The sequence below is a fragment of the Panthera uncia genome, chromosome C2 (assembly GCF_023721935.1).
Source record: "Panthera uncia isolate 11264 chromosome C2, Puncia_PCG_1.0, whole genome shotgun sequence".
In the NCBI taxonomy this organism is placed as follows: Eukaryota; Metazoa; Chordata; class Mammalia; order Carnivora; family Felidae; genus Panthera; species Panthera uncia.
The window spans coordinates 86,364,889-86,436,977 of NC_064810.1; the positions used below are offsets into that span (position 1 = coordinate 86,364,889).

A 72,089-nucleotide genomic window follows, 5' to 3' on the forward strand; every position below is an offset into this window, starting at 1 on the left:
TGCATAGAAATTTTCTGTGTTCTTTTTCATGACTCTGTAGCATAGATCTATTATTGCACCACTGTTTATTCAACATATCCCTTTTTAATATTCCTTATTAATTAGAATTAAGTAAAGTTTTATTACAAATGGGACCTTATGCCTATGTTGTTAGTCTTTGTGGAGTTATATTTACTGCTGATGTATAAGAAGTCCTGTTTCTCTATAACCTCACCAATGAAGTGTTTTTCAAACTCTTGATTTCTGCCTGTTAGTTAACTAATGATATCTCTGTGTAATTTTGAGTCTCTGATATTATGAGTGATGTTAATCCTTTAAGAACCATTTGACTTTTTTGTTCATTTTCTATGAACAGATTATTAATGTCTTTCAACTCCAAGTACTTGAAATTATTTTTTATTTTTGTAAAACTATAGATACACAGAAAAGTTGTAAGTATAGTGCAGAGAGTTTCCATGCACCCTTCACTTAGCTTCCCACATGTTAGCATTTTAAATTACCATGGTGCATTGACTGAAACTAAGAATTTAACCTTGGTATAATACTATTCACTGAATTATAGACTTTATCTGGAGTTTGCCAATGTTCCCACTAATAGTGTTATATTCTGTTTGAAGATCCAATCCAGGATATGACATTGCATTTAGTTGTCATGTCTTCTTAATCTCTTCTGATCTGTAACTGTTTCTGAAGTTTTCCTTCTTTTTCATGACCTTGACACTTTTTTTTTTTTTAACATTTATTTATTTTTGAGACAGAGAGAGACAGAGCATGAACGGGGGAGGGGCAGAGAGAGAGGGAGACACAGAATCTGAAACGGGCTCCAGGCTCTGAGCAGTCAGCACAGAGCCCGATGCGGGGCTCGAACTCACATACCGCGAGATCGTGACCTGAGCCGAAGTCGGACGCTTAACCAACTGAGCCACCCAGGCGCCCCATGACCTTGACACTTTTGAAGAGTACTGGTTTGGTGTTTTGTAGAAAGTCTCTTGTGGGTTTGATATTTTCTCATTATTAGAGTGGATTATAAATTTTTGGAAAAAATATTGCAGAGCTGAAATGCCTTCTCATTGCATCATATCTGAGGTATGTGATATCAATATGCCTTATAACTGATGATGTTAACCCTGATCACTTGGCTAAGGCAGTTTTTGCCAGGTCTGCTTACAATAAAATTACTCCCCGGCCCCCCCCCCCCCCATCATATATTAAAAGTGAGTAACTGAGTTCAGTCCACACCCAAGGGAAGGAGAATTATGTTCCACCTTTTTGAGGAAAAGTATACAAGAGTTAGTGGATATATGTTAAAACCACCACAGGACTTAAAAAATATTTGTATAGGAGTGCTTGGGTGGCTCAGTTGGTTCAGCATTGACTCTTGATTTTGGGTCAGGTCATGGTATCACAGTTCTTAGGATCAAGCCCCATGTCAGGCTCCATGCTGACAACACAGAGCCTGCTTGGGATTCTCTCTTCCTTTCTCTCTCCCTTTCTCTCTCCCCTCCCCTATTTGCATACATGTGCACTCTCTCTCTAATAAATAAATATACTTTTAAAAAAAGAAAACAATTTATAGAAATATTTTTGCTGATATGAAAATATTGTTTATCCTTAAAGTTCTGCCCACTAATTTTAGCACTTGCCTGCAGCAATTGTCACATGGTATTCCAACGGTAATTTTCTATTTCCCTCATTGCATCTACATTTATTATTTGGAATTCTTCTATAAGGAAGATTTGTCTCTTAAACCCCATTTAGCTATTTATTCAATCATTTCTTTATATTACAATCATTTCTTTATATTAGTGTGGACTCATAGATACTTATTTTAATATTTGGCTTTAATCCATCATTATTGTTATTTATGTATTGCTCAAATTGTTTCAGGCTGTTGGGAGTTCTTTCAGATGGTCTCCTGTGTGTGTGTGTGTGTGTGTGTGTGTGTGTTTACTACCTTGCTTTCTAACACTACAAAATACTTCAGGCTTGTCTTATATTTTCCCTATCATGTTCTATAGACACATACAAATTTTAAAAGCTTTTTTACTTTGAACTGTTTTTATGCTTACAAAAGATTTGCAAACATAATAGAAAGTTCCTATAAAGCCTGCACCCAGCTTTTCCTAATGTTCACATCTTATAGAACCATAATACAATATCAAAGAAAAATAGATATTTCTTCCACCTTTTCTTATCTATCACGAATGTGACACTTTTAAAAAGTACTAGTCAGGTACTATCCTCAATATGGTTTTATCTGATATATTCTGTTCTTAAACTGTGTATCTTGGGAAAAAATACTGCAGGGGTGATCAGACACATTTTTTAACCTCTCTCAACTTCAGACTCCTTGTCTGCAAAATGTAATGATACAAGGACTTTCCTCATAGATCTGATGTGATAATTAAAGAGACAATAAAATAAACTGCCCAGCATAAGACTTGATGCATATAAAGTTTTTGATGTTAGGTATATAATCATCATCATCATCATCATACTTAAGTTGGTAATTTTTTAATTAAAATTTTTTTCCCTCAGCTGTTGTTTTTAGCTTTTGAAAAAGCAAGTGAGAATCCATAAACTGAAACACACACACTTTAGAAAAAAAAGCTTTTTTAATACCCCAATAATGATGACATTGTAGAATGAAAATATATTCAATCACTTTCTAAGTTTGTTGTTAGAAAAATCAATCTTTTGTTGCAGATTAAAAATAAGTTATGAGCCCATTCCCCATGGCTTTTGTATTTTTTAATTCTGCATAATTTGTGTTGTAAACTTGATACCTTATAATATACTTTCACTAAATTTTAATCTTTGTTTTAATATTAATATCCTAATTTGTTTAGGGATTTCTTTTAATTTTGGGGTGAGCATCTTTTTTAAAATTTTCAGTATAGTTAACATACAGTGTTACATTAGTTTCGGGTATACAACATAGTGGTTCAGCAATTCTATACATGAGTCAGTGCTCACTGTGATATGTGTACTCTTCATCCTCTCTGCCTATTTCACCCACCCCCCAACTCTCCTCTGATGAACACCAGTCTGTTGTCTATATTTATCTTTTCGTTTGTCTCTTTTTTCTTTGTTCTTTATTTTGTTTCTTAAATTCAAGTGAAACATATGGCATTTGTCTTCCTCTGACTTATTTCACCCAGCATTACGCCCTCTAGTTCCATTCATATTGTTGTAAATGGTAAGATTTCATTTTTTGATCACTGATAATATTCCGTTGTATATGTACCACCTCTTCTCTATCCATTAATCTATCAGTGGACACTTGAGCTGCTTCCATACTTTGGTTGTCATAAATAATGCTACAGAAAACATAGGGGTCCATATATCTTTTTGAATTAGTGTTTTTGTATTCTTTGGGTAAATGTCTGGCGGTGGAATTACTGGATCATATGATAATTCTATTTTCAGTTCTTTGAAGAACTTCCATACTGTTTTCCACAGTGACTACATCAGTTTGCATTTCCACCCACGGTTCCTTTTTCTCCATATCCTCACCAACACCTGTTGTTTCCTGTGTTTTTGATTTTAGCCTTTCTGACAGGTGTGAAGTGATATCTCATTAGGGTTTTGATTTCCATTTACCTGATGAGTGATGTTGAGCATGTTTTCATGTGTCTGTGGCCATCTGGATGTCCTCTTTGGAGAAATGTGTGTTCACATGTTCTGCCCATTTTTTAATTGGATTATATTTATTTGTTTGTTTGTTTTTTTATGTTGACTTGTGTAATTTTATATTATGCTGGTAATTGTTAATATCACTACTGTCCTTTCACCTTCATTATTTCAACAAATCTTTATTGAACATTTTACCATACTCAAGTCTCATTCCCTGTTCTCCTCAAATCCATCCAACATATATCTACTAGAGTGATCCATAAAAAAACCAAGCATTTATTTGATCAAATTATTTCATTCCTTAAAATATTTCTAGGGGTGCCTGGGTAGCTCTGTTGGTTAAGCATCTGACTTCGGCTCAGGTCATGATCTCATGGTTCGTGAGTTGGAGTCCCGCACTGGGCTCTGTGCTGACAGCTTTGAGCCTGGAGCCTGCTTTGGATTCTCTGTGTCCTTCTCTCTCTGCCCCTCCCCCATTCTCTCTCTCTTTCTCTCTCTCAAAAATAAACATTAAAAAAATTTAAAAAATGTTTCTACTATATTAAGTAACTAACCATTACCTAGAGGGTGAAGTTTAAATTTCTTAATGTGACATCAAAATCATTCATCATCTGGGTCCCGCATACTTCTTCAGGTTTATCTCCAACTCGTGCTTTGAATAATTGCTTGTGGGTCCTCACGATAAAGATGCTCTTTCTTCTTTTTGAACTCATGTAGTTCTCTCTGCCTGGCTATTTTCTCAAAATGTTTCACAACCTCCCAATAAACTTCCATTCATTCTCAAGACTCAACTCTTATTTAATCTCTTCCCAAAACTCTTCTTTCCCTTTAGAGGTTGTGTTAAATACCTGTTCCATAGGTCCATAGCACCCATTTACTCATTTATAGAGTCAATAGATATTTATTAAACACTATGTTCTAGGTTGGGTGTTAACCAGAAGCCTTGATAGGAGCAACTGTATAAGAAATGGGATTGCAGGTGACCAGCAAGAAAACTATGGCAAGAATTATGACCAAGCATATACATTCTGGTTTTTCCTGCATTTAGATTGCTGGCAGAGGTAGACAAACAAAAGTCTATTTGAGTAAGTTGAAGTTTTTAAAAGCAAACCCATATTAGCCGTTTCTGAACTCTGGTACTCACTCCTAATATTTGTTTGAGAAGAGTCAGAAACTTAAGCAGTAAGCTTCCTTTTGAAACATTTATCCTCCCCTTGGATTAAAGGAATGGAATTTCCAAATTTAGGGTGCACAGTATTAACTGTACCCTTTCCCACAAAAATGGATATTTTTGGAACTCAAAGGTCATATTCAGAAGGAATAAGATTGAAGTTAGATTGTGAAATTGTTATATATTAATTCAATGCTCAACTTTTCTTATGGTTTTTATAAATTAAAGTAAATTATTTATCTGCTAAAGTTTCTATTTTTCTTATGTAAGCACTAATATTCTCATATTTCCCAATATCTCATTGTTTTCTTTTTTTTTTTTTAATTTTTTTTTCAACGTTTTTTATTTATTTTTGGGACAGAGAGAGACAGAGCATGAACGGGGGAGGGGCAGAGAGAGAGGGAGACACAGAATCGGAAACAGGCTCCAGGCTCCGAGCCATCAGCCCAGAGCCTGACGCGGGGCTCGTACTCACGGACCGCGAGATCGTGACCTGGCTGAAGTAGAACGCTTAACCGACTGCGCCATCCAGGCGCCCCAATATCTCATTGTTTTCAAGGGACCAAGTTCACTTATATGGGAGCCAGTGTTTTTGAGAATGGACAAGAGCTTGAAGTCTCTATGGATACCTGTGGTACCTTCAAGTTCATTTGTAATTTAATAAATTATTAGAGAAATGGAGTTTAACATGTAGAGTTGAGTAGGGATGAGAAATTGACAATTATTGCTGCTTTTTATTAAACTCCTATATGCCACTGACTATGCTGGGTGCTTTACATACATGATCTAATTTGACTCTTACAGTAGTTCTTCAGATGAACTATTAATATATCCCTGTTCAGAAGAGTTGTCACTTGCCTATAGTCAGCTAGTTAACCATGCGTGTGGGGTTAAAATCCATGTGTTCTGGATTTGAAATTCTTTGCTTTTTCCCTACAGGAATCTATTGTTCAAAAAGTGGTGGGATGAAGGCAAAAATGTGGTTGGAATAAGATGATAGAACATAGAGTCCCTCACTCGGTCAAGTATCAGAGTGATTAGAAGTAGCTTTTTCAAAATAGAGATTCCCAGGATCTACTAAGATCGAGTGAATCCTCAATGGTTTTTTAAAGGCTCCAGGGTGACTTAGATACATCCTCTGTATGGAATAGGGTTAAGCAATTCCTGAAATGAAGTATTAACAAAATATTTCAATTATATTGTATAGAAAGACAAGGACACTTGTCCTTGGAGAGGGTGAAAATATAGCCATAGGAGGGGAATTACATGCGAATTCCACAGAAAGAAGAAATGAAATTTAAGGCTGGGAAAATAGGTAATAATTTATTAATCTTGGTATCATAATATTATTTCTCAGAAGTTAACTTTAAATGACTTTTGGCTACTTCAAAACATGAACCTCAGAGGGTTATAATTTACTACCAGTGAAGCTATTCAATAGAATGGGCTATTGAAGGTAATTTCTAAATAGGAGTTTCAGAAATTGAGTGATGGCGACTTTGTGTAGTTTCTTAAAGAGGCTAGGGTTTACTTGTATAGATCTGACACAGGTTTCAAAAGAGCTTTTTCTTTTATTTCTTTCTTTTTAAGATTTTAATGCTTATTTATTTTGTTAAATTTTAACAAATAATATATATCTTATGTATCTCTTTCTCAAAAAGCTTATTAAAATAATAAGCTTCCCCCCCATTGTATTTTAATTGGGGAAGTAATCTCATAAAAAGGAAATGTAAAATATCTTATAACAATTCTGAGGACCTCTGGTTCCATGCTATAATTTCCCAGCTGAAAGTTACCAATTTATGAAGTTCCTATACTGAAACTTTACAAATCAAGATATGCATATTAGGATGTGCTGTAGGTGCACTGGTGGTGGCTCATTGTGTCAAAGTCTGAGAAATGGATGCATGATATGTTCTACAGACATCCAGGAGTCCCCATCCTCTGTGAGAGCAGCATCCAGAGACATTTGGGGAAACTGGACTATGAGGAAGCCCATCAAAGCTGCAAACAGTGCAATGAATACAACAAAAGCCAAAGTGCCTTAGTAGTCTTTTTGTTTTGTTTTGTTTTTTAAGTTTATTTTTCAGAGAGAGAGTAAGCACAAGCAGGGAGGGGCAAAGAGAGACAGAGAGGGAGAGGAGAATGCCAAGCAGGCTCCACGCTGTCAGCAAGGAACCCTATGTGGGGTTTAAACTCACAAACCATGAGATCATGACCTGAGCCTAAATCAAGAGTGAGTCGGTTAACTTACTGAGCCACCCAGGCACTCCTTAGTAGTCTTTCTGGTGGAAGTCTTGAGATTTGTTGTTCAGGGAGCTCTATCATGTCATAAAAACATGAGATAGACCATTTTGATGGATTATTTCTCTTTGCAGAAAGACTTAATGTGGCATTCTTGTCCTTTCTACTGTTTCTTCTTCAGATGGTTCCAAGTCACCTTTAGTTTTTAGTTCACATTTTTCTTCTTCAGCATCTGCCCGGGAATAGGTGCTTATAAATCCTTGTAATGAGGGATGGTGCTCTCTTTGTTATGATCCCCCAAAACGCCAACTGTTTGACCATCCCAGTCACCATTCCTGAATTTCCAATATTTCTGGGTAAAGAGATGATGGTCACTCTTCAAAGAGAAAATGGCTTGATGTTTAAAAAAGTTGAACTTTTTTTTGAACTTGGCAGTCATCTTCATTGACAAGAAAGTTAAAAGACCTTTCATTTTGCAAAAGAACCCATTTTGGTTCTTCCAGTTCAACATGCTTTTTGGCATGCATTATTTTTCAGATTTTCTCCCTGCTGAGTCATCATTTCAACTGCTTTACTAACCTGGCTTGCCTGATCAATAGCTCCCAATATCTAAGCCCTCCTGGCTTTTCATGCTGTACACTGGCTAAGGAACATTATATTCTTCTCCAGCTTCTTAATGATTTCCTGGGCCTGGCTGTCATCTTCACAGAACAATGTTAAAGACTCTAATAGACATTTAGGTATGTCTGTCTTCAGATTTTCTTCTGTCCAGTCACAGGACCTTCCTTCAAACTCCACTACTTTCTCCAAGGTAAACCAGTTGCATTATTGCTGGAAAACAATAATCTGAGAAATTTCGCCTTCACCTCCTTCTCATTAGCAGAAGTGTTGTCACTAAGATTTTTCCTATTTTTAAAACGTGTTTAAAATAGTCACAAAACTTCATGTTAAAGTGAATTATTAGGGCTTAATTTATAATTTAAAATGTATCCCCATAGTATAAAATAACATAAGGTTGAATAGTCCATTAAAAGGAAATAACAGAAATTTGGCATTATAATTAAGAGATAGTTAACATGTTTAAGAGGTCAGGGTTTTATTCTGTATATATCAAACAGTTTAAAATATATAAAATATGACTTATAGGTGCCAGAAGCCGAGCTATCCAACCAGCCTGATGGCAGGGCCCGGGCGGTGGATGGATTGGGACTGCAGGCGGCCCACCGACAGTGAAGCTTCTTGTACTCCTGCTTTTATGTAATTTGGCCTTAATAAAAGTACCTGGGGAATTGTCTGTTGGGGAATTGCCCTCGACAGGCCCCCTGGGAAAAGTACCATTGGGGAAGGAAATAAGGTTCCGCAAGGAAATTGTGCAGCCCTGCGTTTAGCCCTTTCCACCCTCTATAAAGACTCCTCTACCTAAAGGAAGGGTAGCCTCATACGTTTGCCAGCAAAGGAGGAATAAATGGATTTAAAAGCCCCACTCCGGCAACAAAGGAGTGTATCTATGGGCACAAGTTACTCCACCCCTAGACCCACTTAGCCCCCAGAAGGCGTTCCAGATGATGATTGAACCTAGTAGGTTAAGGTACAGAATGGTTCATTAGTTCCTAGGTGCATTGTCTTTCTGAGAATGCATAAGGCGTGGGTTCCTAAGGCCCTCTTGGCCCCCTCCTGGCACCTCGGACTGAGGCGAATACTTTTGTTCCTCAGGCCACAAATGGTTCAGGGAAACAACTAAGAGGTCATGTCCCTGTAACTGTTCCACTTGAGATGTTGAGAGATAGATGACCTTTCATGAAAACAGCAAAACAAATGCTTTATAGATTATAGATAAACATAGATACATAATGAAAGTAATGTAAGAAATTAATCAATAAGCAAAGGGCAGGAGGGAGCATTATGAGAAAATAACCATGTTATACCTTAGAGGGTGATTACATATAGGAACATTTTTAGAATTAGGTAATGCCAGAACACATAGATGATGCATGCTACAAGGAAATTGCTAACAAATATAATGCCACATTTGCTACAATAAAGTGGCCAGTTCAACACACTGCTGTGTGTTGTCTGTGTCCACTTTTATTTTTATTTTTTATTTATTTTTTTCACTTTTTCGCTGATGCCATTCATCCTTCGGGAACCCCTGGACCTGCTGGAGCTGGACTCCAGCATAGAGGGCTTCAGGTCTGGGAGGGTTTTTAACCCTCTAATCCAACTGCCCATCTTTTAATTGTAAATCTTTTGAAATATCCTTGTAAGAGAGGAGACAATGTGTGATGAAATAATCCACTAATGGAAATCTCATTGTTTCTTGAGAAGCGCACTCAATCTGGATACAATCCTGATATAAAAACATTTCTTCTTTTGAGATGGAATCTGGCTTCCTAATCATTGTTATCTGTTCAACTCCCTAAGACCCTGTAAACAAGGTCATCTCCCTTTGCCACATTCCAACCATCAGAGGTCTAGTGACTAAAATTTTCATTCCTCTTTAGACTAATCATCTCCATTCCTATAGTTGCTTTTCATATAGCATTATTTCAAGTCACGTCAGCATCCAGGAGGTGCTCTCTTGCAACCATTTTAGTTTCTCTATATTCCTTTCAAATGTGTGTATCCACAAGCATTTTAAAATTCAACAACGTATATACTTCTCATTATATGGTGTCATAGTGATGGAGTCTAATGTAGTAGAAGGACTCCTCATTAGTCTAGATAGGATAGTTTTTTATTATTTCTCCTTTGATGTCTCTCTTCCCCTGTTGGACTTTTAGCTCTTTGATGTAAGGGAATATAGCTCTGTCTTGGCCCTCATTCTGTTTTCCATGCTTAGCATAATGCCTGTCTGATGCATAGTGTTCTATAAGTATCCATTAATTGAATGAATGGATGGATGGATGGATGTTAAGGTGTGTGGCATCATTTTTATTTTAATACAGTAATAAATTATTTACCTGTGGTTTCAGCAGGGCTCTGATATAAACTAGTTTATGATAGTATCTCATAACTATTTCCTTCAAGAGCTATAAAATCTTTCTAGCATGACTTTTTACAAAGGAGAAACATTATACATCAAGAGGCTGTATCCTAGAGGATAAGGTGATTCGATTCTGTGAGTCTGACCTGTGGAGCATCCAAGTTATTGATGGATATTTTTCCTTGTGAATTCTTTTATTGATTTCACCCTTTGGAAGGAGGTGAAGTGTTAGGCAGTTATTGATCTGAAATAGGCTTGATAATAACATGCCCTCAACATCTTAATCAAGATTAGGGATCAAGAGATTTCTGAGAGGCTGATCAATACACAAATAGAATGGATTTGGAATATACTGTGAACACTGGAATCTTGATCCAAATTGATCTCAGCAGATGGAATTGTGATGCAGTTTCTTCCTTTTTCATCGAAGGTCGAGAGAAGATAGAAGAAGCCATAAATTACATAGCCTGACTTGGAAACAAGAGCTTGTGGCAGACCAGAAGCTATAAGGCATGTACAAGAAGGGGAGTAGATAGGATGCTGCATTAGGCAGTTTGGTCTTCAGCAATATAGTCTTAAGGGCTATTGAAGAAAGTACTGCAGGACCTCTCTGAAAGAACCTCATCCCATACAGCAGCACAGGATCAAACAAGTGAAAGAGATATGTAAAAGCCTAGAAGTTTTTGCTAATGTTGAGAGGAGAAGAAATATTATCTTAGGCTGCATTAATAGAATAGGGAGGTGGTAGTTCAGTTTGGAATTTTATGTTCCTTACAAGGTGTCATTGTTTTAAAAGCAAGATTGAAAACCAATATATCCCAAAGAGTAGCTGAGATGGAGAGGATATTTTGGATTTTATCAGCTGAAGAAAGACCAAGGAAATTAAGACACTGGTTCTTAACTTGGCATGTGCTTCAGAGTCATTTTAATTTTTTATTTTTAATACACATACAGATACCCCTCATCCTAAGCATTCTTACTCTTTAGATCTGGAATAGGGAGAGGATATGCATTACCCCCCTGCCCCTCCCCAAAGTTTTACAGACAACCTCTGACTGCAAATCATCAAATTAGAAATAGCTTAGAGAAGAAAGTTAAGAGGGATAGGACTGTCTACAATTGTAGAGATGATAGAGTTTTACTCCCTGAACCTCCTGGGAAACTGGTTAGTGAATTCCCATCTGGGGTCTTTTGCTAATTCCAGAACTGACAGCTAAGCGTTGTGGCCATGCTCTTTAGGTAACTGTGTCAGTTGAGTGGGCTGGCTGCGATGGATATTGCTGGCACAGAATCACTATGCTGTTTTCTCCTATGTTCTGCAACCAGATGCTGAGAATGGATTTTCTTCTTTCCTTTCTCTCCCTCCTTGAACATTCATCTTGTACCAGGGGAGCCCAGGCCTTGGGGGATGGGGGTGGGATGAATCTGAACTAGCAGTGGGGCTTAGATAGGGCCTGACCTTAGTTTGTATGTGGTTCATAATTCAGCAAAGATATGAAATTCAGTGACTCTTACTAAAAGTCTTTAGTAACTCTCTTTTTCTCTCTTTATCCGCCTGTCCCCCCTCTTTTCTTTTCTCATTATTGCCTCAATGTCAGTTTTCCAAACAGGCTTTACTCATTACAAACATTCGCCACTCTTCTGTCCTGCCATCTTGGCCATTGTGCTTGAAAAGTAAGATAATAATATGCTTCTAAAACTCTGCAAGACTCCCTATTTATTACAAAGTAGGTAAAATTAGTCACCTGTGTCCATGACTTCACTCTTTTCTCTCTGTTCACTATGCTTTACTCTCCTAATTTGGTAATTCCTGCCTGAATGGATTTTTCTAGTTGTGTTTGTGGTTATCTGACTTTGAAAAAGAAGGAAGATAAAGCAGGCTCAGCTGTACTGATAATTTCCTCTTAAATTTTCTCTCCTTGGAAAAAGAATGGCAGAGGTCACATCAAGTTTAGTTTAGAACATGAGTATGTTTTGTCTCATAAAACATAGCATAGTCCAAACTTAATTATGCTCTAGTATTTGAGACCTCTCTAGAAAAGGTTTTGTTTGCTTGAATTTTGCCAAAGGTTGTCTTCCTAGGTAAGCTACATCAGTTGAGATAGTAACGTAACATCCCTGGGAGAAAGGGACATCTTGGATCAGATCTGCTTATTACACAGGGTCAGAGGAAGTTTGGAGGTGAAATGGACTCCTCACATTTTGTGTCTTTGGAGGAGGCTCTGAGACCCTACTATAACCTGTCACTTCCCCTAAAAGGACAAGACACACCTGAAAATATAGGCTCAGTGAAGTCAACTAGTTCATCAAAGAATATTTTGTGTCCCCTCTGTCATCTAGTCCATCCATCCTGAGGAAGGAGGAATGCCCAGCCACCCACTCTGGGACCAGTGAGATGAAAATAGGGAAGCAGGTATCTGGTTACTTTATCTGTTCCATGTTTTTCTGTGGCAGAGAAATAAATAGCCCCTTCCTTACCACTCCCCTCCTTATTTTAGAATACATAGGATTTTTTTTATAATCCAGTACTTAATTCCTCAAGTGGTAAACTAGCCTCCTGCACTTTTCCTTTAAGAAAAGTGCTAATAGCAGTTTTTCCCATTTCAGGAAATGGTACTTTTCTGGATATGTTTACTTGGTATTTTTCTTAGTCATGTTTACATATTAAACCTCTCATTTAAAAAAATAGAAGCTCAGTCTTTTATTAAAGAAATTTCAGGGGCACCTGGGTGGCTCAGTCGGTTGAGCGTCCGACTTCAGCTCAGGTCATGATCTTGTGGTCTGTGAGTTCGAGCCCCGCGTCGAGCTCTGTGCTGACAGCTCAGAGCCTGGAGCCTGTTTCAGATCCTGTGTCTCCCTCTCTCTCTGCCCCTCCCCTGCTCAGGCTCTGTCTCTCTCTCTCTGTCAAAAATAAACATTAAAAAAAATTAAAAAAAAAAGAAATTTCAGACATGGTGGACTCTGGTGTGGCTAGTGGGACTGTGGGATATGCTTTGGAAACTGTGGTTGTGTCAGAGCTTCTACTACATTCATACCAAGAGATATGATATGATATGATGTGATATGATATGATATGATATGATACAGAGCAGATTTTTACATTAAATATCTCTGTCACTCCTGAATTTTTCCCAGCTAAGACCTCTGATACACATAGCAGTTTCCCTTAAAATCATGTTAATGACTTCAATCACTCACCACTAGCTTCATGTCTCTATTGGAAATGTCACCCTGACAAATCTATCTCATCATTTCCAAATGATTGATCGAGACCTTTCATATCAGTGAGGTCAGAGTGCATAGTGGTTTGGGTTTGGGTCTTAAAGTCAGAAGAACCTAGGCTTCAATCCTAAACTCTACACTAATTAGAATGACCTAGGACAACTTACTTAATCTCCACGATTCCCAGATTCCTTACCTATAAAATGGAGATGATGATGCTCAGCCCACAGAGGAAAGGACGCTACCTGCCTTAGAGTAAGCAGCAAATAAATGATGGCTCATATTTTGATAGTTGCCTTACTTACTAACCTGATGTTCTACTTGCTCCAGACTCTCTTCTCATTAGTTAAGCTAAGGCATTAAAAGCCATAGTAATGATGATTATAACAGTTATTGATAATAATTATAATTTATTCATATTTACTAAGTGATAAATTTATGTGTATAATCTGGCATGTAATAAATATTCTTACCCCTATGTTTCATATCAAAGCTGAAAATGAAGTCTGAATATTCTAAATATAGTTCACACTCACCACCCCCACTACCCAAAAGAAATCTCTACTGGTTTTGAATTTCAATCCTTTCTTTCTCTTTTCTTGATTAAACTTGTGGTTTTTTTTTTTTTCCACAATGAATGCCATAAAAAAAATCTAACTCTGTGACATAGAAGTGGAAAAGGTAACTTTAGGGGATGATTTAAGCTGGAAACACATTTGTTTATAGCACTCACATTATCCCAGGGCATCCTGGACAGAATGAGTGCTGCCTCAGGCCACTAGCTTCTCAGGTATTCATTAATCCTGAAGAAAGCTTCAGGTTGAGGCCATTACCGCTTAATTACAGTTTGTGATTACTGGCACATTCTTTAGTGACCTTATTCTACATGCTGGCCTGTTCATTCACTAGAGAATCCATGCAGCTGGAAATTTTGGCTGACTAGAAAGTATAAATGGGGATTTTGGGGGGGGCTTGAATTGAAACCATTCTTACTGAAATGTCAACACATTTTTCTCTCATCTGGATATGGTTAATCATGGTGCTTGCTTTGATATACTTTTTCCATAAGCTGCGCTTTTGAGGTGTGCCTGAACTTATCAAAATGCTATTTTAAAGCCGAGCTTTGAGCAGAAGTGCTTGTCTATCATTATTTACCCTTTGTGGCCATAACAAGGGAGGTTGCTTATGAACAGTTCAGCATTTTAGAGCTTGCAGCCTAGGTACCATCCAAGACTAGAAGAAACTGGAAGGAATTTTAATTCGCTGATTACTCTAAGAATAATATTGTTCTATAATCGAAGGGAAGGAAGCCTAATCTAGGAGCAAAGAGTGCTTGGCTAGGAACTGGAAAATCTGACTGGATTCTCTGCTTAACTGCAATTGATTTGGGGGCAAAATAGTTTCACTTATAAATAACTAGTGAGTGTTTTTTTATGGGCCACACACTGAGAAAGGTATTGTGAATACCGAAGTCTATGGGGCGTGGGATAGTATTTTCCCTTTGTTCCTATGACACCTTCCCCAATGTATGATAATTATATAAGCAAAAGAATGTGGCCAGGCTCCAATAACATTATATTTATGAACCATAAAATTTGATTTTCATATAATTTTCTGTATGTCATGAAATACCACTTTTCTTTTTTTTAAGTTTATTTATTTATTTTGAGAGAGAGAGAGACAGAGAGAGAGAGAGTGCACAAGCAAGGGAAGGGCAGAGAGAGGGAGAGAGAGAATCCCAAACTATGAGATCATGACCTGAGCCAAAATTAAGAGTCAGATGCTTAACCAACTGAGCCACCCAGGTGCCCTGAAATATCGCTTTTCTTTTGACTTAAGACACTTTAAAAATGTAAAAACTATTCTTAGGTCATAGACCATTCAAACAGCAGTATAGATTTGGCCTATGGGCTATAGTTTACCAACCACTGATATATACCACAAACAAAATAAACAATAGCATGATCATTGTTGGCAGTAGATTTTCTGGGTTTTATGGGAGCATGTAGAACTCTTGGGTATCTGAGTCTTTCCTAAGGGATGAGTTACATGATAGGACTGAAAGGATAAGTCCGTTGGGACCAAAAAGAAGGGTATGTGTGAAGGCCCAGAAACAAGAGAATAAATACAATAAATGAATGACTGAAATACAGAATATAAGAAATAAATACAAAATAAAAAAAAAACAGTGATAAATGTATGGTCTGCTTAATTGTGCAGGGACCATATTTTGAATAGCTTTATGTGCCATATAAAGATTTTGGAGCAACAGGAAACTTCTGGAAGGTTTTTAATAAGCAAGGACAAAATTAAATTTCAAGTTTAAAACATCTCTGAGGATACACATGGAGGATAGAATAGATATGGCTGTGCCTCAATATGACTTTATTTACAAAAATAGTGGCAGATCAGATTTAGCCTTTGGGCTTTCATTTGCTAAACCCTGCTGTAGAGTCAGACAGCTTGATTGAAATCTTGTCCCATAAATATTTTTTTTTTGCAAATTGCTATTTTTTTTACTATTATCTGTTCAACACTTCTTTTCCTTCAAAAAAATCCATCAGAAATCCATAAATATCTTAAATGAAGAGTGGAAAAACTTCATTTGCTATGTTGAAAGAAAGCACTAACTCTGGGAAGATATTGAGACAACAGCTACTTTATTTCATTGCATTGAATGTTAACTCCCAGGGATTTGTCCTTCCATAGAGGAATTTGTCCCCTCATTAGTTCTAATGTCCCCTTTCCTGCACATCTGTATCCTGATTTCCAGCTTATGCTATTGAGCTTCCTCTGTGACCCTGGTTATGTTTACTTGAGTTATAAGATGCCCAGCTAACTAACTTAAAACCTAGCCTTAGTCTTCCAATTTCAGTGACTTCAAATGCAAGTAGAGAATGGCAAAGACTGTCTGCCAGACTACTTAATTTTAAGGGCTTCTTACTCACTTTGATACAAGAAAGAACAATTTCTCTAGTGGTAAGATCTCAAAAACAATCTTGAATACAAACGTGTATAAGAAAAAAATGACAAAGAATGGTAGTGCCAGTGAAAATGCTGACAAAGGTGAATATGAATAAACTCTACAGAAGTAAAGACCTCCTTTTCAGCAAAGGATTCAACACAAATATCCAGAGTTGAAAGTTCAGCAATAGAAAGAGAAATTAGAAATTTGAAAAATCATGAACTCATTGACATGCTTGGCATTCTGAAAAAATTGTATGATTATATATTTTTTTTAAATAAGAAGTGGGAACACCTGGGTGGCTCAGTTGATTAGGCATCCAACTTTGGCTCAGGTCATGATCTCCAGTCTGTGAGTTTGAGCCCCTCATCAAGCCCTTTGCTGACTGCTAAGAGCCTGGAGCCTGCTTCAGATTATGTATGTGTGTGTGTCTCTCTCTCTGCCCCTCTCTCACTTGCGCTCTGTCTCAAAAAAAAAAAAAAAAACAATTAAAATAAATAAACATTAAAAAATGTTAAAATAAGAATTGGGTTAAGCATCCAACTCTTGATTTTGGTTCAGGTCATGATCTTACAGTTCATGAGTTCAAGCCCCATGTTGGGCTCTGTGCTGACATTGAGGAGCCTGCTTAGAATTCTCTCTCCCTTTCTCTCTATCCCTCCCCTGCTCATGTGCACTCACTCTTTTCCCTCTCAAAATAAATAAGTAAACATAAAAAAAATGAAAGAGAGAGGGGTGCCTGAATGGCTCAGTCAGTTAAGTGTCCAACTATTGATTTTGACAGGTCATGGTCTCATGGTTGGTGAGATCTGCATCGGGCTCTGTGATGACCGTATGGAGCCATCTTGGGATTCTCTCTCTCCCCTCTCTCTGTCCCTCTCCCACTAGTGTTCTCCCTCTCTCTCAAATTAATAAACATTAAAAAAGAAAACCCAAGGGATCTTTTCAAGGTAAATCAATATATGAAATGTGTAGTGGATAGACCCCAACGGGGTTGCAGGGGGGGTGGGGAACACAACCTGTGTTATAGTCCAGTATCTGCAGTTAACCAGACGCTATTTGACTTTGAACAGGTATTAATGATGTCATATGAAATGAGAAAAAAGAGGGTATCGTGTTTTCTCCCCCTGCATTTGCTCCCTACTTCTGCCAGCTTATCGCCCCAGAAGAAATCTAGACTTAATCAAGGCAGTTTTCTCCAACATTAGTCAATATGTATACTTAACAATATTATAACAACTATAAAAGCAGTAATTATTCTTAAACTGATCACTCCAAAAATTGATAAGAAATCATATGTGGATTTGAAGACTCATATAGATGAAAATTCTTCCAAAATTGATCTTTGGACTTTAATTCCAATCAAAATTCTGGCAGGTAAGTTCTGCTTCTGAAAGCTGCAAAGGAATGTTGCTCCCATCCTAGCAGTAAGAGAAAGCCAGTGGTTTACAAATTTATCATTTAGCTCAAAGCCATCAGAGTGCTGATGTCACAAGACAAAAAAGAAACCTGACTTCTGAAAAGTGACAGATCCCTTAGCATGAGGAGGACAGACACAGACCTATCAACCTTGGCCAAAGCACAGGAAGAATATGTGGCTACCACAGAAGTATATAAGAAAAAAGTCAGTTGATACTGTAAATACTTTTTTTAAAATTTCATTTATTTGTTTTGAGAGAGAGAGAGCAGGGGAGGGACATAGAAGGAGAGAGAGAGGGGGAAAGAGAGTAAAAGAGAGGGAGAGGGAGGGAGAGGGAGAAGGAGAGAGGGAGAGAATCCCAAGAAGGCTCCTCACTGCCAGTGCAGAATTTGATGCAGGGCTTGAACTCCAAGATCATGACCTGAGCCGAAATGAAGAGTTGGATGCTTAACTGACGAGCCACCCAGGTGCCCCATATTGTACATACTTAAAAGGCCAAGAGTGGGTAAAGATTTCGGTTTAGAAAAACTGAGAGCCACAGGCACAGGGGAGTTTGGCCTCACTCACAAACTCTTCTCCACGAGTGTCATCAAGTGCTCACACAGAGTAGGTTCAGGGCAAGAGAGCCCCTCCCTACCTCTTGACCTGTGATAGGGTAGATGTGCAGGAGGTGATTAGATGCCACTGACTGACAGGCAAAAAACAGTACTTACTTCACAAGATCCTTCATCTGAAACAAAAGAAGTCTGAAGCCATGAGGAGGGTCAATTCATCCAGAAGATATAACCATCTTAAGTGTTTATGTACTCAATTACAGAGCTTCAAATATATTTTTAAAACCTGATAGAACTCTCAAAATAAAAAATAGACCAATCTATAAAGATAGTCAAAGATGTCAACACTCCTCCATCAATAATTAACAGAAAAATAGACAGAAAATCAGAAAAATTATGGTAAGTATCCGAAATCTGTAGTAAGACTGTAGAGATCTGAAAAGTTCATCAACTGCCTAATTTAATGGACTCTTAGCAACCCATTTCATAACATCACCACACACATTCCATTCAAGTGCTTGCAAAACATTTACTGAGATCGAACATTTTTTTGGTTATCAAAGTATGATAAATCTCAATAATAGGCTTATACCAGAGACAAATAACAAAAAATATAAAAATTCTCACATATCTGAAAAGTAAACCATATATTTTGAAATAACTTTTGTATCAAAGAGGGAATGCTCAGAGTCATTTGAAAATAGTTTAATTTCATGAAAAAGCACAACATATCAAACTTTAGGGTATACAGCTAATGCACTGTCTATAGTTTTCTCTATATAAAAAATAGAAATAATATAAACAATAGAAAATAAATATTAGAAAAGAAGAAAGATTTGAACTGAAAAATCTAAAGTTTCACCTTAAGATAACAGCAAAACAAAAGCAAACTAAATCGAAAGCAAGCAAAAGAAAACATGTAATAAACTTAAAAGTTGAAGTAAAAGTAATTCAAAACAAGAAAATAGAGAAAATCAGTGAAACCAAATGCTGGTTCTTTGAAGAGATCAAATTGATAAACTTCCAGATACAGATGACAAATATCAGGAAAAAAAGAATATCAGTGTAGATCACAGACCTTGAGGTTATTAAAAAAAATTATTAACACATTTATTTAAATCCATTTGATGGCATAGATTAAAAGGACAAATTTCTAAAAGGTCACAATCTACCAAAGTTAATTCAAGAACTAGGTAACTTAAGGGGTGCCTGATTGGCTCACACGGCTGAGCATCTGACTCTTGGTTTCTGCTCAGGTAATGATCCTGGGGTTGTGGGATGGAGCCTGGCATCAACTCTACACTGGGTGTGGAGCATGCTTGAGATTCTCACTCTCTCCCACTGTCCCTCTCCTCTGCTCATGCTTTCTCTCTCTCTAAAATAAATAAAATGAAAAAAAAACCCAACAAGAATTAGATAACTTAAATGGTCTTCTGTTTAAGATAACCTGTGCACAAAGAAAATTCTAAGTGAGATGGCTTCACTGATGAATTCTACCGAATGGTTATAGGCTACAAAAAAATTCTCTAGATAACTGAAGGAGGAATACTTCCAAATTTATGAGGCCAGTGCTACCCAAAGACATGACAAAAAAAGAAAACTACAATATTCAATATTCCTCATAAGCATAGGTGCAAAAAAAACCCCTTGAGAATAAATAGCATATTTTGTGAGCAGAAAATGTTCTCAAAGGAGATCTTGGTGTCTGGAGCAATTTTCCAACCTCAATCAGCTCGAAACCCCTGAGAGTCAAGGGAGGAGTTCAGACTTCGACTCCAAATTCTATTTGCTAATTTTGTCTCTAATCTCATTTCCCCAAACAGATTGTAAATACTTTGTAAATACCACGAAATTGGAGATCATATCTTCTACTTAAGTTTTTTCCACTAGCATAGCAATTAGGTATTTAATTAATGTTTGTTCAGTAGTTTGAGAGACACAAAGGTAGAAATCAATTGTATCTGTCCAACAGATAAATTGACTGCACACTGAGATTTTGATACTGAACTTAGTCTGACAGTTATCTTGGGCTTGCTAATGGCAGCTTCTGTCTCTCAATACATAAACCTTCCAGTGCAAACTTTTAATACATCTTCAAAATGCATAGAAATAAAATGTAGCAGAATAAATTTCACAAAGTAATACCAGCAGAATACCACCCAGATCCCCCAAATCCTCTTCTGTCCCCTTACAATTTAGTGCCAGGCCTCTAAGAATAACCAGTTTCCTGACTTTTAACACCTTAGGCTAATTTTGTCTGCTTTTGAAACTTTTATCAATAAAATCATAACATATGCACTCTTTCGGGTCTAGCTTCTTTTCCTCTTCATCAGATTTACCCACTTTGTTATATATAATTATAGTTTGTTCATTCTCAATGCTGAATAGTATTTATTTGTTACATAAATACTATTTATCTAGTCTACTATTGTTAGATAGTTGGGTAGCTTCCAATTTGGAGATATTATGAACAGTGTCATTATAAACACTTGTACATGTCTTGTGGGGTATATATTGATATATTTCTATACGGTTTAATTAAATTTTTTTTTTTAAATATAATTTATTGTCAAGTTAGCTAACACACAGTGTATATAGTGTGCTCTTGGTTTTGAGGGTAGATTCCTGTGATTCGTCACTTAGATACAACACTCAGTGCTCATCCCTACAAGTGCCCTTCTCGATGCCTATCACCCATTTTCAAAAGTTTATTTATTTTGAGGTGTGTGTGTTGGGGTGGGGGGGAGAAGCGGAGAGAGAGAGAGAATCCCAAGCAGGGTCTGCACTGTCAGCACAGGGCTCAATCTCAATCTCAATCTCAACGCAATCTCAACTGCGATAGTGAGATCATGACCTGAGCCGAAATCAAGAGTCAGACACCTAACTGACTGAGTCACCCAGGTGCGCCAGTTTTTACTAAGGAGTAAAATAGCTGGATCAAAATATGCATATACTTAGCTTTAGTAGACATGGCCAGGCATTTTTCCAGTTTATCGTTTAAGGGCAGTGTAGGAGAGTTCCAGTTGCTCTACATTGTCCTCAGTACTTGAAATCGTCACATTTTTAAATTTTAGCTGTTTTGGTATGCGTAGTGGTAATTGGTTTGTGATTTAAATTCCGACATTCTTGATGATTAAGGAAGTGGAGCACCTTTCTTTAGTATTTTTGGCCAAATGGTATGTTATTTTGTGAAGCACTTGTTCATATCTTTTATTCATTTGTTTTCAATTGGATTATATCATGTATTCTTCTTGATTTGTAGAAGTTCTTTGCATATTCTAGTTATAAATCTTTGTTGGATACATTGCAAATATTTTCTCTCACTTCGTGGGTTACCTTTTCTTAATGGTATCTATTTACAAGACTACTAAAGCTTTTCACAGTCTTTTAAACTTTCTGTTTAGGTTTTAGTATCCTGCTTGCTACTGTTCCAGAAATTGGTAACTGTTGTGAGATAAAACCAGCAGTAAGCCTGAGGCTCCTCGTATATCTATCAAAAGCTTAGTTTTTTTCTTTCTCTGTCCTCCATTAGCATCCCTTTCTGGGATTTAAATTTAAATTCTCATCCTTATGCCCATTCACAAAAGTTACAATGAACCTTGGATAAAAGTGATTGCAGAAATCTGTTCACTTTTGCTACATTCCTTCTCTCTGAAGTATGGCCCTTCCAATTCTCTGATTAACATGTTTTATCTTGGTTTTCCTTTTTGTTCTCAGTGGCAGCATTGGTCTGCCAAAATCCACTCTTTCCCATTTATTTTTTAAGCAGCAATCTACCACAGTATATTTTGGATTGATAGATACTGATAATTTATCAACTACCAATCAATCAAGAAACATCAGCTAAGTGGGGTGCCTGGGTGGCTCAATCAGTTAAGCATCTGACTCTTGATTAGGGCTCATGTCATGATCTTATGGTTCGTGAGTTTGAGCTTTGCGTCAGGCTCTGTGCTGTCAGCCTGCTTGGAATTCTCTCTTCCACTCCCCTGCTCATTCCCTCTCTCTCTCTCTCTCTAGATAGATAGATTTAAAAAAAAAAAAAAACTTAAAATTAAAAACAGACATGTCAATTAAGAAATATTTTATGTAAAATGGACTTGCAAATATTACTCTTCTTGAGGCTGACACATTTTGGGGTAAGTGGGCATCGGGAGACCTGAAGAGGAAGACTCTTGAGAGAGGAAGACCTCATCTTTATTTGCTTTTGGGAACTGAACCCTTCTTAGAAGCACTGGGAAACTAGAGTGGAGCTGTTTGCCCTAATCACATGGGAGAAGTGAAACAGAAACAGATTTAAGGGTGTTTAAACACATTAGTAGTGATTTTTCCCGTGCATGACTAGCTTTGTTGCCAATTCAAGTAATGTAACTAAATCATGGCTTTGGGACTTTTCTCAGAAAACCATGAAAAGAAACTGAAACATTACTTGGCAAATTGCACATAGAAAATTGTGATTTGTTCTGAAATGAATTTCTGACCTAGATTGCCAGCCTGATTCCTGTATTTATGCCAAGGGTGGAGCTTGAACCTATGATGTCATAACTATCTATGGCTAAGGCAGACTCATACTGGCAAACCACATGGCTGATGCCTGAGGATAACAACATGAACAATCTCAGTCTTTTTAACTACATTGTCACTCTTACTGGTATTTTAACTTCTTATTTAGGTTTCAGCAATGTTTGTGTACAGTTACTTTTTTATCTAAACAACTGCCTCAACACAAAGCTGAAGTCTTAATAATATTTTAATAATAGTTAAGCCCTCCCAGGGGATAGTTTTGGATTTTATTCTTGAGCCAAGAGATTTCCTAAAGATGATCTGAAATAATATTTCAAAAACAGACACAGGTTTTTAAAGAAAATTCATATCCAAGTATCACTCACTATGATCGGGTACAAATAATGTGACACAAATAATAATAGTTAAATATGTAAGTGTGAGGTACGTAAGTGTAAATATGTAAGTTTTCTCTGATTCTAATTTTAAAAATAAGATTTATTGACTTTTTCTGATTATAAAGATAATGCTTTTCTGTGCAAAACTTTAAAGAAATGATTATTTATCATTTCACCCAGAGAAGTGTTAGTCTGTGTAAAACCTTATATTTTTATATCATAAATATATATATATATATATATATATATACACTATATATATATACACATACATGTTTTTACATATGTATATAGATGTTTAAACTGGATTTATATTATATATTATCTTTTATAAACTGACTTTTTTCATTTAACTATATATTTTGAGAATATTTTGAGAAATTTCCCTTTCCATTACATTTTGTGTAAAATGTGATTTTAACAGGTATATAGTGTAGTAAATGTATATGCTAGTACACTATTGATGAACATATAAGTCGTTTGAAACTTTTTACCATGTTCTAAGAACATTCTTGTATATGAATCTTTCTGTACACATCTAATCATTCTATTAGAATAATTTCTTACAAAAAGAAATATAAGACAACAAATTCATAATTTTAAGGCTCTTGAATCATGATATCAAATTACTTTTCAGAATAGAAGTGAGTGTATTAAAGCATATATTTCACTGAGAATTTGCCAGTACTGAAAATTGTGCATTTAATTATCTTTCCCAGCTTCACAGTTGGGAAAAAAAAAAAGAGTTATTTTTTTGTTCTTTTAGCATTATTTACCATTTGGCAAGACTGGGAATTTAGATAACTGTTAATGTTCACTGGCCATTTGTGTAAGCTGTTCTTTATTGAATTGTCACTTTACATACTTTGCTTACAGTTATAATTGGCAGTTTATTTTTCTTAAGATTAATGAGACCTCTTTTAATATAAAGATTGTTAGCCATATATCTGTCATGTATGTTCCAAAATATTTCTGTTTATAATTTGCCTATTAATTTTTCTGATGTAATAACATTTTTTTACTAGTCACATCATCCAAACCTATCATAGAAACAGAAACCATAGAAAGCTATAAATTTCTTTATGGTTTCTTCTTATAGTTTCTTTGCTATCGTTTCTTTGCTATTGTTGATTTTTCTGTAGCTTCCTCCTTTGTTTAAAAAGGTCTTACTAACTCCAAGATCAAATAGATGTTTATCTACATTTTCTTTTATTTCTTTTATTATTTAATATTTTTATATTTAGTTCTTCAATCCATTTAAAATGTGTATGAGGTATGATAATTATCTAATTTAACTTTTTCTAAATATACAATTTATTACACAGCTTTTATTAGCAAATTTTTATGTATAGCAGGTCATTAAAAGATGTTCTTTCTGTTTGTGTTCTGCTTTTCACTATTGTACTGTTTCACTTATTGCTTAAAATGTGTTTAGACAGGTAGCAGGCTACGACAATTCTCTCTTCACTATTCTGTTTTCAAAATGTGTTGAATGCTTCCATGCATTTTTTCCTCCATATTAATTTAAAGATAATGTTTTAAAGTATAGAAATAATCCCACACAGCTTTTCAAAAGCATGAGTAAGCTTCTGGTGAGCTCTTCTATCTGAAAAAGAAAAAGTAATAGGTAAAAACAAAAACAAGATAAATAACCATATAGAGTAAACTATTTTTGGTGTTAAAAATGAATAAAAATTGCATTTGCTTGAATATGAGAAGATTTTCTCTGGAAGGACACATAAACAGTTCTTAGTTTCAGGATTGGAAGACAGGGATGACTGGGAGGTTTACTTTTCATTAAACATTCTTCTGTACTTTCAAATTTGATAATATGCTGAAGAAAACAAATACAAAATTTTCAGTCATCAAATAACAGCCTTGTAGGTGGTTTTAAAATTATTTTGAGGTTTACACATTGAAAGAATTAAAGCTGCAAGGTTAAAGCGCTTGCCCCAAACCATGTGACTAGTGAGTGGTGTGGCCAGGACTCTCTGAATGGACGCCAGAGCGTTACATGCATAGTCCACTCAAGGATGGAGGCAGAGAACCCACAAGCAACCGTAGTCCAGGAAACCCTTTTTTTTCTTACTGCTTCCTAGTTTTTGCTTGAGTCATCTTAGACATAAAATTTTTAGTTTGAATATCATTCAATTTCTGAAGGTAACCTGTATCTTTAAAAAGTGAGGATAGGAAGTTAGTTTGAAGAGAAGCAGGAGAGTTGAAGAGACCCAGTGTAAAGAAGGTAAATGCCTGAGAACACAGAGGGATATAACCCATGAAAAGTTCCATAGTGCCCTGAACTGTTGATGTGAAGTGGTTTGTAATGGTGATATATAGGAAGTGTCACCTTATACATATAAGCAACTATGTTTCTGCTGAGTACCAAGTAGGAAGAGTGTCTCAACAAAGGGCATTAGTGCTTCCCATCTTAATAGCACAGGAAAAAATGGAGTCCCCTATACAGAACACTGAGAAATCAAGCATCCCACTCAGATAAGAGGGGCAAGGCTGACAATTCACACACTGCATTTGGAGAAAAGCAATGTTTTTCATAGTGGTAGACTTGACCACTCCGTATTTAAGAGCCTCTTATTGTTTGCCTCCCTCTCTGTTTTTATCTCACTTTTCCTTCCCTTCCCCTATGTTCATCTGTTTTATTTATTTATTTTTTAATTATTTATTTATTTAGAGAGAGAGCACATGCAAGGGGCAGAGAGAGAGGGAGACAGAGAATCCCAAGCAGGCTCCACACTGTAAGTGCAGAGCCCAATGTGGGGATGATCTCAGGAACCATGAGATCATGACATGAACTGAAATCAAGAGTTGGATGCTTCGGGGTGCCTGGGTGGCTCAGTTGGTTGAGCGTCTGACTTTGGCTCAGGTCATGATCTCACGGCTCGTGAGTTTGAGCCCCGTGTTGGGTTCTGTGCTGACAGCTTGGAGCCTGGAACCTGCTTTAGATTCTGTGTCTCCCTCTCTCTCTGCCCCTCCCCTGCTCATGCTCTGTCTCTCTCTCTCTCAAAAATAAATAAACATTAAAAAAAAAGAGTTGGATGCTTAACAAACTGAGCCACCAAAGCACCCCTCATCTGTTGTGTTTCTTAAATTCCACATATGAGTGAAATCATATGGTATTTGTCTTTCTCTGACTTATTTCACTTAGCATAATGCATTCTTGTTCCATCCACATTGTTGCAAATGGTAAGATTTCATTCTTTTTGATCAAGTAATATTCCAGTGTGTGTGTGTGTGTGTGTGTGTGTGTGTGTGTGTGTGTGTATCACATCTTCTTTATCCATTCATCAGAGAACAAACTAAGGGTTGCTGGCAGAGAGGTGGGTGGGGGGATGGGCTAAGTGGGTGATGGGTACTAAGGAGGGCACTTGATGGGATGAGCACTGGCTGTTATGTGTAAGTGATGGATCACTAAATTATAAACCATTTAAAAAAATAAAGAAAAAAGGGAATGAGGCTGAAAAGTGAAACTGGGCTTGGCCAAAGTCATATAGCTAGGATGTAGTCAAAAACACAGCCGTCTGCATCCTGACTACACATTCTGTGCTTTTTCCACAAGACTACAACTGTGGTATCAAATACAGCTACACATGACAATGTGTTCAGTCCATGGCTCATCCTCAGGGATAAAAGTAAACTAGGGTCCATGATAGTTGGCATAACTAAAGATAGACCCAAGTGATACTAAAATATGAGTTCGCTTGGGGCGCCTGGGTGGCTCAGTAGGTTGAGCATCCTACTTCAGCTCGGGTCATGGTCTCACAGCTCGTGAGTTCGAGCCCCATGTCGGGCTCTGTGCTGACAGCTCAGAGCTTGGAGCCTGCCTCAGATTCTGTGTCTCCCTCTCTCTCTGCCCCTAACCCACTCGCATTCTGTCTCTGTGTCTCTCATAATTAAATAAACATTAAAAAAATTAAAAAAATAAAATAAAATGAGTTCACTAAAAATGGCAACATTCAGTGCCCCTAACATATGTTCACATAAATTATCTGAATAACAGCAATCTTGTGAGATACATAGGGCAATACTGAAGCCACCAGCCACATGTGGCTACTGAGTACTTGAAATGTGGCAAGCCCAAATTGAGTTGTGCTGTAAGTATAAAATACTGAGTTTCAATGACATGGTGTGAAAGACAATGTAAAATATCTTTATAAATTTTTATATGAACTGTAAAAAATTCTTCTGAAATATATCCTTTGACTTTTCAAGTCAGATAAAACTGGGCTTTACTTCAGCCCCAAATCTTAACTGTTTAACCTTCAATGAAGGACCTGTTCTTTCATAACTTTGGGGCAAGGCAAGATCACCAAGCCTTTGTTTTTTCTTATGTCAAATATTTATTACAATACTTCCAACATTCACCCACTCATTCAACAAATTACATATCAGGCACTGTTCTAGTCACGGGGGATACTGTGGTAAATAAGAAAGAAATATTCCTGCCTCCATGGATTTTATGTTTCAATAGGGGAAACGAAATGAAATAAAAATGATGCCATGTTTGCTAGGACATTTAGCACAGTAAACCCTGAATGACGGATATTATTCATATTACATTTATTATAAAATTGTATATGTATACTATAGCATTATAGATGATTTTGATTATTTTAGCAAGTACCTGAGCAAGATTCACGTCTGAATTTTAAAGCACTTGGCACAAGGCCTGGCAGAGTAGCAGACATGTGGCGCCCACAAAGTTGGAATAAGACAGGAGCAGACCTCAGTCCTTCAATCTCACTGGTAAAAAAAAAAAAAAAAAAAAAAAAAAAATCTTCACTGGTCCTTAGCAAAGAGTTCTACAAGCTCAGAACCAGCCTAATATTCTTTAGTTGTCAAGTTTTATGTGTTATAAACTATGCCTAGTTCTCATATTGCAAGATTTAGCTCTTGGCAATGAATTTTACCATTTTTACAAAGTATTAAGTCAAAGAAACCTTTTAATCTGGTTCTATATAGAGATCTATATTGGGAGAATACAATTCTGTACTCTGAGTAGAAAAATAAAAGCCACCTGGGTGGCTCAGTTGGTTGAGCCTCTGACTTTGGCTCAGGTCAAGATCTCATGGTTTGTGAGTTCGAGCCCAGCATCAGGCTCTGTGTTGACGGCTCCGAGGCTGGAGCCTGCTTCGGATTCTGTGTCTCCCTCTTCTCTCTGCCCCTTCCCCACTCATGCTCTGTCTCTCTGTCTCTCAAAAATGAATAAACATTAAAGAAAATAAAAAAATAAATAAAAATGAAAGCAGCATTCCCTCTCTCTCTCTCTCTTTTTTTAAATGTTTATTTATATTTGACAGAGAGAGAGAGACAGAGCATGAAACAGTGCATGATCAGGGGAGGGGCAGAGAGAGAGGGAGACACAGAATCCGAGGCAGGCTCCAGGCTCTGTCTGAGCTGTAAGCACAGAGCCTGATGCAGGGCTCAAACTCACAAACTGCGTGATCATGACCTGAGCTGAACCAACTGAGCCACCCAGGCGCCCCACAGTATTCCCTCTTCAGAGGGCTACATACTTCCTCGGTAGTTAGAAAATTCTAGTTTGATGAGCTTAAGAAAATGTACCTCTTTCAAAAGAAAATATACCTCTCTCTCACCTTTATTATTCATTTAACACTTATTAAGCAAGTCTTTGACATTGCTCAGAAGTGAATAAGGAAAAGGTGAGGCAGCATATGGAATTTATTCTGATTTTGTGAAGGGTTTTGATTTTATCCCTTAAGGGTTTTTGAGGTGAAATTCATTACAAAGTGGCGAAGTATGAAGCACAGACCTTCATCACTGAATATCACAAATCACTTAAAACTATTTGGGGAATCCATTGGGTTCTCTTCTTACATGAGAAAATGGTGTTTTTGAAGACCAGGAAGAGAAAGGTAAATTTTCCTAGATTAATTCTAGAATTACAGGGTCAACATCAAATAGTCCAAGTATAACTAAGATAATTGTAGAGATAATGGGAATGTAATGATGATATTTTGGAAGTGCAGACTACCAGGCCACAAGCACGAATAATTGATTTCTTTTTTAGCAAAACCTTTTGGCTGCTCATTTCCATTTAAGAGGCTCAGACATATGGCATTACCCATTGCTCGGCAGGCATTTTCTTAATTGGAAAACATGTGTGCCCCTTTTAGAGTCACCAGGATACTCCGGAGAAATCATTTTAGCATCCATAGATGTTCACATCTGTTCCTCTTTACCTGCATCAGAAGTTGTATGTTAAAACAAACTCAGCCGCATTTGGTTGACGGCAATCACTATTTCTAGCTTGCTTAAGTGTTTGGGCTGAGAGTGAAGACAGGAAAAATCCCTAGAAGAGGAGATAATGCTTTTAAAGTCTTCACTGTATCCATTTAGAGGGAAAGATGCATGGCAAGGTCAAAGAACTAGAAGACTCGTATTTATAGAGGATGCATTGGAAATCAGCAGACCTTTTCTCCCACTGTCTTTTTTCCAGCTAGAAATAGATTCCAAAAGACATTGTTGTCTCATGGATATGGCTTTGGGTTTTGGGGAAAGGCTCCTCTGAGGAAGGATTACTGCTGTTCAACAACCTCTTCCCCCTCATTCCCCAGCAGCCTCTGGGAGGGATGTAGAGAAGAGAGTCCAGTGCTGGACTCAGGGACATCTTTGCGAGGTAGTAACCCAGTTTATGCATCCTGTTTCCTAACCTTATACCATTGTTCTCCAGGAGAATCACATCCCAGGGAACAGATGTTATAGCTTTTCTCTCCTAGCGTAACCATAGGAGAGTTAATCCAAGCAGTTTGCTTTGCTTCATGAAGTACGAGGTTAAAGATTAAAGGACCTATAGAACAGAGAAGATCTGTCACATCTCTTGCTCCATAGAACTGACATTTGCTCAAGTTCAATGTTGTTTTTTTTTTTACTAGTCTTTTGTACTCCCAATGGCTATCAGCCCAATACTACGGGACTTGAAGGTCCTGGTCATTCAGACATGCATTAAAGCTCCCATTTAAAGGCTCCAAAGCATGTTGCCTTAATTTTACACCTGTCTCCTTCTTTCCCGAATAGGTAGTGCCCATTGATCTGTTGTGATACAATTCTGGACAACTGAGGCATAGACAGCAACTAGTCTAAAGAGATTGCTTAGGGAAATTGGCCATGCTGAGAGCAATGTGTAAGGGCTCTATCTGCCAGTCTAGCCATCTCTGCAGTATTTCTTCTGTGAGAGGCACCAGGCAATTCTAGCAGAGCATGGGTTTTCTGGTCAGCCTACCTGGGTTTTGATCTTAATTTCACCTGCTAGTGCCTTTGTGACTTTGGGCAAATATTTTCATCTCTCTGCGTTTCAGCTTCATTCTGTGAAATGGGTTAATAATATGTCTACATAGAAAAGTTGGGATAATTAAATGAGTTGATACATGAACAATGTTTGGAACAGTGTCTGGCACATAGTAAGTGTTGTAAGTTTCCTGTCATTATCAGTAGGCAGAAGTTCTTTATCTTCTCAAGTTTTACTGGCTCTGTGAACTCCCTTGAAATTGTATACAGAATCTAATGTGGCTGCTTATATATAAAATTTCTTGGCAGAGTGCTCATACTGTTCATCAAAGTCATCTCTGAAATGAAAATGTTTAAGAACCACTGTGCCACACTGTATAGGTCTCCAAACACTAAGAGTTAGTTTCTATCATTACTACATGATTTGGGTCCCTATAAATAACAAATCTTCAAGTAAAATAATAATTAAGAATCTATCTATAGGGTTTGTGAAAGCTATTGGTAAGGTATGCTACATTTGTTTTCTACAACTGCCTTTTCTGAATAAGAAATTATTATTTCTTATCCACAATTACAAGCAGAGGTTAGCTAGAAAGATCACTGGGCCAAATTAAATAATCAAAGAGAACATGCCATATTGAATAGCCCCCAAATTTGGGCATTTTTTTCCAGGCTTTGAGCTGCCCTGCATTAATGCAGTGACCCACTAGATGTCAATGTTTCCATGAGAATGAGTAAAGGCATTCTGTTGTCATCCTTAAAGCAAAGGATTAATTGATTGCTATAAAAAGTTAGATGAAATAAAATGTTCTCCTTGCTCTTCACACGAAGATAAGCTAATAACTTTGGACACAATTTTACTCCTCTGAATTCACCAAATGTCCAATTACATATCCTCTCTGCCTGGACCTTCAAAACAATATAAAATTGAATGAAGGCAATGAAAGAAGTCACAGGAGGATTTCGGCAGAGCACCATCCAGTTCAGAAACAAAGCAATTCAATATGTGTCTCCAAGACTTCTAAATGCAGTGACTTAGTAAGTAATGTTCTTCCTGTATCTCCCCCTATGTTCTTTTTCTTTTAGCTTTAGGACATTAAAAAAAAAAGTCTCTTTAAGAAAACAATGTTTCAGCCATCTTTCTTCAAGTAGGCTTGCTTAATTGGACAAAGATGACCCTATTTGAATCCTAAATCTGTGTGGAATAGTTCTGTGTTTTTAGATGTTCTATTTTTCCACCATTTGAGCACATTTTAGATGATGTGCCTCAACCATCAGACACAGATAATTAGCAGAGCCACAAAGAGCTATCTAAAGAGGCAAGGAAACATAATAGATGGGATATAGGAAAATTATATAAGCAGAAGTATCTAAATGAGTAAGGAGGATGCTGAAAGCATTAATTCAAGGAAAACACCAGCACAAGGGCTTCCTGGTATCCTGTCCTTGCAGTTTTATTCAGTACATGTTCTTTTCTCCAGGAGCAAGGAGCAAAGCAAATGTTACTTTATAGTGGTTCTGCTGCATGTGCGCTGAAACTTCCCCACTGTCAAATATCACCTGGGAATTTAAGATCTACCATGTTTACTAGAAAATTAAAACCAGGGAGTTTGTCAAATACATGCCTGAGTTAAACAGAAAGATTGATTAGGCTGGAAATGCTTTTCTAATCAAAACAGTAGGAAAAATGTGTTCCAGGGATTCAGCGTCCTAGGTTATTTTCAGATCTGACAACCACAGAAAGCAGATGGCCTCAGAGGCTGTGCTGGACACTGGTTAGGAAACATAACACAAGGTTAACAGTGACATATGCTGTCATCTGTGAGGTACCAGAGTTCCAAGAAATATGCTAATTTCAGGGTCTTCTCTGAAATAGTGTTTCCTCTGTGCATTTTCTAAAAGTTAATGTAATCAAGGCTTAAAATGACTCAGAGAAGGGAGCCATTTTATTTCCCTTGGAAGATCTCCAGGGAACTTCCCCAGAATCCAATCCCTTTACTCCATCTTTGACAGTTTCCTCTTCCAACACGTTGAAAGTAAAAGTGATTATTTGTGAATAACTCTTTATTATTTTCAACAAGACAGTATTTCAGTATAATAGTCTAAACATCCTAGAAATGTAATTCTTTATTTTAAAAGCAGTATAGATGTATTATTTATGTAAACCCAGGGTTTTAGACTTGAAAATATCCAGATTAATATTTATGGTGAGGTTTAGCGCTAGCAGTGGTTAGCAAAACTGTTCCCAAAGAAATCCCCTTTTTCTTCTTGCAACTTATCCATGATGTCTGAAATGGCCCCATTAGAGATTCACAAGAGAAATGCCTTTGCCATCAGAGGAGAAATCCCTTTATCAAATTACTATCATTAATGTCTTACTGTGAACTCATTTCTTTGCCTCTTTCTAATGTCATGGGTAAGATGGTAGAAACCAAGTGTGTAGGGTTCTTCCCAGAGAGGGTAGGTCAGGTGGATTGCCCTGGATAGTGATAGTATAAGGGAGCCCTGGAAGTGGGGGGTATGAGTTAAACAGAAGTATCCAAAATTAACAAGGATACCTGAAGTGTTAATAATAAAATCTTAGGAGAACATTATTTTTTTTAAGTTGATTCCTTGTTTTTGAGAGAGAGGGAAAGAGAGAAAGAGAGAATGTGCACGAGCATAGGAGGGGCAGAGAGAAGGAAAGAGAATCCCAAGCAGGCTCCACACTCAGTGAGGAACCCAATGTGGGGCTTGATCCTGTGACTATGAGATCATGACCCAAGCTGAAATCAAGATGCTTAATGGACTGAGCCACCCAGGTGCCCCAGGAGAACATGTTTTGTCTCCTCTTTAATTTTGTATCAGAAGACACTGAGAACAGGGCATTGGTTCCTGAAAATTATGTAGCCAGTTTTACCTGAGAACTGCCATTTTCTAGCGAGAAAAAGTAGAATTACAAGGGAGAGGTAATTAATGGAATTCTTGGTATAATGATATGTTGAGTTTAGTAAATCATTTTCCCTCCATTCCACGGGTGTTAGGAAAGACTGTTGCCTCTCTCCCTTTTTCCCAGCTGTGGATCCCTTATATAGGTACAAGGTTATCATGGTTTTAGAGGCAGCCACATGGTTTTCAAGAATTGTTTTACCACTATGTGCTGTTCACTTTGAGAATTTCCCTTAACCTTTCTAAACTTCAATTTTCTCCTCCTCAAAATGGAAAAAAAAACCAAAAACACCACCATAATCTGTCCAAACAAGTCATAGGGTGGTTTTAAGTTTAAAATGACAATTAAGTGTAAATGGATTGTGTGAACTGTGAGATGCTTTACATGATCCCTTGAGTGCAATTATTTGTATACATAGTGTAATTATTTCCTCTTAAAGTCTTTCTGGTCATGAAAACTAAAGTAATTGCAGGTAAAAATACGTCTAGTATGAACTCTGTTACAAAGCATGGAAATGTGTATAAGCAGATTAGAAGAAAGTTATACCTCTGAGAAAGGAAAACAAGAAATACTGTGGGATTTTATTGGACCCCTGACAGCGGCACAAACTTTACAATGTGACGTTAGCAGATAAGGGGGATGGAGTGAGATTGTCGGGCTTGTGACAATATCCTTCTGATGTTTTCTTTGGAGATGAAAGAGATAAGGTAATTTTTAAAAAGCATGTCCCAAATGCTGACTTGGCTTGTGACCCTTTCCAAACATTTGTGATCACTCATTTTGATGGCCTTTCTGATGTGACTAAACCTTATGAGTTATTTTTATTAAGATCTTGCAAGGTTGCCAGATAACTAATTACAGTGGAAAACAGCCAAGAAGCAGGGCCCAGAGTAGTTCACAGGGTGGATTGTCTTCCTCGCCTGTTAGTTATCAACTTTCCTAATCATTCTAACAACCTCCTTTTAAAACTGAACACACCTATTTCTGTGTATTCTTCTTTTATTTTGTCTGTGTCATGTATGTGTTTGTAAATTGCTTGCGTCTTATCTCCTCCTCAACACAGCCTGTACTTTTTGTTATCTTTGAGACTATCTTCAGGGTCCAATGTACTTAGACACATGGGTCTTGCTCTGATGTATATCCTTTCACCTTCATGGAAAGGAAGATGGAGTCTAGATTCAACTGCTCTCCTTACTAATTGTACAAATTTTATAATTATCTTTACAAAATTGGATCTTGATCTTCTTATGAAGACCCAAAAGAAAAGAGGAAGCTTAGCTTATTCCTTCACATTAATTCATTCATGAAACACTGTTGAGTGTGTGTTGCCTTCCAAGGCTCTGTATAGGACTTACCTGACAGATTTGACAAGAATTCTATCTTTGAAGACTAGAATAAAGATTTCAGAGAAAGAGAAACTCAGAGGAGAATTTCAACTGGGTGAAATTTATCTTTCACAGAAAGATAAACCCTAGGTGCTGAGCTTTAAGATTCAGATATATTTGTACCTCACTTGTTTCTTTTATCCTGACCCTCTTTGAAAGAGGACATCTCAAAGGCATTCCATTTTGTCCTCACACTTTGTTTTCCCATTGTGAAACTCATTATCAATAATAGGATAGTTCAGATTATTGGGTATCTTAGGTGTCTCCTTACCCCTAAACTTGGCTTTACTGAAGTTTCTTCATAATGGTAGGATATAGAGGGAGCATTCTTGGGCCAGCTAATAAGGCAGCACTAAGAAACAGGGCTCCGTCATCAAAGAATACACAGGACGATTAAGGGAATTGGGGATTTGACAGAGGTGATAAAAGAGAAGATTAATGAGAAGAGGAGAGGCACTGAATGCATATAAGTTCTCATTACCAGTGTACAAGTAGACTCAAGTAAAGCAGAGGTTAGAAGTGAAGGAAGGGGGTCAGTCATTAACCCAAATCCTAGGTACCAAGATATTTTATGGATACTGTGGGAAGGTGAATAAACTTTTTGTCACTGTTCCTCACTAAACTTTCCTCCAATCCCCCAAGTCTCTCCTCCAGTGACAGCTGAAAATAATTCTTGGCTAAGAATTATATCTGAATGTAAAGCATTAAGGGACTGCTATTGTAAAATCTTAAGGGATGGTGCGTTAAAATAAGGAACTGCAGAAGTCATCTGGATGGCTCTAATTGCTGATTATTTAGATGGGGGAATGGATCTGTGTTCTTAACACAGATTATGAGTGTCCTGAGTGTTGGTGGACGTAATGGTAGAGGTATTCCTCCTCTATCTGCACATGTGGTTGAACTGGTTTGTTGGTCCAGATGCTAATATCATTCTGCTGGCTCTTCATCTGATTGTTGTGGCTCAGGGTGGACACTGGTTAGCACACTAATTATACCATTAATTCCAGATTAAGATAGATAGAGGATAGACAGGAGAGGAAAGGAAAAGAAAAAGAAAAGAAGTTCTCAGCAACACATCAAACAGAAGAATATCTGGAATTTGTGAGGCAAATGAGACATCTATACATAGATAAGGCTAGGGCATAAAATGACTAATCCTACCTAAGGTTGAAACTCATTCTTAGTGAATAAATATACTGGTATATATAGAAGCAGAAATATACCAATTTATCTAGAAACAAATTCATTACAGTATCTTTTAAAACAGGAGATTGTTGGAAAGCACATACGTATCTTCCATGAAAATAACGTATAACTACATTATAATCCTTAATGGATGCTATTTCATTTTATGCTTTTACGTGTGTCTAAGATTTTTTCCTTAGGATAAACTTCTTAAAAGAGAAGTACTGTGTCAAAGGATATACACATATTAATTGATTCAATATATTTTGTAATCTGCATGCTAGGAATGTTTTGAAACATTTAAATTGATGGTTTGAGTGATGTTTGAATAATTTATACCCCCACCAGCAGAGTATGAAGGTCTTATTTCTTCATCTTTTAGACATTAGGTATTTTTCCCTTCCCGCCTAATAGATAAATGTTGAATTTTCTTGGTCTTATCATTTTTATTTCTTTGATTATTAATGGCTCTGGCCATTACTGGCTCGCTGGCCATTTTTATTTCTCTTTACAGGTTACTTCTTCATGTCCTAAAGCCATTTTAGGATATGCTTTTTTGTCTTTTTCATGTTCTTTTTAAGAAGTATTTATGTATTCACATCATATGTGTTGCAAATACCTTTTTAAAATTTTTTTAATGTTTTTAATTTAGTTTTTGGAGAGAGAGAGAGACAGAGCACGAGCAGGGGAGGAAGAGAGAGAGAGGGGGAGACACAGAATCTGAAACAGGCTCCAGATGTGGGGCTTGAACCCACAAACTGCAAGATCATGACCTGAGCCGAAGTCAGATTCTTAACTGACTGAGTCCCTGCATTTATTAGTCTTTTATTTTCATTTCTGCTATTGGTGTCATGCCTAGAAAGATTTTTCCACCTTGATGGCATTTAAAGTGAACACATATTTTCTCCAACTATCAGTATGGCTTACTCTCTTTATATATGATTCTTTCAACCTGATGACATTTATAATGGTAAAAAAAAAAAAGTAGGAATCTAACTTTTTCTCTCCAAATGTTAGTCAGTTTTCCCAATGCCACTCATTGGGATATCTTCTTTATTACATTCTAGGTTTTTCTGTGTGCTTCTGTTTCAGACTTGTCTGTTCTTACACTTATTACCACAGTGTTCAGATATTATAATTCTAAACTACACTAATATATGATAGATATTATCCCCGCCCTATCACTCTTTTTTATGTGTTTTACAGTAATTTTTATCCAATTACAGGAAGAAACTAAGATGTCAGAAAATAAAAATCTAAAGGTCCTAGTGTTAAAGAACTCTCTCTTGTCAGAAGGAGAATATGAAGTATCAGAGATTTTTTGGATGATTTCAAAAAGGATAAAGCTTATCTAGCAGAGGAATCCAATTCTGATTCAACTTCAGATTCTCTAGACTCTGTTGATCCAGTTAATCCTGTAACAACTGCCACTTCAACAGATTTGGAAGGCAATTTGATAGCCTCTATAAAGCTGCCTTGTAATACCCAGGACCAAAATAACTACGGCTGGCAAGATATTCAATTAAAATAGGTAGCATTGATACAAATGATGCAGAGTCAGACATAAGGTACTCAACCTTATATTTTATGATCAACCAGTGGTAGTGAACTATTTCCATTTAAAAAAGCAATGTACCTCTAGTGACCATATGGTACCTGATATCGAAGGAAGCCCAGGCCCGTACTTGGGGATCTGCCATCGATGCCCTTGCTATTGGATCAGAGTAAAATCTTTGGCACAGGTTGGAGAAATGGACTTTAAAAAAAATATCTGAGACCAAGACTCTACTAGGAGCTTAAGGAACTAAAGAGACCTATCACCCTAATCCCAAAGGTGGACATATTTATTGCTTTCTATGGATTCACCTTCTCATAACCTTACTATTAAAAACAATTCCAAGTATAGATAACATAGCCTAATTTTAAAGTTATAAAATGCTAACTTTAGGAGTTTTCAATATAAAAGCAGTCAATAAGATCAATTCTTCTGAAACCACGGTCTTCACCACCTCAGATTAATAGATTCAATCTAACTTTATACAAGAGCTGAAGACCTTTAAGGAGAACTCTAACCAACTCTAATCGGTCATTCAGTCTCTATTTGAATATTTGCAGAGTCAGGAAACTCATATTTTTCTAAAGTAGCCCATTCTCTGCTCCTTAGTTTTATTAGATCAAAATAGCTTTTCCTATAACTTCTGTGATTCTATTTTCTGGAGACCCAACAACACATACCTACCCTCTCTTTGACAAGTTTGCTCTTTAAATGTTTGAAAGGACTAAACTTCTGCAGGATCTCCAGGCTGCCCCTGGTCCTCCTGTGGTGCTAGTCTCTGAACTTGCATGTTTCCTCTCTGGTGTATCAGAATCTGGAGCTCCAGATCAAATGAAAATTCTGAGTCAGAGTCAATCAACATAGAGTATAGTGAAATGAATCATTTTAAAAATCAGATATATTTCTCTTTGTATCCCCAGTGTGTAGCACAGAGCTCAACAAGTATATAATAGGTGCTTATTAAATATTTGAATGTCTAAATGAATCAATGAGACACTTTAGATCCTTTTCATGATCATTTTAACAAAAAATAGGTTGTGTTTTCTGAACAGAATGCAATTCTTATGCACATATGCCCATATTCCTTGAAATGTGTGGAGAAAAATCATAGTAGAACAGGTTAAATAAATTTAACCTGCTTCGATTTTGCTTAGGTAGCTTCAAGTGTTACAGATTTGATTTGATTTTTATTCTGTTTATAGTTCTAGGACCCAGAGCAGAGGTTTGGTTCGTGGCAGCTCCACGTATCTCATAAAGGATCATTTCATGTGGAAAGTTCCTGTAATGTCCCAGTGCACAGACATTGGTCTTTTTAAATGTGCTGGTGCTAGAGGATGTGCGCCTCTTTGTTTCATGACCTGGCAGTTTGTTTCTCAGCTGCATGTTGCTTTTGTTAGTGTTTCTGCTATTGCCAGAGGCGTATCTGTTGAACCTGGCATCTGTTAGTGTACTTTCTCCAAAACCGAAAGCTAATTTAGGCTTTGTAGTGTATGAAGTCCTACTAGTTCTTGCCATTTCTGATTTTTATTTTGGCCCCAAATTGTCACTGTAATGAGGACATTTTTTAATTTTTTTTCCCTCAAATGATTTATTTTTCCTAGTGAGTTTTTTTCCTCCTGGAATCTGACCTTGTACATTTGTGCTTGAGTTTTATTAGGAGTGCTTTCTATTAATACTCCGTGACTTCTCCCATTCTCCTCTGCCCTTTTTCCCACCTCAGCTTCTTGCTCTAATTTTTGTATAAGGTTTCCTTTGTCTGAAACTGAGAATTGGATCTCTACCTTACACTGTCTCATAACTACCCAAGTAGCATATTGTGGACTGTTCCAGGGTAGGATGAGACCCTTCCCTAGGAAGTGAAGAAGAATTAGCTGCAATATAAAGGAACAATGATAGTTTCAAAATGTCTATAGGGAGAAGTTTGGGGGTGATAATCTGGTTGAAAGAATTGGAGGAAGAGTATGTCTGGACGGTTGTGTTGAAGCTGTGTTTGCATTAAAGCAAACTTTCTACTTAGAACTGATTGTATCTTTATTGAGGGGAGGACATGATCGGAATTATTGTGACAACTAAAGCCACCTTAGCTAGCCCTCTGCACCACTCCTATGCCTTCACTTGGTATTAAATGGTGTGGGAGAGAACCCTCTTAAATGCTTGCCACCTCCCTTCCATTTATTCCTTCTCCAGGATCTGCTTTCCTCCAGTTTTATGACAAAGCTGGGAAGGACAAAGACAGCTCAATGATGGAATGGAGAATTCAGGAATCTAGTTTCCACCTCAGCTCCATATTTTCAAGATCCAAGCCTGTCTTCCCCAATTCCTTTAGCCTGGCTTCCTACTCTCACTCTCCTTTGGACGGGTGCTCCTGGGCATGCGGTGTGGTAAGAGAGAAATCATATTGGCCCAAGTTGATGCCCACATTGGGATTCTGGCTGTGGCATCTATGAATGTGAGGCAACTGGGCAAATTATTTGGCATCCTTGAGCTTCAGGTAACTTAATTAGAGAAAGGGGGATAAAGAAAAAAACCTACATTTTAATTTTATTGGTGAGTGGGAAGATTGAACCAGGTATTGTGTATTATTTGTATAAGAAATGTTGAACAAACACTATCTCTCCTCTTTCCCCAAGGAAACAGTAGAAATTATGTAGCAATGTGAGAAATATAAAGAACATTCTCCCCTCTCTGGTTGCATTTAATTCAGTTCCATTCAATATACTCTTTAACTGGGTTCATATAGCTAATGGAAAAGTGGTGTGTGGAGAGGGATCCAGACTTATAGATGGTGGTTCCTTAGCATTAACTTGACATAAAGGATTGTACTTGTTCAAAATTCAATAAAAACATTTCATAATAATACAATTAATAATTTGTAAGCAAACTGCTTGCTAGGAAGTACATTCTGTGATGGAGTTTTGTGTGGTGTGTATGCATGTGTGTGTTGTATCCATTCAGGGGACATCATTTCTTCTACCCAAATTGTGTGCACACGTGCGTGTGTGTGTGTGTGTGTGTATTTCTATGTTTTTTTCTCTATATAAAGACCTGATGACTTATTATCTCACAGGTGTGCACATAGGTGGTAATACATGAGTACACGAGTAATATGATAGGCTGTATTCAGGCATATGCTACTCTAAAGAAGGACCAGGACCTTAGCAAGATGAGCTTTCCTCTAGCTGAATGTCTGGTTTTGAATTCCATCTCCACCACTAATGTTCTATCTGACCTGATAAATAATCTTCCTGAGTTCACTTTCTTGACTGTAAAGTAAGAGATTTTTAATTTTCCAAGTATCCACCTTGTAGAGTTTGGGACACATTTCAAATAATATAGCTGAAAGAGATTTGTAAATAAGAGTGCTATACATGTGCTACTTTTATTAATTAAGGTTGGGGTGGGGAGCTTCTTGTGTGATAAGCCAGCATTACGTTCCCAAAGGCAGAGACCATGATGGCCCTATTGGGGAATCAAAAGTTGATGTCCTGTGGGTACTTGTCCTGGAAGCCAGAGGGAGAAGAGCTTCTCCCTATTGAAAATTTCCCCTTCCATTTACTTCCATACTTACATAGTGAATGCAATAGTGATAGCAGAAACACTACCAGAAGTAGGAAGCTTCCTTAAAAAGCCCTCAAGGTCACTCATTAGTATCTTATCACATGGAATAAGATTTTTAAAATGTGTTGATTTTAACACATCTTAATTGAAGCATGCTACACTTCTTTTGTGTGTGAGTCATCTGAAATCTTGCACTGACCTCTAAAAGTAGACACATACAAGGATATAAAAAGTGATGTTTCAAGTAGAAGGAAAATGTCATTATGATGTTTTCTTTTTCTTTATGTAAATATGGTTATTCTGTAGAAGAAGTACTTCCCACCTTGTCAGAATGGGGCTCTGTGAGTTTTCATGTAAGAGAGTAGATTAGTAAACTGGAACTCAAAGTGACATTGATAATATTAACATAGATGGCATTTATTAGAGTGTGTGTGGAAAAAGTAGCTTTACATATGCATTAAGTGATTTATTATTTTTTTTTAAATTTTAACCTTTGTTTATTTTTGAGATAGAAAGAGACAGAGCAGGAGTGGGGTGGGGGAGGCGAGAGAGAGGGAGACATTGAATCTAAAGCAGGCTCCAGGCTCTGAGCTGTTAGCCCAGAGCACAACATGGGGTTTGAACCTACGAACCGTAAGATCATGACCTGAGCTGAAGTTGGATGCTCAACTAACTGAGCCACCCAGGTGCCCCATGCATTAAATGATTTTAAAAGAAACTTCCATTTGGATGAATTTACTTCTCTCAAATATAGGTATGTTAGATTGAGAAATATTTGCATTTATTAGAGTTGAAGATTTGCTATTTTTACTATGTACAAGTTGAATGTTTTACTTTTTCTCAAAATATGTGAAAGAAGAGTTCCCATCATGACTGAGTGCAGGTGGCCGAGGAACTTGGATATGATCAGGGATACAAGATGGGTTCATTGATCTGTAGGGACCAGGTCTGGGAAGCACTGAATGAACAGATGGTCATGAGGAATCTTTTCACATGAGGCGACAGACAAAACTGTAGTTGCATTCCAGAGGGGATGTCACATGCCAGAGAGATCTGTCTATGGGTTCAGAGGCAAGACACTAAACATGTTGCTGAGGGCACCCTTAACAATTTTGTCAAATGGTCCCTAGTCAGCTGTCTTCATAGAACTGGGTACACATCAGTGATGTTTACGCAGGGGCATCTTATATTTCAGCTAAATGAGGATGAGGTCTAGGAGAGGGGCTATAATGCTTCCGGGTGAAGTCCTCTCTGGGGAAAAATATGTACAAAATGAGAAATAATAGCACAAGAGGAGAAATGGGGGACATTAGATAATTTTTCCCTGAGCCAGCAGTTACCCCTTCCTTCTTTCTAGAAGACCAAATTATAATAATGAAGCTCATAGCCAAATTTGCTTTGGGGCTATAGAGTATAAACACCATGGAAAGATAGGTCCTCACTCCTCATAATGTGCAGATCTAGGATTTGTACAACATCACATTGTCCTCACTCTTATACGTAAATGGATAGATTCGTACATTAGGAGTTTAATAGAACATGAATATCCTCTGAGAGAAAGTCCTAGTTTCTTAAATGAGGTAGCTTTGGGTTAATGCTATTTGTGGTGTGCTACGGAGTCAGAAAAATCACACCAACCTTTCAAAAGTGAGAATATTTAGAATATATAAGATGAGGGTAGATAAATAACAGCTTCTGTAATCAACAGATTTTTGGGGGGGATCAAGTTAGCTATGTATAAAAATCTCCGTACATAGAAAATACAATCGTGATATAGTATTATTTAGGTGAATTTGAATTGCCGTGCCACCACGCCCCACTAAATTAGAATCTAAAAGTGCATCTCCCTTAAGCTTCTAATTAATTTCCATAATTTAGTCTATCTATAACACATTCTAAAACAGGTAGGATCTGTCTCATCCAATTTCCTCAAAGCCTTAAATGTTCTATGTAAAAATAAAAACTATTCTTCTAGGTTCCTCTGGGTTTACCTTTCAATCTTCATACTCTTTGTTTATTCAGGCAGTTTGATTAAGTCACCTGTGAGATTGACACCAGGGGTAGTTAAATCCAGTTTCTCTCTGCTCCACACAAACTGGTAGATATTGCCGCACCTAGCCAAGTGTGTAGGAATTTCAGGTGGTTTTCCTTTCCTTAAGTAGTCATGGCTCACTCACATGCTTCTTTGTGTCTTCTGGGATTAGAAACATATATCAATGTCTATCTAAATTAGATGAGCATGCCTGGTAGAATGTGCTGCAATGCTATGTGCTGCAACCCTGAGTGTCTGACATGTGACCTTCTAGTGGACCATATGGAGCCAGTGGACATGGAAGAAAGTATAGGCAATAATAACTTGGCCAGCTTGGGTTGAATATTTACTGTGTATAAGGCACTGTTCTTCCCACAGCAGATCTTATCAGCACCAATAAGAAGCTCAGGTGGTAGGTAGTGCTATGATTTCTATTTTACAAGTGAGAAATAGGAGGCTAGTTGATTTCAATGATTTTTTGTATGGCCAACTTGCAAGGTGGGTATAGAACATCAATCATCTGGCTGCAGATCCATGTACTTAACCATCACCTATTTCAACTCTTTATCCCTGGCCTTTAGACATTTAAATGTTTGATCCATTTTTCTAATAGCATCTCTTCTTAATATGCCTGTTTCACCTAATCCCTCAGAGAAAAGAAATCCAACCATTAAGACACTGGCTGTCTACCATTTCCTGGTATAAATAGCCCACTAGAGCATTACCAAAAGCAAAGTAAAACAAAGCTAAACAAAACAAAAAATGAGGCTGGACATTTTTAACCATGAACTGATCAAAGCAGATGCATTCTGTTTTTTAATATATATTTTTTTATCCTGAAGTTTCTTTTTCCAAAAGAATCTTCAGGAAGAGAGGTAAAGATATGCAATTTTAAACAAACAGAACAGTAAGGCATAAAGTTTTCTAGGCAGAAAGAATATTTTTAGGAAAACATTTTCTGTTTAATACATTAAATTCAGTTTGGATTCTGATGAATTATATCCAACATAATTTGCAATTAAGACACTTGAAAGTAATTAGCTATAATAATCATTGAGTATGAAGCAGTATAACATAATATTGCATATCATGGACTCCAGAGTCAGGAAACGCAGATTCACATCCTAGATTTGTCACTGTTTTGTGGCCTTGGACAATTCACTTAACCTGTCTAAGCCCTTGTTTATTCCTCAGTATAATGAAAATAATTATATATCTGCTTCAAAAGTTTGTAAAGTTCTAAGCTCAGTTCCTGTATTATATAGTAAGCAACCAGTAACCCATTATTATATAAGTCTGTGATGCTTGGGGGATATTTAGAGTAATGTTCAGGCATGAGTATTATAGTCATGTAGATATTAGTTGTTGCCATGAGTTTAGGTTTATTTCTTCAGGAGTTATTCATAAAGTAAAAACACAGGGGTGAGAATGAACCATTTAGGGTGGAACAATGAGGAGGAAATAGGCTGTGAGGAAGATTAAGGGATGGCTGGAGAAATAGAAAATTAGGCAAGAGGGAGTGTATTAGGGTATTGAAGAACCAAATATATATGAGGGTATTTATTATAGGAATTTATTATAGGCTCATGTGATTCTGGAGGCCAGAAAGTCTCATAATCTGCCCTCTGCAAGCTGAAGAACCCAGGAAAGCTGGTGGTGTCATTCAATCTGAGCTCAAAGACCTGAGAAACTGGGGAGCCAATATCATGCTTCCGATTCCAAAGGCCCAAGAATCTCAGGGATGATGGTGTAAATATGGGTTTGAGTCTGAAGGCTTGAAAATTAGAAATGCTGATGTCCAAGACCAGGATGAGACAAGCCAAAAGAACAAATCAGCCCTTCCTCTGCCTTTTTGTTCTATTCAGGCCCTCAGTCCTCAGTGGATTGGATGATGCCTGCCCTGGTGGATGAGGATGATCCTCTTTACTTAATCTGATTCAGAAGCTAATCTCATCTGGAAACACCCTGATAGACACACCCAGAAATCATGTTTTACCAGCTATCCCTTAGCCCAGTCAAGTTGACACACAAAATTAACCTTCCTGAGTCCACCCCTTATCAACTTGGCACCCACATAGGTCACCTTAAACCATACTTAATCTCCAAATAAAGATAATTAACAAGGTCATAATTCTTCCTAACACGAGAAAACTATCCTGCATACAACTGAAAATGCACTAATCCTTTCCTCAGAAAGGAGTTTGTAAAGTCCATTAGTGGTGTTTACTCTTCTCCTGATATTCCATAACTTAAATACTTTGATGTAGAATTAACAATACTTAAATACTGATATAACATCAATACATCTTATGTTATATCATAAACAAAACAAAGACTTCTTTTATATATATCATATATAAATATGTGTGTGTGTGATGTATTCAGAACAAAATAAGGAAGAAATATTAATGGCAACTATAGTTCTCAATTCTGTAACTGGTCAAATAGTCTTAGCTGGTGTTTTAACAACCTTTTTCTACCATCCATTCTGTCTGTATTCCCTTTGTCTTTAGCAAGCACCTTAACTAGTCACAGTTTTTCACCTGACAGGGTGATTCATATCTTAATTCATGAAGGGTCTGAATCATTAGTAGTCTTGCCTGGATTGAGTTATTGTAGGTTCTATTGACCTTAATCACAGGGCATGGTAATAACAAGAGATGGCCTGTATTCCAGACATACTCTTCTCTATTTCCATCGTGGAGTAGTAGTTCAATTTCTCCTGGGTAGTCAGGATCAGTCTCCCCAGACAACACCACAGTTACCTTCTTTGCCATTGATCCAAAGCCCAGACTGGCTAGGTGGCAGTTCAGTAGAATCATTGTGTCCCTTGGTAGAACTATTACTTCCTCTGGAACTGACATCTGTACACCAGCAGAACATAAAGCAACAAACACAGGAAACAAAAATTTCACTGACTGGTTACCAGACGTAATGGTGAATAGTGCCATTTCCATTTCTACTTCTTGATTCCTGGACCCCTGAATCCTGGCTATTGGAGAATCCACACCACATATTGGATGCTGATTCAAAGTATAAAGAGCCTCTGGAGAACCTTTCTTCAGCTCTGCAAGGAACTGCCATCTAGCTGGCCCTATAACTGAGTCTTCAAAAGGTCATTTCACCATTCTATCAAGTCAACTGTTTCAGGGTGATGGAGAGCATAGTAAGACCAGTGAATTCCATGATCATGGTCCCATTTGCCTCACTTCTTTTACTGTGAAGTGATTTCCTTGATCAGAAGCAGTGCTGTGTGGAATACTTAAAAGAAAATGAGTTTCACCCACCAAAGGAATTGCAGTCACCTAGTCAGGTGAGGAAAAATATGCCCATTGACTTTGACAATTATATATGTCATGGGCAATTTACAACTTTATAGTAGGTAGAAGTGACCTTCCAAGTGTGAATGACAAGTGTGCCACTTAAGAGGGAAAAAGGTTGCTAGCTAAAGGAATCAAAGAAAGGGTTTTCTGTTGTTGCTCTAAGTTGTTTTTGTTCTTCAGGTAAAAAAAAGGCATGTGCTGAATGCCAAAGGGCCAGTATTGGTAAGAGAATGGTTTAAAATATAAATGAGAAGGTGAGTCACAATCCCTTGAAGGGAATGAAGGGCTAGGACACAGAGCCCAGGTTCTTCATGCATGCATTCCTTCATCGTTATTCTACCAGTACAGCATTTACTTCTTATCAGGCACCAAAACAAGTACAGGAGACGTTGCGGCAAACCAGATGTATAAATCGTGATTCTCTTCTTTGTGAAGTTTTCACTTTACAGTTTGGATTTTATTCCAAGTCCAAGGAGAAGAAGTCATCAAAGGAATTTAAGCAGATAAATTGTCTGATTTGTTACATAGCATCGTTGCAGTAATGGCTCATCAATATGTAAGGAACAGAGTAGCATGTTAAAATCATCCACAGGAAAGTAATCGGAAACACTCTAAAATGGTTCTGGGTAGCTCATGGTCTAGTAAGGTGAGAATATGGGTTCTTTGCTCTAGCTCTTTCATCTGCCTGGGACCTCTTTGCCCATAGTGTTTGCAAGACTGGCTCCTTATTGTGATTCATTTAGCAGCTTAAACTTCATTCTGTCAGAGAAGCCTTTCTTAATTCCTCAATCTAAAATAGCTACCAAGTTGCTCTCTATCACCCAATCTCAGCTCTTTGTATAGCTTTATCTAGCTTTATGTCACAATATAAAGATGTTTATGTATAGATACTTACTTCTATTTTATTGATTCTCTTTCTCTATTGGAATCTAAATGTCATGAGAGCAAGTGCTATTGTGTGAATTTCACAACTGTGTTCCTGCATCTGGAATAGAGCTTGGTACATTAAGCAGGTGCCTAATGAATGGATTTTATGAATAAATACATAAAAGCATAATATTAATATAACGTAGCTGCTGAAACAGAAACATGCACCAAACACTGTGTAATACAGAATAAGAAAAACTGCAGACTAAGTATCATTTGTATATCAATAGACAAGGAACCCAGGGGACTTTCTATTTTAAAGTAGGGATGTAAGCAATTAATAACTCACCACACTTCTAATAAATAATAGAGGTGGGATTTGAACTCAAGTTGAAGTGGGTTCAAAATTGACACATTTTACACCCCGCCATACTGCCTTTCCTTTCTCCCATGTGTGAAAACAGGGTGGTTTTTATTAATTTCTTATACACAAAAGGAACGTGTTTCTCTAGTTATTAATATAGAAGACAATTTAACATGATCAGCTGAGGAATGAGACAGACCTAGTTTGAAGCCTGACTCAGCTGTCTACGAACTGTGTGACTTAATCTCTCTGGCCTTTCATTTCTTCACAGTCATTGTAAGGATTAAATGAGATGATACATATTAAGTGTTATGATACATATCAAGTATGTATACTTGTGTATTAAGTATGATGGTACATATCAAGACTATTAGAATAAGTGTTGGCTATTTTTATTCTAATAGTCTCATTAACATGGGCATTATTGTTATGACTCACTTGAAAGAAAAGCTGCCACTCAAGAAAAGAAACTAGGCTGTTTCTAGATTCTTCTGTCATTGTTACAGAAAGCTTGGAACTTGGAGGCAGCAGCATGTGAAAATTGCTTGATATTAAAGACCTAGGTTGGCATCGTATCACAACCCTTGTCACTTGCACCAAGGATGTCAGTGATGAAGTCTGAGTGAGATGCTCCGGCTAAGTATGACAGGGATCAAGAAGAGGGAAAGAACTCTGTGAACCAGAGCCGAGTCCTTCTAGGCCGGGCCCAGCGGAAGCAGAGGCCCGGGAAAGGTGGAAATATATAAATTCTGTTCACAGTGTGCTAAGTAGGGAGGCTTGGGTAGAGCAGTGGGATCCTGCGTGGGGGGCTGATGTTAGAGAGGACATTATCTTGTCAGAAACAAAATGTGTCTGTTATCACTTTACCTGCTTTGAAGAGTTTTCTTTCTAGGAAAGTAGTGTCACTCTGTAATCAGGAATTAAATCTGATATTTTTCTTAGTTCTGTTTAAATGTATTTTGGAAAAATGCCACTTAAAACAAATTAGCCTCCTCCTCCTCAACAAAGTGTTCTGTTAACATCCCAAAGTGATCCTGCTGTACCTTTCCCGTGCTTGTTTTAATGAGCTCTTTTTATCTTTTAAATCCTATAGACCTTCCCTAAAACCATCTGAAAGCCTTCAATTTGTTGCATTCTTACCCAAGAATCTTGCCTCCAATACCTATGTGTCAGGAAACATGCATAACTATGTTCAGTCCGTTATCATTTGTAATCACAAAAGATAGGAAATAACCTTAATGTCCATAAGTAAAGACATTAAGATAAATTGTGGTACAGTTACAGAATAGAAAACTACTCAATAGTAAAATAAAGCTAAATCTACGTGATTTAAAAAAGTGTTAAAGTTTAGAAAGCAAGGTATCAAGTCATGTCTAGAGTATGATAGCATTTGTATAAATTTGAAAATTCCCACAAAACAATAATCTATGCTATTTATGGAGATATAAATAAAAGCATTAAAACATGGATTAGGAAGATAGAGATCAAATTCATGGGAATGGTTGTGTCTGGGAAGGGGATGTGGCAACTGGGATTGGGGAAGGCCTCCAGGAGGGCTCAGTGTTAACCAAAATATTTTATTTCTTTTGTAAAATAAATTAAGTAAAAAAAAAAAAAAAAAGACAAAATATGAGCATTTACAGGGTGCCTGGATGGCTCAGTCAGTTAAGCATCCAACTTGAGCTCAGGTCATGATCTCATAGTTTGTGGGTTTGAGCCCTGCATTGGGCTCTGTGCTGACGGCTTGGATTCTGTGTCTCCCTCTCTCTCTTCCCCTCCCCCACTCACACACTGTCTCTCTCTCTCTCTGTCTCAAAAATAAGTAAACATTAAAAAAATATGAGCATTTACTCATTCAGTGAGGGTTTATGTGTACATTGTTATCTTTTTCTCTGTAGTTTTCTGTATTTTTTCCATCCTATCAAGAATAAAAGTTAAAGATAAAAATGATCATTAAGGAATAGATTAGAATGTAAAATCTCACACTTTCTACCTTCTAAGACCACTTTTGTTATTCTCCGTCCCTCATCAATGGACTTTATAGTCTGAAAGATTTTGTTTGACAAGTTGTATTTATTTAGCATAATTCATATCCTCACTTAAGAAACAAATGTAAAAGCTAGGGCACCTGGGTGATTCAGTCAGTTAAGTGTCCTACTTTGGCTCAGGTCACGATCTCATGGTTTGTGAGTTTCAGCCCTGCTTTGGCTCACTCCTGTCAATGCAGAACCTCCTTCGGATCCTCTGTCCCCCTCTTTCTCTGCCCCTCCTCTTTCAAAAATGTAAATGCCAATACGAGCTTATCTTGAAATAAACATTCGTAGAGGCACATGACATGGTGATGGTCATTTTGCCCAGATTTGTACTTGCGTGAATGTTGTGAGGTTATTGATGAAGGGGCTGGTAGGGGGGGCTGGGTGACTGCCCAGCTCCTCCTCTCCAGGCCACCCTGCTGCTCCCTGCTCTTCATTAGCCAGCTGATGAATCTTGTAAAGGGATTACACACTTCATTTTGTCACAAAACCATCTATACTCAAGGTTAATGTTATAATCCTGACTATGCTTTGCAATGAAGTTTAGAATTATTGGGGGATGTGTGGGAATTTATGCTGATAGCTATAATCAAGTGTTCAAAAATTAAGGATATCTAAGGCAGTATCTTTAGTTATAATGTACATCATGTCAGGAGATATTATATAATGTAATATATCCACAGTTTGGAAGAATCACCTTGGGAATGCCACAGGTATAGTATAACTCCAACCAAAGCAAAGAAACCTGACATTTTAGTTAGCCTATATAATCTCATTTGGGGCAAATACCTGATTACTATTTTAATTTTTGAAATATTTAAAGCAACTTGAAGATTTTTATTAAGATCTTTTAGAGCCCCCAAGTAGCGAGGGATTTCACACTGGGGACAACTACTCTCATAGGGATCCACTTAATGTTTTTTGAATCAATGAAACAATTTCCTTTTATCTCTAAATAAGCCCAATAGCTTCACAAGTGTGACTATTTCTTTATTTAGTCTGAATTTAGGAGTACGATGGAAAAACATTAAATCACAAAAAGACACATTCTGGTATGAGAAAATGGTGTATAGGGCACATGAAGATGTGCCATTTATGGGAAAGAAAGACTGAGTCTGGGGTTGAAAATCCATTAGTATGATGAGGTCTGAATTTGGGGTAAGTATCGAAGTCACCATAGTAAAACTAAAAACGTAGACCAAGAAAGCTGAGGCAATAGTTTCTCGCAGAAATTCTAAACTGAAGAAAGGAAACCATTCCTCTTTGCAAGTCACTGTAGCCTATCCATTATCCCTACCTCTGGTGAATACTTGGCAATGCTTGGGATGCCTACCAGTAATGCTGGCTGACAGGCGAACACATTCATGCTAGAGCTGAGATACTGTGCCAGATTTCAGAGGTAATTTTAGGTCACCAGATCCAAGCCAAATATCCACACTTGAGAAAGACTGCCTAATGCACTAGGAGAGAGAATGGGGGAAGGGGACCCCTACGCCTCCAAACTCTATCGGGGCTCCTCCAACAGTTTTTACTTCAGTTAGATTTCTTTGCATGGCTCCAGAAGGCTGGAGTGAAAATCTGCTTGCTAATGACAACTCATTTAGTTGAATGACAGCTGTTTGATGCTCACAGGGAATGAAGCGAGCATTGCCTGGTGCATGCTATACCCTCTTTCAACAGCTTTGCTGCCAGAGGATGTTTACTACTATGGCACTAGAATTAAATGGGAGCTTTTAATGAAGGGAAATCTCACACTACCAAACAATAGCCTAAAAAAAGTATGAAAGAGAAGAAAACTCTGAGAAATAATACAGTGTTTTACTCTGGTCTACTAGCTGAATCGATTGCTACACCATTCAAATCTATGGGGTACTGATGCAATAGGGTTTGGGACCACAGATATATCAACATAAATCCTTGTTTGCATTCATTTAAGAATTCATAGTACTGCTTGTCATAGGAAATAGGGGTCTTTTAGGCTGCCCATCTGTATGCAGACATGCTCTTACATACAATAGCGTTTGTACAATTTAGAATTTAGGTAGCAGTAAGTCTGGATTCTGAACAGCTTTATGTAAAACTTTAAGAAAATTGCCAAAAATGGGTTCTATAATACGATCTTGACTACCATATTCGATTGATTTTCTTTGATGAGATTTTGTAGTCTGCTTTGATATACTGTTTCTTGAACCCATCATAACAGAACTGGAGATGAAGTACAGTGACTACCGACATTGCTGCTGCTCTGCTCAGCTCATCAAAGTGATTTGATCTGCACACAGAACTCCGTTTTGTTTGGCTGCTTGAGAGATAACTATTACAAGACTTTTACAAAATGTTAAAAATTGTTATTCAAATTTTATATTTCAGGGAAGAGTGATTTCTTCAGGAATTTACATTTGGTGAAGAAAATGTTGCTTCTCTTTTAGACCTCAGATTCCTTTTTGTAGCAATGCACAGTTGGCTACATGAGCATAAACAAATGTGAAACCACATACTGAGAGACGCTACATTAAGAAAGTGAAATAAATTCAATGCAATGTCAGGAAATATCATTCTCTGTCACTCTCTGAAGGAAAGGGTAATATGTTTCTTTGTGCCAGACTCCTCTTGGCATTAAAAAGACCTAGAATACATCTTTGTGCTATTCATTATTTTTCTTCCTCTGAGCCCTCATTCATAAACCTGAGACAGTTAGGTATGTTTACTGCCTTACATTGCCTCATTCTTACTTATTCTAGGACACAGAATTTTTTAAAATGCTTAAAACCGGTGATTTGATGTGGTCCCTTACTAACAATTTAGCAGATTCCTTTTTGGGAAACATCAAAGAAATCTTCCTGCTTTCCATGTCCTGCTTGGAAAACTTTACTGTATTAAATCCTTTATCAAGAATGAAGACCTGAGGGGCACCTGACTGACTTGGTCAGAGAAGCATGCAACTCTTGTTCTCAGGGTCATGAGTTTGAGTCCCACGTTGGATGTAAAGATTACTTAAATAAACAAAACTTAAAAAAAAAAAATGAAGACCTCGAAGGAACCAAGTAGGCAGAGTATCATTCACTATGGTATTCCTTAAAGAAAGATAACTCACCCTTGATCTCCTGTCAGAAAGGGATTTGACTCTTTGCTCAAGGTGAAAACTATCCTGTTACCTCTGTTTTATAATGCTTCTTAGAAGACCATGGGGGCTCTAGCACATCCTTCTGTACTCCAATTACATGGGCATATAATGAGGATAAGTATGTAAAGATCACTCTGCTGGCTCCCTGTTGCCACAAGGTTGTCCCGCTTCTTTTTTTCCACACAAATTATGTGTATATATATGGGCTTGAACTGTGTGGGTCCACTTATATCCTGCCTTTTTACAGTTACAGTACTGTAAATGTATTTTCTCTTCTTTAGATTTTCTTAACATTTTCTTTTCTCTAGCTTACTTTATCGTCAGGATACAGTATATAATACATATAAGATACAGAATATGTGTTAATTGACTATGTTATCAATAAGGCTTCTGGTCAACAGTAGGCTATTAGTAGTTACATTCTGGGGGACTTAAAAGTTATACATGGATTTTCAACTATGCAAGGGTCAGTGCCCCTAACCCCTATGCTGTTCAAGAGTCAACTGTATATGTAAAGTACACAACATGATGTTGGATACACACATACACAGTGAAATGACTATTCCCATCATGCTAATTAATATATCATTTTCTCAAATAGTTACCATTATTTAAAGTGAGGTGTAATTGATGTCACAAAATATATTAGTTTCAGGTGTACAATGTAATAGTTTGGTATTTGTATACATTTTCAAAATGATCACTACAGTAAGTCTAGTTAACATCTGTCACCACGTACAATTGCAAAAAATTTTTTTGTTTTCTTGTGATGAGAACTTTTAAGATTTACTCTACAAAATACAATATTAATAAGCACAGTCATGATGCTGTACATTATATGTCCATGACTTCCTTATTTTCTAACTAGAAGTTTGTACCTTTTGACCCACTATATTCATTTGCAGCCCCTGCCCCTGCAACCTCCACTCTGTTTTCTGTATATATGAGCTTGTTTGTTTGTTTTGCTTCTTTCTTTAGATTCCACATATAAGTGAGAGCACATTGTATTTGTCTTTCTCTGACTTATTTCACTTAGTGCAGTGCCCTCAGGGTCCATCCATTTTGTCACAAATGGCAAGATTTCACTTTATTATTGCTGAATAATATTTCTTTGTGTATATATATAAGTATTTGAACCTTTTATCTATGAAAGAACTGCTGGATCATATGATAGTTCTATTTTTAAATTTTTTTTTTTTCAACGTTTATTGATTTTTGGGACAGAGAGAGACAGAGCATGAACGGGGGAGGGACAGAGTCTAGAGAGGGAGACACAGAATCGGAAACAGGCTCCAGGCTCTGAGCCATCAGCCCAGAGCCTGACGCGGGGCTCGAACTCACGGACCATGAGATCGTGACCTGGCTGAAGTCGGACGCTTAACCGACTGCGCCACCCAGGCGCCCCTCTATTTTTAATTTTTTGAGAAACTTCTATACTGTTTTCCATACTGGCTGCATCAATTTACATTCCCAACAATATAAGGGTTCACTTTTCCCTTCATATTCCCTAAACTTTTTATTTCTTACTTTTGATAATAGCCATTCTATCAGGTGTGAGGTGATATTTCATTGGGGTTTTAATTTTTTTTAATGTTTATTCATTTTTGGCAGAGAGAGACAGAGCATGAGTGGGGGAGGGGAAGAGAGAGAGGGAGACACAGAATCAGAAGCAGGCTCCAGGCTCTTTGCTGTCAGCACAGAGCCCGACTCAGGGCTCGAACTCACAAACTGTGAGATCATGACCTGAGCCGAAGTTGGACGCTCAACTGACTGAGCCACCCAGGCACCCCTCATTGGGGTTGTAATTTATATTTACTGGATGATTAGTGACGCTGAACAACTTTTCGTATACCATTGGCCATCTATATGTCTTCTTTAGGAAAAATAATTTACTCAGATCTTGTGTCCATTTTTAAATCAGATAGGTTATTTTTTTAATTTTTACTTTTTTAAGGTTTTATTTTTGAGAGAGACAGATTGTGAGTGGGGGAGGGGCAGAGAGTGAAGGAGACACAGAATCCAAAGCAGGCTCCAGGCTCTGAGCTGTCAGTACAGACCCTGATGCAGAGTTTGAACCCGCAAACCGCGAGATCATGACTGGAGCTGAAGTCACACACTTAAGTGAATGAGCCACCTAGGCACCCAGAGATTGGTTATTTTTGTTTTTGTTTTATTTTTACTAAGCTGTATGAATTTTTAAATATATTTTGGATATAACCTCTTATCAGATATGTGATTTGTAAATATTTTCTTCCATTTGATAGGTTGCCTTTTCATTTTGTTGATGGTTTACTTTGCTGTGCAGAAGATTTTTAGTTTGATTTAGTCCCAATTATTTACTTTTGCTTTTGTTTTTTTGCTTTTGGTGTCAGATCCAAAAATCATCACCAGGACTGATGTCAAGAAGCTTATTGCCTGTATTTTCTTCTAGGAGTTTTATGGCTTCAGGTTTTCCTTTCAAGTTTTTAATCCATTTTAAGTTAATTTTTGTGTATGGTGTAGATAGCAGTTCAGTTTCATTCTTTTGCATGTGACTGTCCAGTTTTCCCAACACTATATATTGAAGAGACTGTCCTTTTCCCCATTGTATGTTCTTGCTTCCTTTCTTATAAATTAGTTTTCTGTATATGCATGGGCTTATATCTGGGCTGTCTATTCTGGTCCATCGATCTGTATGTCTGTTTTTGTCCCAATATCATACTGTTTTGATTAATATAGCTTTGTAATATAGCTTGAACCCAGTGAGTTACAGTTACCATTTTTGTGTGTGTGGTGAGAGCACCTGAAATCTACTCTCCTGGCATATTCCCTGTATTCCTTCATTAAAGAGTCATCTTATTTATTTTTCTAGTTAAATGCATACTCAATGTTTAGATTTTAATTTGTGTTACTTTTTCAGAAAAGCCTTCACTCGTCTCCAATTCAGGTTTTTTGAGTCTTATACTTTTATGGAATCATGATATTTTCTTTCCTATGTAACACTTCAGCTTTTATCAATTTTATTTGTGTTATATGACTGTAAACTCAATGAGACTAGGAATTGTGTCTGTTTTCACTGTTATCTCAGGCACATATCATGTTTCCTGGTACTTAAAATAGTACATAGTAAAATGTACATAGAAAATATTGTTGAATAAATATATACCTGAATCCACAAAAGATTTGAACTAAAAATTTCTACCAATTATCAGTAATTTCAAATGTATTCACAGAAAATAAAATGACCTTACCTTTAATATCTTATAACTAGAAGCAGTAATTTTGCCTTCAAAAAAAGACTCTTTGATGCTTTGTATTTAAAAGGAAGATGTAAGGAAGAAAGTTTCTCAAAACCATTATAATATAGCCATCTCAGTTGCTTTTTTTTTTAAAACATTTTTCAAAAAAGACTTAGAATTGCATGGGTAGACTTTTTCTACTGATCACATAAGTGCTTAACCAGCTCTTCAATTTACATTGGATAGGCAAATATCAGCATAACGGGAGAAGTTTGCATAATGGAAAGTGCTCTGATACCCAACCAGCTGTGCCAAGATTCAATTTTACTTATTTACTGTGAGCACACACATCAAATGCATGCAGTAGACAGCAAGGGGTTGCCTGGTGAGGAATGTGAGGCTATGTCTTGGGGCACATGAGGTGACTTAGCTCTCAAGAAGCTGTTTACTAGGATGAGTGATAAAAGTGACTCCCATCATTATCCTGGAATCTTTTTTTTTTTTTAATGTTCATCTATTTTTGAGAAATAGAGGGAGAGAGAGGGACAGGCAGAGACAGAGGGAAACAGAGAATCCCAAGTAGGCTCTGCACTGACTGAGCAAAACCTGATGAGGGGCTTGAACTCACAAATTGTGAGATCATGACATGAGTTGATAACAAGAGTTGGATGCTTGACTGAGACTGAGCCACCCAGGAACCCCCTAGCCTAGAATCTTTTTAAAGGAAGGTGTCTTGTGCTTCTTCCCTACATACATCATGTTCTGACACACACCTTATTCTCCAGCCACACTAAACTTTTTATTTCACCCCAAACACAGGCCCGGTCACACTTTATGCCTTTGTACATACCTGTCCCATATCCTACTTTTTATTTCCTTCTAGTTGAAACAAGATATAAATTTGGTCTTTGAAGAGTCAATTTAGGGGCACCTGGGTGGCTCAGTCAGTTAAGTATTTGACTCTTGATTTGGACTCAAGTCATGATCTCATGGTTTGTCAGTTCAAGCCACACATTAGGCTCTGCGCTGACAGCAAGGAACCTGCTTAGAATTCTCTCTCCCTCCCTCCCTCCCTCCCTCTCTCCTTCCTTGTTCCTCCCCTGCTTGTACCCACACTCCCTCTTTCAAAATAAATAAATCATGTTGGATAATTCTCCTGACTTAAAAAAAAAATAGTCCTTTCCCAAGCTCCCTTATGTGTCTTCGTGTCTGTTTTCTATGCCCTTACCCCTCTGAAGCTAACCATTTGGTTCATGGTCTTTCTCCTGACCCCATCTATCTCTCTCTCTCAAGGACATTATGCTCATACTTACCTTCCTCTCTTTATAAACATCAGTCTTTCTTTGTTGTTTCCTGTCCTCAATGCTTATATATTAAAAATCCAACTCCCCCATCTATATAAAAATAAAGACTACCTGGGATATGCTTTGTAGTCATTGATTGACCTTATATTATTCTCTTGGAAGGCCCCAATCCAGTGTCTGACCACCTGGCCCCTCTGCTTCTGCATCTACCATTAAATTAGACCCAGTTTTTTCAATGGCACTAAGATGCCCTTCTTGATCAGATTTCAAAGCTTCCTAGACCTCTTGTTACTTTATACCTCAGTGATAGACGTTCTATTGGTAACTTCAGTCTCTTCTCAGACTCCACTTTGCCCTTTCTCCCACTCTCTTATGTGTCTTTTGCCTTCAGTCACCAGCTCCTCTTTCTCCTATAGTCTCTCAACCATGGGAAGTCCCCAAACTTTTTTTTCTAGTTCTTCTTAAACTTTGTTTATTTTTTAGAGGCTACTATCCTCTTTTTCTGTTTTAAATCTTCACCTGTAAGTTAATTTTTCCTATATCCTAGTCTTTTACCCAGTCTCTCCTTTGTGGTGCAGCCCTTCAGTTAAAACATCCTACAGGAAAACTTCTTTGGAAGTTTCCTCCAAACTGAAAACTTAAAAAAAAAAAACAAAAAACAAAAAAAACTGAAAACTTTAGAGTGACTATAAGAAAACTTGTTATTTTTGTCCTTAAGAAGTCTCCATTTGTCATCATCTGCATTTCAGATCATGTCACCAGTACTTCTAATGACAAAGCCCAATGTTCTCCCCGTTTTATTGTCCTCCTGTCATTACCCTATGCGAGGACTTCACACTCATCTGTGAACTTAACGGCTTCCTAGTTTTATTTTCTATATCTCATATCTTCCATTCACCCCAGACTGTATCTTACTTTTCTCTAACTCTTTTTTGCACTAATTGTATTACACAATTGGGTCCTCCTATTATAAGTAGGTGGTTGTCTGAAAGACTATATTCAGAACTCCATTTATGAAATCATAAGTCTTAGTAATCTGCTTCCTCCAATTCAAAAGATTTTTATTGCCTTAAAAAAAACAACTTACTATTTATAAGAAACTTAATGTTTGTAACATGTTCTCCAAAATGAGCTCAAACACAGCAAGCATGTGGGCCATTAGGAAAATGAGTAGGGAGATGACAGCAATTAGGCACAAAGGCATAGGAATCTGTTGGTGATGGGCACAGTTGCCCTGGCACTCAGATCTCTGCTGTCTGTGGAAGTTTATAGGCAGAAAGTCTGAGAAAGAAGCATTGGTACTGCAAGAGTTAGTATACTGCTTACTATTATTTGATGAATTGTATTCTCCCTAATATCTCCATATGAAGAGAAATCATGTTTCCCAGTTTGTCTAGCATATCTAGTTTCATAGAGAAAAACCAAAACATCTATAACTCTATTGACTAAGTTGTATTATAAGTAACGTGAACAAAAGTTAGAAATTAAAGATTCCATCATTAAATAATTGGAAACACATACATGTTAGTTTTGTTTATCTTTAAATGTGAAGCCTTTTAGAATTCAAACTGCATACTGGTATGTGTGTATGTATGTGTGTGTATATTTAATGAACATAGTCTCCTTCAATTTAAATGTTTCTAGATCTAAAATGTCTTTTATAGGTAACTTAAAAATTAATAATTATATTATACCATCAAAAAGTTTGATAAGTCCTGAAAAGAAAAAAATTAACATGATGTCACTAATCATACCCATCTGTTAACAATTTTCTGTATTTCCTTCTAGTCTTTTTTTCCACATTTATGTGCTCTGCACTTCTGTAATCATAGTGTGCATGCTATTTTTTCCCTATGAAAATTTAAAAACAGCATTGTATTGTGAATATTCTCCCTGCATACGCTATATGGCTTCTATGTTTCTGTGATGTTTTTAGAAACAGGATCTCACTAGTAAGCAGGATGAAGTCTAAGGACTTGGAGCCACGTGCTTTCCTCTTTCATTGGTAACATGCCAGCGGCCCTTCCACTCTTCTCAGCTTCTAGCTCACTGTGCCACACACTATTACATGATACTTAAAAAAAATAGTTAATTTACAGGAAATAATTAAGACTCATTGCCTCGAGATTAAAAAAAAATCAGAATTGGCTCTACATGAAAGATTCTCTCCAGTGTAATGCTGACTGAGAAAACAGAGTAATGTTTCTATCTGTGAAATAAATTATCAGACGGTCTAAACACATTCATGCTGAGAAGGAAACATCCAGCCATTTCAACGTTTTAGAGATACAAAAAATTTGATCTCGTCCTCTCTGACATCTCTGTCATATTTGGCCACCATCTTAGCTGTCAGCCCCTGCCCTATTACTTACATGACTTGTTTGATCTGTGTTGGTCAGTTATTGCATCAGAAGCCCTAACTCTCTGTTAGTTCAAATCAGTTTAAATAAGACAAAATAGGTCTGGGTTAACTACAGACTTGGCTGTCTTTATTTTGCATAATACCTGTTACTTTCCCCTTATATTTAAATCAGTTCTTTCCTTTGCCCTAATTATTTGCTTCCTTCCTCAGTGCCCTGTATCATCTGTATGTTACAAATTATATTTTGGTTCTTATCTGGGGATTATTTTAGAGAAACAGCTTTGTTTTTATTACTCATTATTTCCCATTTTATTTTAAAGAATTTCATTATTTTAGTGACTACATTTATATTTCTGGCTGAATCTGAAGATATATCAACCTCCATCCCACCCATTCATCCATCCCATGCATCCATCCCTGCATTCTTTCATTTATTTATTCATTCATTGAGGGTCCTCTTTTGCAGTAGGCAAAACCTAGTTGGACTACTTTTATGAGTTGAATCACTTAGTTCAATTAAAGAAAGAGCTAATTTAGTTAAGTAACCATTTGTGACCTATCAATTTTTCCAAAGCATCCATGCATGAAATCAGAATCTGTTTCCTAGAAATGGAGTTTTTATATAGCATCTCCTGTCAGAAATAGCAAATACATTTTTCCAACAATTACTTAAGTTTTCTTTTTCATATCTTTATTTTAAAAGCTCGCAAGTTTTGTTTCCTAAATCTATATATTGGGTCCTCTAGAACTGATACATGAATTCAGCAAAGTTGCAGGATACAAAATCAATGTACAGAAATCAGTTGCATTCTTATACACTAATAATGAAGCAAGAGAAAGACAAATAAAGAAACCGTTCCCATTCACAATTGCACCAAGAAGCATAAAATACCTAGGAATAAACCTAACCAAAGATGTGAAAGATCTGTATGCTGAAAACAATAGAAAGCTTGTGAAAGAAATTGAAGAAGATGTAAAGAAATCGAAAAACATTCCATGCTCATGGATTGGAAGAGTAAATATTGTTAAAATGTCAATACTACCCAAAGCTATCTACACATTCAATGCAATCCCAATCAAAATTGCACCAGCACTCTTTTCTAAGCTAGAACAAGCAATCCTAAAATTTGTATGGAACCACAAAAGGCCCCGAATAGCCAAAGTAATTTTGAAGAAGAAGACCAAAGCGGGAGGCATCACAATCCCAGACTTTAGCCTCTACTACAAAGCTGTCATCATCAAGACAGCATGGTATTGGCACAAAAAGAGACACATAGACCGATGGAATAGAATAGAGACTCCAGAATTGGACCCACAAAAGTATGGCCAACTAATCTTTGACAAAGCAGGAAAGAATATCCAATGGAAAAAAGACAGTCTCTTTAACAAATGGTGCTGGGAGAACTGGACAGCAACATGCAGAAGAATGAAACTAGACCACTTTCTTATACCACTCACAAAAATAAACTCAATATGGATAAAGGACTTGAATGTGAGACAGGAAACTATCAAAACCCTAGAGGAGAAAGCAGGAAAAAACCTCTCTGACCTCAGCTGCAGCAATTTCTTACTTGACACATCTCCAAAGGCAAGGGAATTAAAAGCAAAAATGAACTACTGGGACCTCGTGAAGATAAAAAGCTTCTGTACTGCAAAGGAAACAATCAACAAAACTAAAAGGCAACCGACAGAATGGGAAAACGATATTTGCAAATGACATATCAGACAAAGGGCTAGTATCTAAAATCTATAAAGAACTCACCAAACTCCACACTAGAAAAACAAATAATCCAGTGAAGAAATGGGCAAAAAACATGCATAGACACTTCTCTAAAGAAGACATCCAGATGGCCAACAGGCACATGAGAAGATGATCAACGTTACTCCTCATCATGGAAATACAAATCAAAACCACACTCAGATATCACCTCATGCCAGTCAGAGGGGCTAAAATGAACAAATCAGGAGACTATAGATGTTGGTGAGGATGTGGAGAAATGGGAACCCTCTTGCACTGTTGGTAGGAATGCAAACTGGTGCAGCCGCTCTGGAAAACAGTGTGGAGGTTCCTCAAAAGATTAAAAATAGACCTACCCTATGACCCAGGAATAGCACTGCTAGGAATTTACCCAAGGGATACAGGAGTGCTGATGCATACGGGCACTTGTATCCGAATATTCATAGCAGCACTTTCAACAATAGCCAAAGTAAAGAGCCTAAATGTCCATCGATTGATGAATGGATAAAGAAATTGTGGTTAGAATACTACTTGGCAGTGAGAAATAATGAAATATGGCCTTTTGTAGCAACGTGGATGGAACTGGAGAGTATTATGCTAAGTGAAGTAAGTCATACAGAGAAAGACAGATATCATATGTTTTCACTCTTATGTGGATCCTGAGAAATTTAACAGAAGACCATGGGGGAGGGGAAGAAAAAAAAAAAGAGAGGGAGGGAGCCAAACCATAAGAGACTCTTAAAAACTGAGAATAAACTGAGGGTTGATGGGGGGTGGGAGGGAGGGGAGGGCAGGTGATGGGCATTGAGGAGGGCATCTGTTGGGATGAGCACTGGGTGTTGTATGGAAACCAATTTGACAGTAAATTTCATATTAAAAAATTAAAAAAATAAACATAAAAAAACCTATATATTGGGGTTATACACTGACATTGTTTCTGTTTATAAGACAGTGTTTCTTTCTTCACATGCTAGTTGTCATTATGGTTTATTGTCCTTACTAACACTGATAATTGGTCTATGAATGTACTTTGAAGAACGACTTTTGCTTATACTAATGTACTAAAACGTATTTTCTTTTTCTTCTGGAGTTTTCATTAATGTTTTTTCCTGTTCTGCATATTGAAGAAAACAATTATTTCATTTTCTCACATTCTTCAATTCTTTCTGTAAAATATCTTTGATGTTTTATTCAAGATTATTCTCTAGATAGTCCTCATAATACAAGCAATAATAAATAGTTATTTTGGTATAATAATATTAATAAAATAATTACCTAGCTCTTTGCTGCTGGTTTATTAAATTTTAAATTAGACAATACTGAATTGAAGCCAAGTAAATATTCTAAGTGATATTACAAATTTCCCTTTTCTGGATCACTCTTTGTGGCAGGTTTCCTGATGATTGTTTTCATGCTTCAGGCAAAAGTGTGTTTCTTTACAAGGTATTTTGAATCTAATACCAACCATCCTATGCCACTGGTACTGGAGACATTTCTTCTTGGCCTAGTAAATATTCATTGAAGGTTTTACCATTAATAGTCTTTTCTTATATTAACCATTCAAATTCTTTCAAAGTGATTCATGAACATTTAATCAACTGAGAGTAAAACCCTATATTTTTAGAATCTCATTACGCATCTTCAGAGCAATGAGTAATTCCTGCTAAAGGAATATTTATTGGGAAGAAAAGCAGCATCAGTCCAAATTTCATCATGTTTATGTATTATGATATCTGAGGCATTCCATTTCTCAGGAGAACCCTTCTCTACTCTACACTCTCAAAATGCATTTATGGTAGAACTATATACGCTTAACAATTGTACAAACTCTCTTTGTATGACTCACATCAATTGTGGTCTTTTATGAATTGAGTTTTACTTTTGTGTGTATAACAAATGAGTTTAATACAGCTTGATATGCAGCATTGACCAGAAAACTTTTAGATCATAAGTCAGTACTAACTTATGATCATAAGTTATGATCATTGACCAGAAAACTTTTAGATCATAAGTCATCATCAGTATTAACAGATTTTTTTCTATTACATCATTACGTTTCCACAGTTGATGAAAACACCTTTCCCCACACTCTCACCGATATAGAGCTTCCTATCTGTTTCTGCTGTAGCAGCCTGCTGCTACATCAGGATTGGTCTATGTTCTCTCTCTTTCTATATCTCTATTATGAAGTAATATTTAAACACCTTCTTGTCTTAAAAAAATTCAAACAGTATACATGCATGTAAGTAAAATGTAAATATTTTTCTTTATTTTTTCTCCAGGTAACTACTCCCAATAGTTGAGTTAGCACATCCTTTATAAGGCAATTTTTAAACACATTTAATTGATATGTATGTGTGTGAGTTTTTGCATATACATATTAAGGTATAGGCATTGTCCTATCTTTATTTTTTCTTAAGAATATTGTAAGAATATAAATCTATTTTTAATAGTTGCCTGTTTGCTTTTTTGTTCTTTTAGGTTTCTTTTTTTTTTTTTTTAGTGAAAGAGAGATGGCAAAAGTGAGCAAGGGGGAGAGAGAGAGAGAGAGAAGCAGAGCTCACATGAAGTGGGGCTCGTGTTCACCTTAAGCAGGGCTCAAGTGCACCCAATGTGGAACTTGAACTCACAAACCATGAGATCATGACCTGAGCTGAAGTCACATGCTTAGCTGACTGAGCCATCCAGCCACCCCTATTTTTTCTTGATTATATGTAAAAGAATACCCATAATTAAGAATGCTGAGTAGAAAAATGTCTAATTTAATTTATTAACACTTGCTTATTAATAGAATTGATCACTTTCCCCATGTCCTTAATTATTTTTAGCTTGTTTTATCTATCAGTTTCAAAAAAAGGAAGAAAAAAATTTCCCACATTGTGGATTTGTCAATTTCTCCATAGTATTAATTTTGCTTCATGCATTTCAGGACTAAATGTTCAGTGATGCACAGTTATGATTATTATAACTTCTTGGTGGACTTCTCTTTTATCATGATTTTATTTTTCTCTTTATTTCTACTAATTTCTTTAAATTCTGTCTTGTCTAATATTAGTATTGATATACCAGCCTTTTGTGTTTTTTTTTTTTTTGTTTTTAGTTATTTGTTTGGAGTACGCTTCTTTCTTCTTTATGAATCTCATGTGTATAGAATTGGATTAATAATAATTTATAGTTCTTAATGCACTGTCATTGACATCCTTTATCTTCATTTACATAATTTAATTTTTAACAATATTCACTAATGCATGTATATACAGGTGTTACTATCTTTAAAATCTCAAATATAATATACATTTTTAGGGTTAGATTCATCATTCATTATCCAGTTGCCTTTTTGATACTTTTGAACATTTTTGACTGATTTCTTGTCACATTTGATCAGTTCATCGCTGATTTTAATCTAATAGCATGACCGATGATGAGCTCACTTTGGGAGTACAAGTGCCAGCTGTGTCATTTTAGGTTTGCTTGTGTTTTCTGTATTATTTTTAGCCTCTTGTTTCTTGGCAGAAATATTTAAAAGTCATTTGACCCTTTTTGTGGGGATTAGCCTCGTTAAAACGCATAATATAATTGGCAAATCCACTTGATATCATAAATCAAAATATAAACGAATAAGGGAGTAAGGTCACCACAGTAAACCCCTTTGGTTTGAGGAACTCTTTTTCCTCCCTTAGGATATAACGTATAATGTATGATACATAATCATTTGACATGCCAAAATGAGGGTACTGGTGTTCAATAGTATATTAAATATTTAGTAAAGCTTTATTTCTTGTTTTAAATACAAATTGCATTTCAGAGAACATATGCCATTTTCCTCATCGCAATAAATCAGATAGTGGAGTGATTCTCAAAGTGTAGTAAATGAACACCTGGGGATCCAGAGACCCTTTTTAGAGGTCCACATGTTCAAAATTATTTTTCTAATAATAAGAAATTATTTACCATTTTTTAAACTATGTCTGCCTTTGCACAGGTGATGCATATGCCATAGTAGACAAACCAGTGGAGTCTTAGCATGAACCAAAGTAGTGGCAATAAACTGTTCTGGTAGACACTGTATTGTTCATTGCAATGCAGGTACAGGAAAGGGGGAAAAGTTTCACTTACAAATGTCTTGGATAGAGCAGTAACAATTTTTTTTAAATTTTATTTGTTTTGAAAGTGAGAGGACACGTGTGCATGTAAGTGAGAGAGGGGCAGAGAGAGAATTCCAAGCAGGCCCCATGCTGTCATCAGGGAGCCTGATGTGGGACTTGATCTCACAACCCTGAGATCATGATCTGAGCTGAAATCAAGAGTCAGATGCTTAACCGCCTGAGTCACCCAGGTGCCACAAGAATTTTAATTTTGTTTAGTCTCAATTCTTGAGTACGCATTTTTTTTAACATTGTATGTGACAAAGTATGCATAAAGCATTTCTGCTACATAGCAAAGGGCAGTGGATGACTCATTGCACAATGTTGAGAACATTTTTTTTAATGAAATACTATTTTTCGCTTGAAAGAAATTATGGTTATCCAGACTTGAGTATTTGGCAGACATTTTCTTGAGAGAGAATGAAGTGAGCCTGCCACTTGAAGGAAAACAACTGACAGTATTTTTGGCCAATGATAAAATTTGAGCTTTCAAGTTACAAATCAGAATTTTGAAAACATGTATCTGCCACCACAAACTTGATAGCTTTTGAATATAGACCCCAGTGCAAAATGAAAATGTGGGGTCCTTGTTGAAAGAGCAAAAAAAAAAGTGCCATTAAGTTTACTAACATAGAAAGCTTTTTTCCTTCTTCCATAGTTTCTCTTATTTTTTGCTCGTCATGATATTTTTTATTTGCTACTTAATGTTGTTCTAAGTAAAGGAAGTGAAATTTTAAGTTATTAACATGAATTTTACCCTTTATATTGTGCAATGGCAGGTTTATATACAAATCTGAGAACATTTGATTCATATGCAAAATCACAAAAATTGCACAATTTGTTTTTCATGGTTGATATGGGCATATTTTTGTCATTACAGAAGAGTAGAAATGATGTAAAACTCTGAGGCATTTGTATGTTCTGTGAACACAATCTTCAGCTTATTTGTGACCAACAAAGGACTGAAAAGAAAAGGGACTATGGGCTGCTTGATCTTTCATTTTCTTACTGTCATCATTTTCAGGGAAAATGGTTGGCTATCACAAGAAAGGAACACCAATGACAAAGGATATGATAGAGCTCCTAGGTGCTTCATCTTTCTTAGAAAGCACTATCTTCTTTCTGCATTCAAAGCAAATTCTGATTTGATTGTAGAGTGTGGTTTCTCAGGGCCGTTAGCACCCCAACTTCATCATAGGCTTATAAGCTTACTTTGCACTTTGAATCTTGCTGAATTCCCATGCTGTGGGCACCCCAGAGCCTTGTGAATTTTGAGCATTGTATACAATGTATGTATATGAGGCACCAAGGAATGGCTGACATATTATATATTGCATGTATCCCTTTTGCTTTTGTTATCTAATTGGGCTTCACTTATAAAACACAAGTTCAAAGATAAAATTATTAAAAATTTCAAGATGGCAATAGCAGGACACTATTAAACCAAACCCAGGAAGTTTCTGAGTGTGGGGCCCTCTACCACTGTGCAGCCTACACTCGCACAAGGCTGATTCTGCCTAAAGACGTTTATGAGATTAGTGATGATACTAATGTGAATTGTTTATATTGTATAATGCAATGTGTCAGCATTTGGGAGATTTGCATAAAGCTGTGAACTGATATTTTCCAAATGACCAATGCGTAATTATGAATGGGTAAAATATCCACTCCAAGTGCAAAATAGGCCAATGTATTTTAATGTCAATGGAAAACAAAGAATTCATTGCTATGGTTTCAGATTCTACATAGCAACTAATTTTTAATAAACTATCACTCATTGATTTGGGTGCAGGACCAAAGAAAAATATTCACAGTTACCTGAAAAAACTGTGATAATTTTTTTTTCCTTTTTTCAACTACATACCTGTGTGCAGCTAGACTTTCTTCATACTTAAAACAAAAACATATCACAGTACATTGATTGCAGAAGCAGATAAGAGAATCCAGATATTTTTCTATTATGCCAGACTTCATTAAAAAAACTTGCAAAATTACGGAATAATTTCACTGTATTGATTTTTTTGGCAAAATATTTATATTTTTAAATTATCCTATGTTGGCTAACATGAACTAGGCTTGGACTGTTATTTTCAAATTAATTTATAATTAAAAATTTAATAATTTCTATTGTGACTTGGACTAGAAAATACCCAGTAGAAAAAATTTGTATAAGATAATGCTCTCTGGGACTCTCAATTTTTAAGAGTGTCAAGGGGTTCTGAAACCAAAAAGAGAGAGCCTCTTACCTAATAGATCAACGAATGTGACATGACTTCTCAAAACAAAAGTGAAACTCATTTTATAAAAATCAGACAGTTGGCACTTTTTTTTAGAGACCTATTTTTTAAAGTTTATTTATTTTAAGAGGGACAGAGACAGCATGAGCAGGGAAGGGGCAGAGAGAGAGGGAGACCGAGAATCCCAAGCAGGCTCTACACTGTCAAGAAGCTGTGAGATCATGATCTGAGCCAAAACCAAGAGTCAGACACTTAACCGACTGAACCACCCACGTGCCCCAGACAGTTGGTACTTTTAAAAAGTAGTAAATATACTACCTCTTAAAACAAAATTCTTAATAATAGGGTGTTGTAATACAGTTTTAAGACCTTGGATTTAGGTAGGAAAATAGTATCACAAAGCATAAATATAAAACTAATGCTTTTATTGACTGTGACAAAATATTTTGTTAAAATCCTCAAGATACATGCTAGTTTTTGTTCATCTCTTCTTCTAAATTTGCATGTTTTTATTTCCTAATCATAAAATAACACATGTTGACTAAAAGAATTTCAAATGTACAGATGTAGAATATTGTAAATCCTCTGAACGCTCACACTTTTTAAAAAATTTACATCCAAATTAGTTAACATATAATGATATGCTGATTTCAGAAGTAAATTCCAGTGATTTATCTCCTATGTATAACACCCAGTGCCCATCCCCAAAACTGTCCTCCCTAATGCCCCTTACCCATTTGCCCCATCCCCCCTCCCACAACCCCTCCAGTAATCCTCAGTTTGTTCTCCATATTTAAGAGTCTCTCATGTTTTGTCCCCCTTCCTGTTTTTATATTATTTTTGCTTCCCTTCACTTATGTTCATCTGTTTTGTATCTTAAATTCCTCATATGAGTGAAGTCATATCATATTTGTCTTTCTCTGGCTAATTTCGCTTAGTCTAATACACTCTAGTTCCATCCACGTAGTTGCAAATGGCAAGATTTCATTCTTTTTGATTGCCGAGTAATACTCCATTGTATATATATACCACATCTTCTTTATCCACTCATCCATCGATGGACATTTGGGCTCTTTCCATACTTTGGCTATTGTTGATAGTGTTGCTATAAACATTGGGGTGCATGTGCTCCTTTGAAACAGCACACCTGTATCCCTTGGATAAATAACTAGTAGTGCAATTGCTACTCGGGTGGTAGGGTAGTTCTATTTTTAATTTCTTGAGTAACCTCCATACTGTTTTTCAGAGTGGCTGTACCAGTTTGCATTCCTACCAGCAGTGCAAAAGAGATCTTTCTCTGCATCCTCACCAACATTTGTTATTGCCTGAGTTATTAATTTTAGCCATTCTGACTGGCATGGGGTGGTATCTCATTGTGGTTTTCATTTGTTTTTCCCTGATGATGAGTCACGTTGAGCATTTTTTCATGTGCCTATTAGCCATCTGGATGTCTTCTTTGGAGAAGTGTCTATTCATGTCTTTTGCCTATTTCCTCACTGGATTATTTGTTTTTCAGGTGTTGACTTTGGTAAGTTCTTTATAGATTTTGGATACTAACCCATTCCGTCAGTTGCCTTTTAGTTTTGCTGATTGTTTCCTCTGCTGTGCAGAAGCTTTTTATTTTGATGAGGCCCCAGTAGTTCATTTCTGCTTTTGTTTCCTTTGCCTCTGGAGACATGTTGAGTAAGAAGTTGCTGCAGCCGAGGTCAAAGAGATTTTTGCCTGCTTTCTCCTCTACGATTTTGATGACTTCCTGTCTTACATTTAGGTCTTTCATCCATTTGAGTTTATTTTTGTGTATGATATCAGAAAGTGGTCCAGGTTCATTTTTCTTCATGTCACTGTCCAGTTTTCCCAGCACCATTTGCTGAAGAGACGGTCTTTATTCCGTTGGATATTCTTTTCTGCTTTGTCAAAGATTAGTTGGCCGTATGTTTGCTGGTCCATTTCTGGGTTCTCTATTCTGTTCCATTGATCTGAGCGTCTGTTTCTGTGTCAGTACCATACCGTCTTGATGATTACAGCTTTGTAATACAGCCTGAAGTCTGGGACTGTGTTGCCTCCAGGTTTGGTTTTCTTTTTCAGGATTGCTTTGGCTATCTGGGGTCTTTTCTGGTTCCATATGAATTTTAGGATTGTTTTGAACTCTCACACTTTAAAGGCATTATCACTTTGTTGCATTTCCTCTGGTGTCTTTTTATCCCCTATTACAAATAGCATTATAATATTATAATTGTTATATGTCAAAATCTGGTATTGATATTCTTTTTCAAGATAATAATGTCTTAAGTTACGTTTTATGAAGACTTCTTTCTATTTTATTATATGAGTTCTGCCTTTAAATATTATATTTTTTAAAGACATATATGAAATTTGGATCGTTTCTACTTTGTAAACAAATATTTACCTGAAATGACTGATTTGCAATAGACTCTTATTTTTCATCTGATAGGATTTATGGTTATTAAGCACATTCATAAATGGACTTTTCCAATGTGCAATTGGTCATGACCAATACATAATAACTTGTTAATAAATTTGACATTATGATTTGTGAAAAATTCAAGTTCAGTTATGGTTAAAAATGAGCATTATGGAGTCTCTGGTCTAACAAATGCTAGAATCATATAGAGGAACTACCATGTACATAAATAACTGTAATACTAGTAGTGTGTCACAAGCCTATTAAAAAGGAAAGTGCCTTGTACTTTGTGACCTACATGAATTAATATTTGATTAATAAAATTAATGCCTATAACAAAAGTGTTTGGTAAAGTATTTTCCATTTTACCAGACTTTTCCAGGTTAAAAAGGTTTTTCTTGAGCACTTATGCCATAGTTTACCCATGCTAGTATTAATAATTAAATGAAATATACTGAATACAGTTCAGCTCTTGCCTGAATCAGAGTTACGGCAGGTCCATTGCCCTATTTAATTGTAAAAAAGAAGAATGTCAATAATTTGCTCACAAATGTCTTCTATACTCAATTTGGGTACCATTCTGCTATCTCTGCTATTGCTTAGTCTATTTCAATTAATGCTAGAGCAGATGAAGACATCTACTCAAGAAGCAATATATAAACTTATCATAAATCAAATTATTCAAATTAAAATATAATGCTATTCTTATATTAGGTTATTTTTTAAAGTATTCTTCCAGTGTTATAAACATTAGAGCAATATCAGTCAATCATATAGTGCAAATTTATATCATCCTTTTTGAGAGCATTACGTCAGTACATATAAAGAGACAAAAAAATGCATTCTTAACTCAGGAGTCTAATTAGTGGAAATGTATTATAAAAATGTTTAAACAAAACTAGAGAAGCTATTAAAATTATTTATCTCTGTATTAAATTTCCAATATGAATGGAATATGGGATAAATCATTGTCTAACAAAGTAATTAAATATGCGGCCATAAAAATAGCAAAAAGCATTTGCAAAACAAGGTAACATGTTCAATAAGTCAAAACGATAATAAAAATTAGCAGATACTTGGATTAGGCCTGCATAAAATTATGAATTTTAGGTAAATATTATTGGGGAATACACACACACATGCACACACACACACAAATAGAAATGTTATGCCAAAGTAATAGCATTATATTTGATTTATTTTCATTTTGCTGAACATTGTTTAATATCACTTTTTCTTGGTAAAAAACGAATGAATAAACAAAGAGCTCAAGAGGCTTTCTGAGGCATTTATAGTATAACACATTGCACTTGGAATTGAGATTCAGGCTGGAAGCCTCGCCATCTTATATATACATACATACATACATGCATATATGTATATATACACACAACACATATATATATATATATACATATACACATATATATGCTTGTATATCTCATATATATATGCTTGTATATCATACATACACACACACACACACACACACACACACACACATGCTTGTAGATAAGTAACCTAATTTTATGAACCTTAATTTCACCATCAGTTAAATATAAATTCCACTAGCCCTTCAGAGTTATAAATTAGTTAAGACTATATATGTGAAAGAGCCCTTTACAATCCCTGAAACATAGTTGATATTAAGTATATTTTAGTAGAATCTGAAATAAGGGAGATTTTTTTCTCCTTCTAGTATTTTAAGAATGTTAATAAACTTTGTTGAAAGGCTTAACATACCGGCCTGTAGAAGGTTATATACCTTGGGAATTTTACTTGATAAGTGAGTGTACTTATTACTTTCAACACGTTGATTGTGTGTGCTTGAATGATTTTAAGAAGGAAATCCAATTTTTAGCTCCAAAGACCATTTATTGTCCCACTCACAATAATAAAAAGGGAGTCAAATGCAGGTGTGTACATAGTACAGGCAAAATGCTATGCTCTAT

General features: G+C 36.6%; 1 pseudogene; it reads right to left on the minus strand.

The window, feature by feature from the left end:
• Positions 1-6,638: 6,638 nt before the first annotated feature.
• LOC125921594 (inositol 1,4,5-triphosphate receptor associated 2-like) lies at positions 6,639-50,953 on the minus strand (annotated as a pseudogene).
• Positions 50,954-72,089: the final 21,136 nt, after the last annotated feature.